This window comes from Gnatocerus cornutus, unplaced genomic scaffold, assembly GCF_029298725.1.
Source record: "Gnatocerus cornutus isolate USDA-ARS CGAHR unplaced genomic scaffold, icGnaCorn1.1 ctg00000234.1, whole genome shotgun sequence".
Classification (NCBI taxonomy): domain Eukaryota; kingdom Metazoa; phylum Arthropoda; class Insecta; order Coleoptera; family Tenebrionidae; genus Gnatocerus; species Gnatocerus cornutus.
In genome coordinates, this window is record NW_028275555.1 from 1 (window position 1) to 57,531 (window position 57,531).

General features: G+C 31.4%; 3 protein-coding genes across 3 annotated transcripts; all 3 read right to left on the reverse strand.

Moving 5' to 3' along the window:
- Positions 1-29,795: 29,795 nt before the first annotated feature.
- LOC148165720 (uncharacterized) lies at positions 29,796-30,736 on the reverse strand. The gene is made up of 4 exons (XM_088049682.1): positions 30,722-30,736; positions 30,146-30,271; positions 29,994-30,099; positions 29,796-29,947 (listed from the first exon to the last, which is right to left on the reverse strand). The coding sequence occupies exons 1-4, from the start codon at positions 30,734-30,736 to the stop codon at positions 29,796-29,798; spliced, it is 399 nt and encodes a 132-aa protein (XP_087905808.1).
- Positions 30,737-33,431: 2,695 nt separating this feature from the next.
- On the reverse strand, positions 33,432-34,668 carry LOC148165721 (alpha-tocopherol transfer protein-like). The gene is made up of 6 exons (XM_088049680.1): positions 34,452-34,668; positions 34,260-34,407; positions 33,954-34,209; positions 33,782-33,907; positions 33,630-33,735; positions 33,432-33,583 (listed from the first exon to the last, which is right to left on the reverse strand). Exons 1-6 carry the CDS (start codon positions 34,600-34,602, stop codon positions 33,432-33,434), a joined length of 939 nt encoding a protein of 312 aa, XP_087905806.1. The 5' UTR covers positions 34,603-34,668.
- Positions 34,669-44,443: 9,775 nt separating this feature from the next.
- LOC148165722 (alpha-tocopherol transfer protein-like) lies at positions 44,444-49,758 on the reverse strand. Its single transcript, XM_088049681.1, has 6 exons — positions 49,578-49,758; positions 49,387-49,534; positions 49,089-49,338; positions 44,828-44,938; positions 44,673-44,775; positions 44,444-44,616 (listed from the first exon to the last, which is right to left on the reverse strand). Exons 1-6 carry the CDS (start codon positions 49,714-49,716, stop codon positions 44,468-44,470), a joined length of 900 nt encoding a protein of 299 aa, XP_087905807.1. The 5' UTR covers positions 49,717-49,758; the 3' UTR covers positions 44,444-44,467.
- Between the last annotated feature and the right edge of the window lie 7,773 nt (positions 49,759-57,531).

The following is a 57,531-nucleotide window of genomic DNA, read 5'->3' on the forward strand; positions in this document are numbered from 1 at the left end:
AAAGCCACCTACAAAATTTTTCAAAATTCAAAATAATTCAACTAAAATAGTCAAGTTAAAAGGTACATTTAGTAAAGCAAACAGAGACACAAACGAACAATTTAAAAATAAAATGACCTACTTTTTTTTGTCAGGAATGGACCGATCCACAACGGAAAACTACCTCAATTTCTCTTTTTATCAGTGGTTATTTAATAACAACATTTTGATTGAAAATTGCGTCACTGTAGTGACATAACGGCCGCCTTGGCTGAGCCCTAGCGCGGGAAATTTAAAACTCGACTCGGAGCTCCAGGAGGACCTGAGATTTAGTGTGGAAGAAAAAATCTGGAATTCTTAAGTACGGAGCAACAAGAGAATTAAGGAAGTTGAAATGAATCTCGAAATTTTTCTTATTCCGTAAAATAATTTAAAGCCGCCCCTGTTAATGCAACATTACCGAAACTTTATGAAACATAAAAGAAACCTCGTTTCTTAAATTCCCTGTTTTAATATTCAACAAGGTAAACAAGACTATCAAATTTTCTTCACCATGTTTTATTCCAAATGTAGAACAACGGTCGAAACTTTTTATACTTTTCTCGTTGTTTTTATCCTTTGTTTATTTAATTTTATGCTTTAATTTCGCGCAATAAAGTTAAAAATGGGAAGAATAAGAGTTGCTCGTTATCCTTATCTCTGGAAACTTTTATGCTACGCCACATCGACAAATCATTTTTGATAACAATTATCTTCTATTTCTACTTTGCAAACGGCGGCATGAATGCTACCTTAAATTCATTTAGGTCATTTTTGCTTGCTCCGTCAAACTCTATATCAGATTTTTATCTCTGCAATACACATCGCTGCTATTTATACGTCAGAAATATAAAAGTATGTTGCAGTAAGTCAGAGATAAGCCGCGCCAAAGCTCCAGGAAAGAATATAGCGTTTCGGGCTATTTTAAAGGGGCCCTTCACCCCTAAACCCGCCTCTTATATGAATATGTAAAATAGTGTTTGTGGGAGCGCGGCGGATTAAGCGGTTTTCTGGCCTAAATTATTGGAGTAATTGTCTTTTTGTGGAAGCAATTAATACTTAACCTCAAACCGCACGCAGGGTTACCAACACAATTTTTCACGAGCCGCCCGAAAATATTCAATTTTTAACCAAACCGACACAAACTTCTCCAAATTTAATTTTATGATCCTCTCAAATACTCTTACCCAAATCTCAAGTTCTTACCGAAACTTGGCTAATTTCGACAAAAAGTTTCTCGCAACAAAGGTGCTGGAGACCCATCAAATTTAATTATTTAATTAGGATCCAAGCCTCAAAACAGGGATGAAATAGTACAAAATCTCCGATGTGCGAATAATTATAATTTTCCTTGTTAAACTTAAAATCTGATTACCGATTAAGAAAGGATTGTCTTTAAGGTTATTTTGTTTTAAGTAAATGAAAGGAGACGTCGTGTTGACTTAATTTATTCATTAAAAGAGGTATTGATATTTTGTATGTGCACTTAAAAGTTATGTGGTTGCACGCTGAAATATTCGGGTTTGTATAAATCTTGAAGTTGGAAGAAGTCTTACATTATGCAACGGCTATGACGATACAGAGATGGCCAAAAGGACGAACAAAAGTCAGCCTGCATTCGAATAATACCGATTTACATCAGGAATGCGATTCTTATTATTCATTTCAAATAAGAATACTAACGGAATTGAGGGAATATTGGTTGCTGGATTGGAAGATTGGGGAGCTTTATTGGCGGCGAAGTTGGAAATAAATAATAGAGAGTTCCTGTATATTTACTTCATTTTTGGGTTTGCGGTCTTAAGACGAGAAATTGCAAAAAGTTTCTTGGCTCTAACTTTGTCTCTAAATGTAAGAGGATTTCTTAATATAGTTTCTCGGATTTTTAAACTGCCCAAGACTCTTCATCATATAAAAATTCTAAAATTTTTAAAAAAATTTAATTTCTTTCTATAAAAATAAAATAAAAATAAATAAATTCTTACTGAAACAATGAACACATTTTTCTAAAGTAGAATTGTCTCCTCATTTTGAACGTAAAACCTGTTTTTCTTCATCAGGTCACAACTCAGACACATTTGTAAAATAAGTTTTCTTTTGAATATACCACGTTCACTTATATGAGCTACTTAAAACACAATTTTCACTTTGATAACTTTTGAAGATTGCCCACAAAATAGTATTTTTTCGACAAAAACTACTGTTTAAAGACGTTTTTGTATCAATCTAAATGATTTTTTCGTCCCAGATAAAATTTTTATAAAATTAACGATATCTTCAACTACTACCGCCAGATTGCCTTTTTTGGTTTATAAGCAGACTAATTATTACCCTTCAACAACCAGAAGTTTTCTTAAATGTGTTATTTTGGCTACTGTTAACACTAAATTTATTTTAAAATTTAATATCTGTCTAGATATTACGATTTTCTAAACACTGGCTTTAGTTTTTTTTATGAAATGGCCGAAAAGTAACAAATAAATCTAATTTTAAAAAATTGGCAAAATCTCAGTCTTTTTAATGATGCATTACAACAAAAAAATGTATTATTTCTGTTAGTGCTATTGGTGATTTTATCTGTAATTTTATCTAACTGTCACATTTGACATGACTAGTTAGTGCTGGCAAAAGTGTACTTAAATCTGAGTAATTTAATTTCAAAAATAAATCGTATTCGAAATTATAAAACCATTCAAATTGTCTTTTCTTCCGATCTAGGCGAAGGTATAAACGCTGCAACAAAAAATAATTTACTGTTTTGGGCTCAAGAAAAAATTTGCTGCAACATGCTAGGCAATGGGCGTCATTTTTCATCACCCTGTATATATCGATAAATTTTATAAATTATTAAAAAGCTCATTAAACTGGCTTTCTAAAACACTGCCAACAAAACTCTACAACTTTGCAACTTAAAAAAAATGTCCATTAGGTAGAACCTAAAAAAACAGTTTTCAAGAATATCTCTAAGTCCGGACCTTATAGAGCAAAACCGACATCAGATTTCAAATCAGAATAATATTCCACAATAGAAATGAGTTTTTACTTCTTCAGTATATATTTTTTAATTTGTTGACTGGTGTTACTGGAATTTCCTGAATTCTGTCAAATTTTTAGCTTTCTTTGAATTATCTTTGAAGACTACATAAATAATAGAATTTCTGGCACTTTTTGATTTTGTTAGTTTTTTAATTGGTAACCACTAGAAGGTCCGACATCCTTCGAATTTTCTGAAAATCCAAAAAAAAGAGACCTCAGGAATCTTAGATTTTGTAAAATTTTACAATTGGCACAGCTTTGAAGTTATGAACTTCCAAATTTGTATTTGAATTTCTGTGATTTTTACACAGCTCTGAGGACCTGAAAATTTTTACATTTACTGATTTTTTTTGAAACCAGCCTAAGTTTGACACTTTTATTAAATTTTGACAATTCTCCAATCTGTACAATTTACAATTTTAGAACCTTCAAAAGAACTGTTTAGATTTATCCACAAGTGAACGAAAATTTTTGCAGCTTCTGTAAAATTTTTGAAAACCCCAAAATTTACATTCCTAGAATCTTTACAATTTGTACAAGTTTAGTTGAAGGACCTCTAAAAGACATTTTTTATTTCAAATTTTCTGCCAGACAGCACGAATTTTAGTCATAATTTTTTTACTTCTACTACAGCCCTAAGAACTTTTATTTTATTTACTTTTATTTTGCGAAAAATCTAAAATTTGTGATACAATAATTGTTTAAAATTACAGATTTAATAAAATATAAAATTTCCAGCAAAGCACTTAAATTGTATTTTGAAATTGTTTTTAATTTTACCAGAAATTTTAAGAAAATTACAATTCTTTGTCTTTTCTAGAATTTTGATTATGTAGAATAATAAAAATTGCAAAATTTCCAAACAAACTGTTAAGATTTCAAATTTGCAGGAATCGAAACGGATTTTTACTTTTAATTTTAACTTTCTTAACACGGGAAATTTTCGGATTGACTAAAATTCCAGACTTTTGAAATCTCTGGTTGCTTGGGATTTCAGTTTTTAGAACTTCTAGATGAACTGATAGAATACAATTCCACATTTTCAACAAACTAGTGCAATTTTTAAAGCACAATTTGAATTTTCAAAATTTTTTTGAAAAATTCTTAAACTGACTTTTCTAGAATCTGAGATTGTTTTAGAATTTTTCAATCTGCACAATTTTAATTTTACACTTATTCAGAGGAAATTATCAGATTTTAAATTGACAACAAAGCAACGCGAATTTTTAAATTTTTCTATTTCTACAGCTTACAGTACCTAAAAAATATTTCAAATTTCTGAAAAATTGAAAATATATTTTTCTCATTTTTAGGATCTCTGGTCTCTACTATTGCAGTTTTTAAATTCCCCAGAAGAACCGTTTGGATTTCAATGTTCAAATTTCAACACAAAATTGGTTTTTGCCTATTTTGTTTATTTTTTTAGTTTTTAGAGCCTCTCTTAGACACTGACACTGCTAGATCCTAGTTTTTTAGTGACGTAGCCCCGTCGAACCAAAATTTCTCTTCCCCTAAACTTTTTTCTGGAGATTAAGACCAAATCTATTATACAGCGCCCCGATGAACACATTTGGCGGTCAGCATTGTTTCCAATCGAAGCGGAACAAAAGTCCCCAACTCGCCAAATTGAAAATCCTAACAATCATATTTTTCGGTGAGAAAATAATGAATTTCCCAATCACAATACAACGAACATGATTTCCAAACTTTACCAATCGCGATATTTGTTTCATTTCAAGCGACAAAAAATTATCCACCAGTATTTATCGCTGATCGAATCCTAAAGTTTTTCCGACTTTATAACTTGGCAAAGTTTTTATCACCTAGTGTTAACGTGTTTTAAGTGATGCACCCGTCGAACCGCAAAACTTACGAATCAAACCGAGAAAAGATGTCAATAACTCTCATGAAATTAATTAAATTCTCGTAGAATTCTCAAGTGAAATTAGCAAACGTAAAGTTGCTCTAGATGAAGTTCTGGAAGAGTTTGTTTTTTTCAAAACTTCACCTGAATACACACCAAGTTGATTTGATTGTTTTTTAATGAGAGCTTGCAGAATTTTCCTAATTAATTTATTTAAGAGTGATTTAATTACTTCAGACAAGTTTAGAGAGTGATCGATTGAATATTAATTAATTACTAATTTCCACGTGCACAAAATTCAACAAATTTTGGACGAAATTTAAACTGGAGTAGTGGAAAATTATTTTTAAAGTAGCTGTTTTTGAATCCAGAGCCCGCTTTGTCTGTTCAGGTCAGAATTGTGAAGTATTTGTAAAATAACTAACATGAAATAAAAATTTACCAATATTCAAGAAATGAAATTAAAATAGAAAATGTTTAAATTTTAAGTTGTCACTAGCATCAATTACTACGTTGTAAGACTTTCAATTGTTATATTTTAGGCATATTATTAGACGTGTGTCAGTTAATTAAGCCTACTATAATAATAATAACATTAAGGAGACAATTATTTCAGTGGGTTCAAATTCGAATAAAATTTAAAACAAACGACTGATATGAGGCGAGCGCTAGCGAGCCGAGTTTACAGAACTACTAACTGTCCAAATTAAATATCCTAAAATTAAAGTTCCCTAATTTGAAGAAAGGAAATTGAAATCGAAAAGTTTACATTTTCAGTTCGCACTACGACCGTCTATTAAATGACATATTTATTTTATAGAGTCGCTCATTTATTTTTTTTAAATCAAAAAAATGTTGGCAACATGGTAAGGCTTTCTATAGTTCCATTTTACCCATATTAAACAACTGTGACTGTTATTCTAAGCCTACTAGGACATAATTAAGGTGACATTTCCAGTTGGTCCAATTTTTCTAAAATTTTTAAAACAAACTTTGATTTAATACAAGGCGGCAGGAAGCCGGGTTGTTTACAGGACTACCAACTGCTCGAATTAAATCGCCTAAAATACAATTTCTCCAATTTTAAAGAAATAAAATTGAATAAGAAAAGTTTTCGCAGTGCCGTCAAATAAATGTAGTACCTAGTGCTATTATTTTTTCTAAATTATAACGAAATGTTGTAATTTACATTGTAAGATTTTTTAGTGTTACTTTTTTTCCGTTTTACATAATTGTAACAGTTAATCTAAGCCTACTATGACATAATTAAGAAGACATTTGCAGTTAGTCCAATTTTACTAAAATTTTTAAAACAAACTCTGAATAATACGAGGCGAGCGGCAGCGAGCCGAGTTTTTTACAAGACTACCAACTGTCCAAATTAAATAACCAAGAATAAAATTTCCCCAATTGAAGTTTATTTTATAAACTAATTTTTTTATTTTATTCTTATTTATTTTCTTATTTTTAAGATTATAAAAAAATGTTGGCAACATTGTAAGACTTTTATAGCGATATTTTAGCCAATTAGACAGTGACAGATGTGACAGATAATCTAAGACTACTATGAGATAATTAAGGCGACACCACTTTCAATGGATCCAATTTTACTGCAAAACAAAATTTAATGGCTATGAGACGAGCGAACCGAGTTGTTTACAGAACTACCAACTGTCCAAATTAAATGATACAAAGTAAAAATTCCCAAATTTGGAGAAACGAAAATTAAAATGGAAAACTTAAGATTTTAAGTTTGCACTGCCGTCATTTAATTGTAGTGGGTACTTCGTTGTTTTTTTCCCTAACAATAAGAGTATGTTGGCAACATTGTAGAACTTTCTATAGTCACATTTTACGTTTTTCAACAATTGTGAAAGTTAATCTAAGTCTACTAAAATATAATTAAAGAGACAATAATTTTGAGTTGATCCGAATTTGGAAAAAATTCGACTTGTTTACAGAACTACCAACAGTCTAAAATCAAATAGCCCAAAGTAAAACCTAGGAAAAAATTTAAAATTTACTCGATTCTTCTAGAGATTTTTAAAACTAAAAACATATCCAGGGTGTTTTTAAAATGCATGTACAAAACAGTTCTACGCTATTCCAGAAGAAGTATGTAGTATAAAAGACCAATTTTTAAATTAATAATAATTTAATTAAAATAATTTATTGACGCCACTAATAGCCATTACATAATCATACAATACTCATACATTTAACAAATAACCCGAAAGAACACAACATAACATTATAACATAGTTTTTAACTTAGACTTAAAATTAAAAACTGACAAGGTAAAATAACCTTAAGCTACGTACTTTCTACACCACTGGCTAAAAACGCATCTGGAATGACTGTTTCCTTAGCAACCCCAACTCGATTTTTTGTTCACATTTATATCAGTGGCGCACAAACAAATTTATTGAAATTTTTGTGTAATTTTTTCTCGAAAACAAAAAGACCCACTAAAACTTTTTCCTTTTAATAGGCTCAAGTTGTAACAAAGAATTACCACACTTTTTTGTACATGCATTTAAAAACACCCCGTAGAGTGTAAAAATATAAAACTGACACTTAACTTTTCGACAATTTCCAATAAATCGAAGAACTCTAACAATCGCAAAAACAACAAAAATGAAAGTAAAAACTCGCCTCGACTTCCCTTTAAACCTTTTTAACTGAACAATAACTGAAACAATCAAATTTCCTACAGGCCGTTGCCCTCATTAGACCTTTAAATGAAGGGCCAACTTCTATCGATGTCGATTGAACAAAAGCTTGTAACGATCATGTCTCCGGTCAAAAGTTCGCTGCTGAAATGTTAAGTGCGCAGTTTTTCCAGAATCTCAAAATTCTATTGGAATCAATACCCCAGTTAAACTGTTCCAACCGTTAACACCACACGCGGAACTAAATTAATTTTCCAGCTAATTAAAACAAGATTTATGTAAAAAAGTGCCCCGGCGCATCCACCATTTTGTTCATGTGACCTGTAAGTTTCCGGCTTACTCCTGTTACCGACATGTGCTTCTCCTTTTATCTTTTAATATAAGACTAATTGCTACTCACGTAGCTTTTTGCCTGAAACTCGACGATAATAAGAGCAGACTTATCTTAATTCCTACAAACAAGATTTTCTTCGTTTAAACAGCGAGCCAGAATTGTATTTATTTTGACTTTCCGGTGATTAAAACAAAATTAATTGGTAATTTCGAGATGAAAAAAACGTAAATATGTCACTGTAATTACGATTGGAACGCTTAGAGATGAAAGGGTGTGAATTAACAGCGGCTTTAATCGCTTTATGAATTTGAACACGTCTTGAGTTTTGTGTTTCCCACCGAGTCGAATTGTTTACATAACTACCAATTGTTCGTAAAATTTTCTATAATTACATTTTACCTATTTTTGACAGTTTCGATAGTTCATCGAACCAGTAGCGACACGAAATCGTAATTCCACAACTATGAAAATTTCTAGTTATTTGTCGTAAAAGCCGTAAAATATACCCCTACTTACTAAATAATACGAGATTTGTATAGAACTTTTTGGATAATAAACCATTCAACCCAGAATTAAAAATGTTTTTCTGACAATTTTTTGACCATTTCATTTGCGTTTTTCCAATCTTCTAATAGACGGCGCCACTAAAAAAAAACATCCTAAATATAGTTCGTACAGTGAGAGTTTGAATGACAGAAAAGTCACTATATCTACGCAATAAAAAGTGTTCCATACGCGCGAAATTTAAAATGACAAAATAACCCCAGGGCTGCGTTCATAAAAATACCATGCTAAGAACGCACAGAGGGCTCGAAAATCGCCGGACTCAGAAACCCGATAAAAAACGCTCCGCATGCGCAATGTCTTGGATTTCAAATGCACGTCAAATATTTGTTGCCATAAATCATTGTTTCTTAACCTTTCAAGTAAGCCGCACCCCATTGAACCTGAAAACAGGTCTTCGCACTCCGTTAAAAATTGTGCTTCAATTTTTCGTTTAGAAAAATAGATTTTTTGTTTATTAAAAAAATGTACATTTTATAATATCAACCAGCTTCTCCCGCACCAATGATTTTGGTCAAATTCCTAAATCGAAAAACAAGCACGAGATCTATCTACTGGCCAAATTTGAGAATTTCGCTATTGAGAAAAATTTGCAAATTTTGACTTTTAAAAAATCTATGAACTAAGAATTAGAAAAGTATAGTAACACAATTCTCCATTTTATTTAAAATGTTGACAGTTTTGACAGTTTCCGCTAGTAATCTTGTCACGTAGAATAGAACCTGTTAATAAATTTTCGACGTATTCACCATTTCTCGAGTTGCACACAGAAAAAAAAAGCATTTTCTTCGACTTTTGCGCTGTCTGTTCTAAGTTTGCTCGGAAAGACGCGACGTCAAGTGCAAAGATAATTATTTATTTTTTACTTATGGCCTTTTCTAATGACCAATAAATTAAAATTGCAAACTCTTTGCTCTGACTGAAAATTTCCCCAATTTAGAGAAAAAAAATTATGTAAAAAAATTTATATTTGTTTGCACTAGGGTCAATTAAAGAAAGCAGATTTTTTAATTTTTTCAAGATCATAATGATACGTTGGCAACATTGTAAAACTATCTTGACAATTCTGACAGTTAATCTAGGCCTACTGTGATATAATTAACGAGACATTAATTTAAGTTTGTGCAAATTTGGTCAAAATTTTAAAGACAAATTAAAGACTACAATTTACCCGAAACAATCGGCAGTAGCCCAGTTGTTCTTCCAACCCTCCAAATTAAATTTCCATCATAATGCGCTTTTTTGAAATCAAAAACGAGATAGAAAGTTGTAGTGTTACATTTCTTTTAATTTGTCAAGACAATTAAGAATAACTAACAAGATCGTTGGGTTTAATAAAGTTCTATTTTTGCTTTTATTTTGACAATTTTGACCGTTATGGTATTTGAGATGCCTTCAATTGTAGTAAAAATTCTAAACAAAGACCTTAATAAGCGAATTATAAAGAAATAAAAATACTTAAGTTTAAATTTTGAGCTTGCAAATCCGTCAATTTGGTGTCATTCTTCTTGTATTTTTTGTAGACTGTGTTTACTTGTTTTTGGCAACTCTCAGAGTAAATCAAGGCCTTTAATGATACAATCAACGAAACATTAACTGGTGTTTTATATCACAGCCAACTCTCCAAAGAAAAACATTTTTTTCGACTTTTGCGCTGTCTGTTCTAAGTTTGCTCGGAAAGACGCGACGTCAAGTGCAAAGATTATTATTTATTTTTTACTTATGGCCTTTTCTAGTGACCAATAATTTAAAATTGCAAACTCTTTGCTCTGACTGTAAAAATTTCCCCAATTTAGAGAAAAAAAAAAATAAATAAAAAAATTTGGATTTTGAGTTTGCACTAAGGTCAATTAAAGAAAGCAGATTTTTTAATTTTTTCAAGATCATAATGATGCGTTGGCAACATTGTAAAACTTTCTATAGTTACATTTTACCCGTTTTTGACAATTCTGACTGTTAATCTAGGCCTACTGTGATATAATTCACGAGACATTAATTTAAGTTTGTCCAAATTTGGTCAAAATTTTAAAGACAAATTAAAGACTACAATTAGCTCGAAACAATCGGCAGTAGCCCAGTTGTTCTACCAACCCTCCAAATTAAATTCCCATTATAATGCGCTTTATAGAAATGAAAAACGAGATGGAAAGTTGTAGTGTTACATTTCTTTTAATTTTTCAAGACAATTAAGAATAACTAGCAAGATCGTTGGGTTTAATAAAGTTCTATTTTTGCTTTTATTTTGACGTTTTGACAGTTACGGTATTTGAGATGCCTCCAATTTCAGTTGAAATTCTAAATAAAATCCTTGATAAGCGAATAATCAAGAAATAAAAATTGTAAAGTTTAAATTTTGAGCTTGCAAATCCGTCAATTTGGTGTCATTTTTCTTGTATTTTTTCTAGACTTGTTTGCTGTATTTACTTGTTTTTGGCAACTCTCAGAGTTAATCAAGGCCTTCTATGATACAATCAACGAAACATTAACTGGTCCTTTATATCACAGCCAACTCTCCAAATTAAATTCTCCATTATCAAAGGAATTTTGAAAGAATCAACAAGGAAATAAAAAAGCCCAAAAATGTAAACACGTGACTGTAATTGTTATCGGAAAGCTTTGAGATGAAAGAGTGTGAATTAACGTCGGCTTTAATCGCTTGATGAATTTGAACACGCTCCGAGTTAGGAGAATTCTTATTATATTGTAGAGGAATTTGAAAATTGTGTTCGGAGTAAAGAATGGGCAGAGTTAACGAACTCCTAAATAAACTGCTTTGCCTTTGTTTGCCACTTAAATTTATTAAATACCCCGGGCGAGTGTGCTTTGTGGATGTTTGATCGGTTTAGCGAAAGAAATCAATTTGAAGAGGATTAAGGAAGTTCTTTTAAACATGGAAACAAGATTTTTTTAATCAAAAACCTCGCGAATTTTTGAAAATCGTGGTTTTAATGTGATCATTACGCAAAAATTCGTCGATTTCCTCCACCGCCCCTTAATGACTTCCTAGGTATTCATATTCTTATCTTCCATTCGCAGACGTAGCTCTCCAATTCTCCCAAGTGTGGTGGATTTATTCCCGGTGCTTTAAAAACGCGCCACCAACACCAGTTATTATTAATTTGCGGGCGGGATTGATTGAATTTTTCCATTTTTGCAATAAGTATGCGCGTGTTCGTGACTCGCCGCGATTTTTCGGATTTATGATGCATAAAATGAAACAATTTGTGGAAAAATTCAATTTGCGAACTCCTAGTAATTGATAATTCCTCTTGACTTCCTCGGGATGAAATTCTGACTAAACTGAAGATGATTAATCGCTTAGGAAAAAATTATTTTGGATGCTCTAGCACTGTTGCGTCTCCAATTATCCTGCGAAATGTTATTATCTCTAGCGGTGAGGGTTAGAAAGGATGAGAACTAATATTGGAATTTGCCGGCATAAATCAAATAATAATGTATTCGTTCGGTTTGGGTAACACAAGTGTTCCGATTCTGAATGCAATATTGACTCGTCGCCTAATATTAAACCGGAGAATAGAAATCACAGGAAATATCTTCATTTTTACCATGCAAAAAAAAATAGTTTCAGCGCCCGAGTTCACGCAACGTCTTAATAAATCTCACTTAAAATCCAACATCTTTTATCTGTTATTTATTTCCGCCCGCGGCATAAATCAAAAACTATCTCAACTTTCTATAATCAAATCTCGCAGACGATTGCTTCATAAAAATCATCGTAAAACAAGACATCCACTCAAAATCATGAATAAGTACGACCCTTTCGAATGAACAAAAATAAACGTCTTACTGCTTCTTGAATAAGAAAGAACACCCGAAATAAAGAGAGTGATCGCCGATAAATGAGCGTCGAAAGGAACGCCAAGATAATTTAATGTAGCGTAAGAATTCCGAGGGAAAGAGACGGGTGGATGGCGGTTTGGGGTGCGAGAGGGGGATGGAGATATGGAGGGTTTTTGTTTAATTAGGTTCGGGGATGATTCCGTTAAAGCGAGGGTGTTCCAAGAACGATTTCTGATGTTGGGATTGTCAATTTGACATCGATTTCGGATGCGAACATTTTAAGATATTTGATTACCTATCGGGGGCTGTTCGTGACGAACCGCAGAGAGCCGAGTTGATAAAAATATGACGCAAGAAATTATTGCTAGTGACAGCTTCAAATCCGCCATTATTTCTAGAATATTAAAAATAATTTACTTCGAGAAAAGCACTGATCACATTGAAACCACTGAATTTTTATCTTCTTCCACAAATCGATCGAAATCGAAATCGAAATTCTTCCAAAATATAAGTTTATCCCAGTAGTGCCAACTCTCTAAATTCAAATTCCTATAATAAAGCAAATTAAAAAAAAAGAATTAAAAATTAGTTACAAAATTATTAGGGTTACCCTAAGCAAATATTGACAACGTGAGAAAGTTGAATTTTTGCTATTTAACAATTTAACGAAACCCGAATTCAAGGTCGTCCAAGTTCTGGTAGGGAATTCTTGCTGCTACTACCAACTTTCCAAATCAAATCTCCTACAATAAAGTTAATTTTGCAAAATTGAAAGAGAAATACATAGAAAACTTTAAACTTCAAGCCCGCACATTCGTCATTTTAGTGTCATAGTTCTTTTATTTGTTATGTTGGCAACACTGTAACACATTCATTTTGTAGTTACATTTTATACGTTTTTGGCAGTCTAAGCCTGCAATGATACAATTTACAAACAGTAGTTCAAGCTTGCCGCAATTTTTCAATTCAATTTATTCGATGCGAACGAAAGCGAGCCGAATTCTTGTTTATTGTTTTACCAACGCTCTAAATTAAATTTCTCAAGAAAAAGCAAATTTCGAGTGAATAAAATGGAAATGGAAAAAATTAAATTTTGATTTTGCACCTCCGTAAATGTAGTGTGTTAATAATTATGTTATTTTTTTCTAAAGTTGTTGTCAATATTTTAGGGCTTCTTATAAGTTACACGGTACATATTTTTGACAATTCGTACAGCCTACTAAGAAGTTGATTGATGTCGTCCTCAATTTTGATTAATATTATAAAAAAAAATATTTTGATTTATCTGAGGCGGAATAATAAAATGAATATTTTTTAAAATTTAATTTTTTAAATTACTTTCACAGTTTTGTTACTTTTTTCTAAGTTGTTAACAAAGGTTGGCAGCCTTGTAAGTTTTTCTATAGTTACCCCTTATCAGTTTTTGACAATTCTGACAGTTAATCTTAGTCTACTATGATACATTTATCAAAGCATAAATACGAGTTGCCTTTAATTTTAGGCAAAACTTTTTTAATTCGTCTGAGGCGGACGGTAGAGAACCGAGTCGTTATTTTGCGCATTATCAACCTTCTCAATCAAACTTCCTACAATAAAACGAATTTTCGAAAAATGAAAAAGAAGTAAAATACTCCTATAATTTAAGCCCGCATTTAATTCTAAGGCATTTTTTTTTTATTATAAATAAATATTGGCAACATTCTAAAATTAAATACAGTTACATTTTACCCATTTTTAACAATCTGACAGTTAATCTAAGCCTCCTATGATACATGAATTAATATTAGATATGAGCAAAATTATTTCCATTTATCTGAGGCGGACTACAGTGAACCGAGTCCTCATTTAATGTCTTGACTGGCCTTTAATAAATGAAATTCCCTGTTATAAAGTGAATTATCAAGAAATAAAATAGAAGTAAAGCAATTTACAATTTTGAGCTCACAGTTTAATTCAGCTTTGTTAATTTGTGAATTTTTCCAAGATTACTAAGAAATGTTGGCAAGATTACCTACAGTTATTTTTTGTCCGTTTTTGACATTTCTGGCAAGAAATTTCAGCCTACTATAGTATACTTAACAGAGCATTATTTTGGACGAAAATTGTCAAAATCGATTAATGCAGTACATTTTCAAGAAATAAAATACAAATAGAGAAGCTGAGTAAATTTAAGTTTGAACTTAAAAGTTGCGCTAATTTTTCTAAAATTTGTAAGAAAACTTGGCAACATCGTAAAACTAATTGAAGTTATATTTTAACGTTTTTAACTGCAAAATTTGACAGTTACTCTAAGCCTACTATGTGTGTAATACAATCAATCATTGGCAAAATGCCCCCAATTATTGTTAAAATGTTAAAAAAAAATGTTTCATATGCGGCAGACGGTAGAAAATCAACTTCCTGTCTTTATATTAGCAATAAAAAATAAATCTTTAAAAATAAAATGAAAGTAAAAAAAATAATTATTAAGTTACTAGGAGTAATTTATTTTATTTTATTTTTGAATTATATATATTTAATTATTTATTTCCAATTAAAAAAAATGTTAGCAACATTGTAAAACTAATTATAGTTACATTTTGACAGTTAATCTAAGCCTGTTATGATACCAAGAGAAAAAGCTTTATATTAATATTAACATTTCCAAAAAAAATAAATTAAAACTAAAATTTCCAAAAATTTTAACACCACGTTAATGTAATTTGAAATTTACTAAATTAAATCTACTTACCAACTGTGCAAAATTTCAAAATAATAGAGCTAAAGGAACTAATATTAAAAATTTTTATTTATTGAACGAAACGAAAACTAGGTACAAAAAATTAATTAAAGATAGTTTTAACGCTCCAAAAATAAAATTAGAAAAATTTTATAAAATTTTATAAAATCATATAGAAGACGTTATCTTTTAGAGATTTTAGAAAAAATCATATAAAAATTTAGATTAAATTTTTTTAATAAATTAGTTCCAGAATAAACTAGTCTAATGCTGAAAGTGCGAGATCTGGTACGATTAAAATTAAATTCAGCAAAGACGTTATCTTGTTCTTTGCAAACATTTATCTTTAAATCTAATGCATGTTTGCCGTTTAGTTCTATTTAGTCAGTAATTTTTTCCAAGATGTTTAAGAAAAGTTGGCAACATTAAAAGACTATTTTTTTAAATTTTGTCAAATAATCAAAGCCTTCTTTGATGCAATTAAGTAGACAAATACAGGTGTTCCGCAGATTGTTAAACATAGGAAAATAACATGAAAATTTTAATTTTTTAATTTTTAATTAAATAATTATTTTTTTCGTCTCTCCTGAAGCTTTAAATTAAAATTGAATTAATGGTGAATTGGGCTTTAAAAGGTTCTTAATTTGAAAGCCAACTTTAGGATTCAATGTTATTGTGGTATTCTTTAAAAAATCGAATTAAAAATGTAAAAATTTAAATTTCTCACTCGACCTTGATTCTTACTTTTTAAATTATTTATTTACGGATAGTAGCAAAGGTAAACACGGACCATAAACTTGCTCTAGAAAAGCATATTTGCAGTGAAAGGGTTAGTTTAGGCACAAAGCGACGTTACACAGTGACAGATGTTCATTTCGCATTGCACAATGTTTGAAATTTCGAGCGGGAAAATTAAAATTTTACTTTTTTAATTCTATTTTCTAAATTCTAAAAATAACTCTCAGAATAAGATTTTTCTAGCACAATCCGCCATTAACCAAATTTAATTTAAAGGTTCGGGAAAACGATAAAAAAATTAAATTCAATTATTCATGTTATTTTCCTATGATCAGCAATTCGCGGAACACCCGGTACTCAAGAACATCTATGTTTGTTTTACTAGATATCGTATTTTTGCTGTTTTACAATAAAAAAATTTCACATTTAATACAGTACTACCAACATCAAAACAAATTAAAATAGAAAGTACCAAAAATTTCAGTGCGCGTTTATTATTAGGTAACTTCTCTACAGCTTTTGTTATTTTTTCCAAGATTACTAAGAAATGTTGGCAACATTGTAAGATTACCTATAGTTATATTTTGTCTGTTTTTGACATTATTGGTAACAAATTTAAGCCTACTATAGTATACTTAACAAAGAATTAATTTGGACAACATTCTAAAAAAATCGATTGATTCAAAGTCATTATCATCATGATTATTGTTTTAGTAACCCTTTAAATCAAATTCTCCGTACAAAGTAAATTTTCAACATATAAAATGGAAATAGAAAAGCTGAGTAAAGCGTTTGAAATATAAAGTTGCGTAAATTTTTCCAAAATTTGTAAGAAATATTGGCAACATTGCAAGACTAATAAAAGTTATATTTTAACAGTTTTTGACAACATTGACAGTTACTTTAAGCCTACTATGTATATAATACAATAATTGACAAAATGCCCTCAATTTTTATTAAAATGTTTAAAAAAAATGTGTTTTAAATTCAGCAGACGGTAGAAAATCGAGTTGTTGTTTCTTGTATTGCCAACTCTTAAAAATCAAGTTGCTTATAATAAAATTAATTTTCAAGAAATAAAATGGAAGTATAAAAAATAGAAATTTGAGTTTGTACTTAATTTATCAGAAGTATTATATTTTATTTTATCTTTTAATTATATTTATTTATTTATCACCAATTATTAAAAAATGTTGCAACATTGTAAGACTAAGCATAGTTACATTTTATTCATTTTTAACAATTTTAACAGTTAATCTAAGCCTATTATGATATCAAGAGAAAAAGCTTAGTATGTTTGTAATTTAGTTCTATTTAGTCAGTATTTTTTTCCAAGATATTTAAGAAAGGTTGGCAACATTAAAAGACTGACTGGGGTTACATTTTACTCATTTTTTTACAATTTTGACAGATAATCGAAGCCTACTTTGATACAATTAAGTAGAGACGAATTAAGCAAGCCTCAAGTTTAGTTGAAATTGAAAAAAACTATTTTAGTTTATTTTCCTATGTTCAGCAATTCGCCGGAACACCCGGTAATTAAGTGCTATATTTTTATTACTAGATATTGTATTTTTGCCGTTTAACAATAAACATTTTCCACAGCTAGGTAGATATTTTTCCAAATCAAATTTAATACAGTACTACCAACATCAAGACAAATTAAGACAGAAAGTATCGAAAATTTTAGTGCGCATTTATTATTAGGTAACTTCTCTACGTATTTTGTTATGAAAGTTAGTCAAATGATTCGTCTGCAAATGTTCGCTTTCTCTGATAAATTCCTCCGTTAATTTTGTCAACATTTAAAAAATCCCCCTCAACTTAATCCAGCTAATTAAATCGAGTTAAGAAGATAAATTCCAAGCCTTCCATCAGTTCCCAAAAGTGAGTGACGCCGCCACATCTCGAGTCCATAATTAAGAGCGTGTGTTCTCGGTATTTTCCCCAGTGGCCTAATTTATTTCGAGTCGACAAGCGCAATGAAAAAATTCCACAATAGAGTTGTCTCAAGTCACAAAAGTCCACACGCCAAGTTCAAAATTAATTATTTAAGACGTTAAGGAGGCAACGTCGTTATAAGCGCGGATTTAATTATTGAAACGTCTTTGTTTATGATGGAGAGGGAGCGACGTGGAAGGGGCGAAGTCGATTATTTTTTCGCTTCGGAATCGAACTAAATCACCTTTTCTTGGATTTAATTTCAATTCTAATTTCCAGCCAGTCCATTTCCGCTTTATAATGGAGTCGTTGCACCATTGATTATGACGGTTTTTAAGACGGGGATGAAAGGAAGTGAGAAACGGGGGTAGATCGAACGAGATAAAAATATTGTAGCATTAGAGAATTAAAATTCCACGTCGCCGCCGCATTCCCCAAAGCGCCCTTTAGCCCTATCTTGAGTGCGTCCAGCCGCCTCCTTCACAGATACACTTAATGTGAGTTAACGCTGATAAGGTCCAGGGTTGAAAAGCCCTCGCCCCTGCCTCTGGGGACAATGCGGCTGTCGGACAACTGTAAAGTTGGGAACCTCTTTGTAGTGGCTACCCTGATTAGTAACTCTATTGTGTTTGTTGCAAATACTTTGTCCCTAACGAGACGCACGCCGTCTCTTTCCCGCGAATAATAAATTTGAAGAAAACTAAAACAAACGCCGCCACTTCGCCAGGTGACAGGTATTTATTGCTTCAGAAAGAGGGGTAAAAACGAGGCGGGGGTGAGATTGCGTTATTTTTCTGCCTCTCTAGTTTTGCTATAAATTCTCGTTTCTCTCTTTAGGTATTGTCGGCGTGTCTCGGGGTTGTTCCTTGCACCCCACGAGGGTTAAATGTAGTCTTTTTAATGCCGACGATTTACTGCACAGGAACGAGACAATTTTATTGCGCGTTAAGAGATTAAATACTTAAAACGGACACGCAAAATTATAACTAGAGAAAAAACGTAATTAAATACCACCCCGAATCGGTTCTTTATAAATCCTTCCGTTATTTTTTATATCGGGGGCTCCCAGAGGGCTTGAGGCAATCTCACCGTTTCGCAAACTTCTTTATACATGGCTGGAATTGTTAACGTGCCAAGTAAACAATTTACGATGCCGCATTTAAAATTAAAAAATATTCCACTAGAGGTGTCAAGAAATCTCCGCATTTTGATCCCATCCCCGGCTCCGCCTTCCCATCGATACAAAACAAACAAAAGAAAAACGTGCCAATTTTCTAAATATTCCCGACCTGAAAGCACGAACTATAGAAATTGTGGGAAATGTTCACGTAAACCCGATTTTGATGTGAACACTCACCGATGTTGCGTGAAAAGAAGCGGCTTCGAAAATTACAGTCATTTTATTTTTGTTTCAATAATGACAGTTATTTGATAATGACAGGTGGCTTGCTATACAAATCAGAGAGAGCTGTCATTTTTCAAATGTCAAATAAGTATTTTTTTAGGAGGCCATGGAAACACATATAGTTGCTACATCCCATTGGCATCATCAATTTGTCATAGTCATCCAGAAATCTTTAAAAGAACAGTTATGTTCAGAACATGATAAATCGATTAAAAATGTTTAAAATGGTCGTTGTTTGAAAATAACAGTTCTTATATTTAAATCTAATAGAGATGACTAAAGTTGTCATTTTTTAAATTTCAAATATATTCTTTCTAGAAGGCCATGGAAATATAGTTGATATATATTTCGTTGTCATTATCAATTAAAATTATTTAATCAAATGAATTTAATGAAATTCGATTATAATTGTATAAGGTTTCTCGTCCGAATAATCACTTATAATAACTTGTAGTAACGCTCTAGCGTGGCCCAAATCCGCGCATATTTCTAAGGAAAAAAAATCAAAAAAATTAAGCAATTCAAATATACCGCCACATTCTTGCCAACCCTGGCACAACTATATCTCTAGGCGGCAGCCATACTTCATTATGTTTAAAGCATAAAGCCCTATTTAGCTAAAATTGCAACGTCTCCAATTGGGGCAGATATGTTGGGATGGGAGGGAAGTGATTATTCGGACGAGAAACCTTATACAATTATAATCGAATTTCATTAAATTCATTTGATTAAATAATTGTATGGCGGTTTCTCGTCCTCTAATCACTTATAATAACTTGTAGATGTTTAAAGCTGCGTTGCGATTTTTCCCTTAGACAATCATCAAAAAATAAAACTATTTAGTGATGTGTGGAAGAATACATGAATACGATTAAAGGATTTACTAAAAAATTAGTGATGCTACCCTATATTAATTATGCTCCTTCCAAAGGTGGTATGTACCTTGTACAGGTCAATTATAAAACCCTTCGAAGGACAAGGATTGTTCTGCCTAACCAGCGGTCTTCCAAATTACATCTATGGAAATTCCCTGTCTTTTAACAACTAAGTTAGTTGTATGTCTTGCAAAATGAGAATATTTCTCAGTATCAATACCAGCTGCAGAGAAAGAGTACTCTTGATCCATCTACTGATGTTTTGACTAGTTGCCTTCCTGAGGTTTATCTGAGTACCTAAGAATGAATATTCAATACCTCCATGAATGAAATCTTGTAACGTAGTAAAATGGACGCTACGAGTAAGTTTTCATCTTCTTAAAAAAAGAGAAGCTGCAACAGGGGTGAATATCCGCTTGCGAGCTAGTGTTAAATGCATTTAAAATCTTGATTTTATCCTCTCCATTTTGGTAACAAAAAATTTGCACCCGATGAGCAGTACCCAAAAGTCAGTGTTTACCTCGCTTGTAGGACAAATTAATGAAACAATTTAAGATTTTAGAATTAAAACCAAAAATAAGATATATTGAAGCACTGGAGAAAAGCTGTATCCATACGTCTTCATATTTGAACTTTCCTGTTCTCAACTTACAGATCCTTTAGGTACATATATTATTAAGAGGGGATAATGACAGACAATCTGGTATAACCAAACAAAGCAACGTGCTGATCTGTGACATCGTAACTATTGTTTTGGAAATAAAAACATTTTGTAGGAAAGACAAGCATGACTTCATTCTCCTTCTTCTTTTCACAATAGTCCTACCACCAATTGTGTGTGTTGATCTGTAATCGATACTAAAAAACAAGGTTTCCTAATAGCATCAGAACCATGCTTGTAACGGTCAGTTGGGAACCACTAATATGCCTTCAGCTTGGTCATTAAAGATCTATTTAGGGTAAGAAAAAATTTGTCCAAGTTACTGTAAATAAATGCATCTATCGCTAAGGAATTTAAATCTCTTAGCCACGAAAAATATGTATCATATTGTTATTTCAAATTCAACACAAACTGATCCAAAAACCTGTACAATCTGATTAAAAATTGTATAATTTGGTTTCCATCGAGATCATTCAAGGATCGCGATCAGCGAAAACATTTCGTTAGAAGAAATGTATAAAGCATCCAACCATCTTCCTATGCTCGCAAAATTGCCAATCCTTCTTGATAGCCTGAAAAGTTGTGAATTCCCATTCAATTTATGTAAGAGAAGACTGTTGTGTTGTCCTTTCTCAATGAAAAACATTACCTTATTACAGCTTCGTAAACTTTGACGAAGCACTTGGTACCTAAATAACTGTCAAAAGTTCAAGATCATTATTGTAAAGGGTTTTTGGTTCATTGCTGAGCCTCAGCGACATTTTTGTTTCTATTTTGGAGTTCCTAACTGTGGAAATTTCACAAGACATCAAAAAACCCATTCATATATCCTCAGTTTATACCTGCAAACTCCTAAAAAACCAGATTCTGTAACCAGCAGTCGGTACGAACAGTTTGGTCACTGCGTCGTCACCCTAGCTGTCAGTAGAAATAAAACACATTCTAAGCAGTCCTTTCTCAATACAATATACGAAAGAGATCGTACTTTTTAACATAGAACTCCACCAGCCATAGTGCCCGACCTGAGCTGGATGCATCGTACTTTCAATTTCCAATGATTCATTTCGTATTGAATTATATGCTTTTGCAATATTCGAGTGCCACCCTTCAAGATCCTGTGAACTGCTTTAGCAATCAACATATTGGAGTTATATTTTCTGAGGACTTGGTGAAAAATAAGTAAATTCCCCTTGAAAAATTTGCACATAGGGCTAACCGTATTTTACTGCTGGATATGCTGATACCAAAAATGCTAACCAATAAATAAATGTCCCAACGGTACACGTGAAGTGTCGTTGAAAACATCAAATCTTCTTGGAGGTTTTAGTTTTCTTGTCGTCAAGTAAAAGAATAAGGATGTCGATAGTATCAAAAACGACGACTTAAAAATTTGTCTTGGAAGAGAAGTAGATTACTTTTGTCTCTGTTTGTAATGAAACCAAGTTCCTCTAATAGAGTTGTTGTTAGTATCGGATTGGATGAACACTGTGTGGGAGTATCTCCAAGTATCCTATCGGGGTAACATCTAAATAGATGATACAGAGGATGCCTTTGTTTCCTAGCCAAGTTGCAACGAGTTTCATTATTTTAGTAAAAAACCAGTAGAGCTGAGTTCAGCTCAAAATCAACCAGCCAAATTCATCAGTATATCCTGAAACCAAAATCTGAAAGATACTTTCGGTGTCCACTACGAACGGAAACAACAAAATAGGTTAATTTTGCCATCAAATTACTTCGCTTCATGGACTTGATTCGGTACGATAGTCCTCCATTTTAAATGAAGAGAATCAACAATGTTTATCAGCTGTCTAGGGTTCAGTATGAACCGATTACTGTCACAGGGCTTTTCTACTAGGAAGTGGTAGTTTGGGGTGAGGTTCCATAATCAGATTGCCCCCTTGCGAATTAAATCGTCAATGGCCTTGAAATTCCTATGTGTTTTGTTGGAGAGACTAGTGATTGAAGAACCAGATTGTTATGGAGTTTTAAGAAAGGGAATTTTTAACCCTTAATCCATCAGAGATTACCAAGTGATTGGTAATTTGTTTCCATTTCTGAAGAGTGCTGTGGCACCTACAACGAATATACTTACGGTATATTTCCGTCTTGTACCGCGACTCTCTCGTTCAATACGACGAGGCTCTCCGGTTTAACGATGCCCATGGCCGTCTCCTTAGGTTCGCTTACTCCCCCCCCCCTTTTCTTTGAACAAACCTAGCTGGAAACCTTGGTTGAGAGACACCCTGAACGTTTGGAGTGCTAGCTCCATAGCCTAGGCCACTTTGATACGTTCTCATAGACCTGAACAAAAAACTTGGTTTGATGGAAGGGACAGCTACAACGGCGCTGAAGAGGCATAAGCCTACAGCGGCGCTTTCAACAGTATGTAATACATCTTTGTCTGTATTGTTTACTTTGACTTGTACATCTGTTGAATAAAATACATTTTAGTACTACTGTCACAACCTGTCCTACAGATGTTGAAGGGTAAGTAAGTAAGCTTTGCCGCCGTTCGACGGATAATTTCGACAGGGGTCAGTTAGTAAACGACATGAGTCTACATGGTGCATGGTACTCATAGTTTCCTTTCTTATACTGTAATTGTTGTCATCGTTCTTTCCTGAAAAACGGTTACCTTTTCCAACTGGTTTTGGAAACCTGCAAAAGTCAAATCCTGGCGTAGTTTGTTTAACGGATGACAGCAAAAAGTTGGTGGCAGATGACAGCAGGACGTTCTGAACCAACTTACGGGGCCTTGAGGACTGAGCAATTTGTTGAAGTGGCTATTTTGGACATAATTGTCTCCCTAGGACCATAGGACCCGTTTTACTGAAGATTGATGCAGTTGAAATTCTTAAAGCTGGGGACGTGATGGGTCCTCTTCAAGAGTGTTCAGGATTTCCGGCCCCAGCAACTCGACAGTTTTATTTCCAGTCTTGAGAAACTGGAGTTAATTGATGCCACTTTAACACTATCCACGAATTTGGGGTGAAAGAGGTTTGCCACGTGGATAGTGCGGGGTTCTGGGGTTTGTACTCTGCAAGAGCTTTACCCGTATGTGACTGGGATCGCCACGCGAACCCCCTAAATCCCACGATGTAGAGGTTCTGGATAGCCCCGTTCATCTAACCTCAATTCCCGGGTTTTCAAGCGCTTTGCAAAATTCCTGCGGGAAACATGCTCATCCTCTGAGTCGGAGGTGACTCTATGCTGTTTATGTTTGTCCATTTTTGCTTCTAAAGCTACAAAAAAACGAATTAATACCTGAATATGGTGACAAACACACTTGCGGTTTGGGCGCGCAAAACGTAATGAAGTATGGCTGCCGCCTAGAGATATAGTTGTGCCAGGGTTGGCAAGAATGTGGCGGTATATTTGAATTGCTTAATTTTTTTGATTTTTTTTCCTTAGAAATATGCGCGGATTTGGGCCACGCTAGAGCGTTACTACAAGTTATTATAAGTGATTAGAGGACGAGAAACCGCCATACAACTGTCTTCAACAAACATCTGTATTGGGAGAATAAATTGAAATATGACAACACGTTAATTTATTATTTTTTATTTTAGACAATAAAAAAACTAACATTACCCATTACCTGTCAATTCCCGTCAATATCAACTAGAATGTGCAGAAAAAAACTGCAACGAACTGTATTTAGTCTGTCATATTATTATGTTCTGAGTTTAACTAACTTATCACTGTCATAATTAAATTATTTGACTACAATTGAATAAATTAAACATGACAGTAATAAAATGTTTTTATTTTGTGTAGATGTTTACTGTAAAATGGCAGAAAGTCAAAATTGAATAAAAAATGAGGGAAGGTTATGTGATCTAGAATGACAGTTATTCAAAAATAAAACATTTTTTTATACTTACAAATTGTATACTGGGTGACAAAAAAAAAGACGCCAATGAGTAGAAGTTTAATTAATTTTTCCGGCGATTGTTTGTTTTTAGGTACTATTTATCCCTAATTTGTCGGCGATTTGTATCATGCATTAAAGCACCAATTTTATTTTTTTGGTGAATTTTTCAATATTCGATGACCGGAAAAGTTTTGTAACTAAACTCTATGGTTAATCGGCGATTAATAATTTTGCTTATTAACGGCACTCACACGTCCGTGCCTGATAAAATCGCTCAATTACTAATTACTTTCATTAACCAACTTGTTTGTTAAATAGGTATAAACCCATTCCTTTTCACAAAATGTCTTTTTTTTAAGAAAAAACATTGAAAATTTTTCTACAAAACCAAGAAATGGTACATTTAAAAGTTTAAGAAACTTGGTTTAAAGCACTTTTTGTCCTTTTTTTGATACAGAATATTATTAACTGTAAAAAATGAAATGTCTAACAATAAAATTGTTATAAAAAGTTTATCCAAAGAAAATTTGATCCTTTATAAAAAAAAAATTATAAAGCACAACTTTCGTTTTAGTTTGCAATTTTGGGCTCTAGAAAGAATTAGCTGTAACATGATAGGAACCCCATGCTGTTATAATTAGTCATTATCAATTTTATTTAAATAAAATATTTTGAAGGTGGAATAGCGATGTCAGATTAAAATTGACTAAATTGAGCGAATTTTCCTGTCATTTTATTGTATCTTTATCTGTTATTAGAAACGACTAACAGTGATTTTCTTATTAGTTCAATACTGTCATTATCAATTTATAATAAAAGAAACAAAATCAGCTTGAAAGACTAAAATTGAAAGATAACAATGTTTCAATACATTTTACCTGATTTAATACAATTTAATACAATTTTTTTTTCTGTCAGTTTAAATTCGGTTAAAATCATTGAATAGGTGTTTTTGTCTTTAAAAGGCAATAACTATAAAATTACAAGAATTCAAAATGATGTGAAATTAACAGTGCTATAAAAAAATATAGACGTTGTAAAAAAAATTTTATTAGTAAAACTTTGTCTAACATAAGTGTTTTGATAATGACTGAAAAAAGAACTGAAAATGATTTGAAAATGCCGGAAAATTCTGTAATTTAGTTAAACATGTATTTAAAAATAACACGTCTGATTTTTTATACAAATCCTATATAAATGATTGAAGTTTTATTGTTGTCATTCTGATTATCACTACTTCTTAGTTTTAGAATGCCATGAAAATATGGCAACTCAATTCAAAAATAACAGTGTGACTAATTGTGTCATTTTTTACCTTTATTCTCTTACTTTGTTTTGACTAACTTGTTCCAATCTTTTATCAATGCCTTTTAAATGAAATAAAAGCTGTTATGGCAATGCCAGATCAAAATCGAAAAATTAATATTGATCGCTCAAAAATAATATTTACTATAATTTATAAATGTTTCTAGCATCAAGGGTGGCTTTGTAATTAAAATTAAATATAACTATCTTAAAAATTATTTGTAATGTTACTTAAGTCAACACCATTTTAGTTACGATTTTGTGTCCAAACTTTTGATTTTCAGGTTTCAAACCACAACTAGAACAGTTTTCTTGTTTTCTTCTCAAAACTTATTTTACTTCATGTTTGAGGTTAACTGCAAATGTCAGTTGAAAAATCTAAACCCACATTTATAATGAGCGGCAAATTTCTTTGACATTTTATAGCCACCCTTGATGCTAGCAACATTTATAAACACCTTGTATAAGGTTCTAACTAACATTTGCATTAAATTGATCAGGGTTCACCTTATCAGTGATATCTCTTTAATTTATTAAGCATTTATTAAAAAAAATGGCAGGATCTATTAATCATTTTGGATTGTTAAAATATTGACTCACTTCTTTTTTATACATGATAGAAAATGATTTTATTGGATCAATTCTTGGTGTTGTTGACAAATTCTCAAAATTACAATTTATTCCCCAAATTTGTCAAATTTGGTGTTTGGGGAATAAAATTACGAGGGCACCACTAGACCGGTTGAAAATTAACAAGAAAAATCGAGCACGAGTAGCCCCCGGAAAATAGACACGTAAGTCGCAGCTTAGTTTCAGGTAAACTCTCACTCTTGAAACTTAAAAATGTCCGATGCGAACTTCCGACTGGAAGCCGGTAAACAAAGACTTCGGTTTTGCAGCGACCTGAATCTTGATTAAATAAAAACAGTTTATTTATGTTTGATATTTGTTTTGCATTTGTTTTGTATATCGCGTCCGAAATAACTGTGACTTAACCAGGTGAACCAACAACGCTCGAATTTTGATCAAATATCCCGAAACCTCGTTGGACAAGAAAGAATTAAAAGTGAAACTTGTTAGATTAAGCCATTTCCTCCGTGGCAATTTTTTCACCGCAGGAACAACTATTTGTATGCAAAGTAATGCGTCAGCGTAACATCGTGTTGTTTGCTCTATATAGAGTGCTCTGCCTCTCTTTAAATTTTAAAAGCACTCGTGTACGAAACTAACTTACGTGTGTTGCGTGAAATTTTGAATGGATCCAGTTTACCGGGGAAATCTATTTCGGTGTCACTTTATTCATGGATTTTTCAAGTTGCGAGGGTTAAATTATTGAAGTGGTTTTATTCGTTTGTTTTGGAAACGTGGGGAACTATCGGACTAAAGACGGTTAAAAGGTACTCAAACCAGTTTCGATGTAGCTGTTACAAGTTGTATTGTATTACTGCACCTCTACATAAAATCACATTACAAACTTAATAACAACGTTCTGAATTTCTCCACTATACACAACATTTCTGTAGAATGTTAATTACACTTCGTAATTAACGCAGAACGCGGATGCAAAGTTTGGACAATAACTTTATTTTTTTTTTAATCATATTCAATTAAATTTAATTTGCACTATTCAAACAAATTCTCCATTTTAATAATATTTAATAACTAACATTCCACCCGCAATTTTTAATTAACAACGACCTGAATCGCACATTAATCACGAAACGAAATAATATATCATTTTCAATTTATTTTCCTTTCAAATCGTTAACATTCCACAATATATGCTCCGGAAATAAATCATAAAATTGTCATTAAATCTTCCAGAAAAGCGATATCAATTTTTCTCTAACGACCGGAAATCTTGCGGTCGATCAACCGGAAACTGTCTGTACCTAACCAAATTTCTCTTCTGTATTTCCGGGCTTAATTGGTTCATTCGTTGTTCAAGGATGCGATAGGAATCTTGTGATCTTCGGTCAAGATCTTCTGATGGACGTCTCTGCTGAGACCGACATTAATAAGGATGGGAATAAACGGTTTGCGGCGGTGGAATACGTAATTTGGGGGAATTTCGGTCGCTGAAATTGCCTCCAATGATTGCAGCTATGGAGCCAAAAAAAAAAACAGAGATTTCAGTGTGATCGCTGTTTTTGTCTAAGCATTTTCTGCTATTTTTTAATTCGTGATGTGGTTGTCAAAATGGTGGATGCGCCGGGTCAATTTTTCTGTTTATATTTATTTTTGATTTTATATTATTGTAAAGACTTTGTTGCAGTAGTATTAAAGTTAAACTCTTAACGGTTTTACATTGTTGCCAACATTTTATTATTAGATATGTATTTTACTTAAAAGATACTTTTTGTGGAATCTCCACTTAATTAATTTACCTTTATTATTTTCGATGGTCATTGGCCTCCTAATCTACACAAATTGACACTATTGACATGTATGCAGCGATGCCAACTTGCAAAATAAAACCAACTATTCGAAATGTCACGTTTGATTGCCTAGACATTCAAAAGGTGGTTTTCTTGCCGCAAATGAGTATTACAAATGCCATGAAAAATGACGGAGGCGCACAAATAACTATTTCTAAAATGTTAGCTCAAAAATTTAACTTTTTTAATTATGTCATAGTAAACATAAAATAACTTTCAGAACAGTCAAGACTCGAAAAAATGTAGCTTAAAAATGCTTTTCCGACAATCGTTTATTAATGTCTAAATTAACAACAAAGTTATTTTCAAAAATTGGACGTTAATCTGCGTCATTAACGTTCAATTAAAATAAAGTCAATAAAAATGTCAAATGTAAATCTCTATCTAAATGTAAAGACGAATCCACGTTCTTCCACGCATATTGTGACATTTCAGTGTTGACACTCAATGTCCACCGAAGCTCTGACTCCTCCTGCGTTGTAAAATTACAAGTTTGAGTATGTTTGGTTGCATAATCAATCTTTTTAATATTTTTTTGAAATTGCTTTTAGCGATTGTTGAGAATCGTCGGAAAAATATTGTAAGCAACACGTGCTGTAATGGCGACTAAACATCTCAACAATTTTGAATTCTACTCGCTCCTTACAATTGCTCGTGTAATTAAAATGCCTCGATCCTTAATCGCTATCATTACACAACTTGTTGGTTAAATAACTATTACAATGTTGCAACATTACATTATAATCTAACTGATAAAAATGAAATAACAGATGTGCCAACTCAAATTTTAATTTTCGTTTTAATCTTATTTTCTTAAGATTTACTTTATTTTAGGAAATTTCATTTGGAAGGTTGGTGAAACTGTAAACAACTACTCGGCTCGCTACCGCTCGCCTCGGTAAAATCTAAATATTTTTTCTCGATTTTTAGCCACAATTAAGACGACCTCAAATTAGTGTTTCCTTAATTTTGTTATAGAAGACATAGATTAACTTTCAGAACTGTCACAACTTGAGCAAATATAGCTTATAAAAACTATACAATGTTGCCACCATTTCATTGTAATCTTACCAAAACTAAACAAACTATAGCACAAAGATGACGGATGTTCTAACTTAAATTAAAGTTTTTGTTTCTTTTTCTTTTTCTAAAAATTTGGTTTAACTTGGGGAATTTAGTTTGGAGGGTTGGTAGGACCATACATATTCTTTCTAGCATTTCAAAAACTTGAATAAACATTTTGTTAATTATGTCATAAATAGACCTAATTGAACTGCCAGGACTATCAAAAACCGAGAAAATATAGTTAGATAAAGGTTTATAATGTTGGCAAAATTGCATTGCAATATCCCCAAAAATAAAAAAAACTCTGACACAAAAATGGCGCATGTGTAAAATCTAATTTCTATTTTATATTTCTTTGGGGAATTTAATTTGAAGGACTGGTAGAATTGTAAAAAGTCTCTTAGTTTATCCACCAAAAAATTTATTTCGCAGAGTTGCCAACACAAAAACGAATCGACATTCATTTATGCGTCAAACCTTGAAACCTAATCAAAGTTCAAAGTCTTGAAAGTACCACTGGCCCCAAAGATGTGATCAAATTTCATTTCCCCAATTCTCTTACTCTCGTCTGAAACAAAGTTCGACACCAAATCCTCGAGAACTCCAAGATTATTCTTCATTTCAGTACTCCACTTCTCTGAAAAAGACACTAAAAATTAAAACCAAAAATCACTAAAAATCACCATGCAGCTCTTCCAGAGAAGCGCTCAGTTCGCCGCCGTACTCCACCGGTAAGTACTTTTTATTTATGCTGGTGTGCAAAGAATCAAGATCCTTGTGCAAACTAATCTAAAACGTGACGTAATAAAATGTTGGAACAGTTTCTATGGCTTACTCTGTCCACAGTTTTTTCTTTGAAAATCTTATTTACGACTTTTGATTTCAGGGTGTTGAAGGCGACTTCAACGAAAGTTGGAGGATTCATGTACTCGACACCTCCAAATCTTGCATAAAACGCTCCCTGGAATAGTCATTTTACAGTTATTTCTACCCAAAACAAACACTCACTCAATGATTTTGACCATATGTGGTTTTTCAAAAGAATTAAAATTCAATTTTATAATTACTAATCAAAAGAACAAACACTATCATTTTTTATCATTGTCAAATCAATTTTTCCATAACTGCTTTCAAATTTTAAAATAGAATTAACAAAACAATGGCATTTAAAAAGATTTTGTAAAGTGACAAAATGTCTGCAATTTTTAAAAATCATTTTTCACATTGAATTTCTTTCATTTTATAATTATTTTTACCTAAAACACCTAAGTAATGATTTTAACCATATTTTGCTTGTTTCAAACAAACAAAATTTGATAATGACAGTAAAAGGGAATTGTCTACTAACATTAATCATTGTCAAATCATTTTTCCGTAACTGGTTGTTTCGGACTTAAAATAGAACAATTACTGCTTTTTCAGTCATCTTTTCCATTCGAAAGCTGTCAATTTCATTTGATATTGACATAAATAAATCATTTTTAATCGATAAATCAATGATTTTTACTGTTTTTGTCTAAAAACAAAACATGATGACAAAAACAAAAAATAAATATCTTTCGATTTTAGATGGCCTGAATCGATTTGATAATGACAGTTATAAGCTAATAATTAAATCAATATTAGTTTTTTCCAATAGATAAAGATAAAATTAAATGACAGGAAATCCTCTTATTTTTGTGCGGTCAATATCAATTTAATAATTATGATCTGACATTGCGATATTAGTTTGACTAGAACAAGTAGGTCAAAGCAAAGTAACGAAATAACGTTTAAAATTAACAAAATGACACAACTGATGACACTGTTACCCTTTAACTGAGCTGTCATATTGTACTGGCCCTTTAAAATTAGGAAGTTATGGTAATGAGAATGACAGCGTTAAACTTCAATTATTTATATCAAATTTGCATAAAAAACAGGAGCGTGAATTTTAATTTTAAATATCTGTCATTCTTAACGTTTTGACATTTTTAAATCATTTTCTGTCATTTTACAATTTTAGTGATTCTCAACTTTTAGACAAAGTTTTACTAATAAAGTATGCTTTTCCCATAACGTCCACAATTTTTGAAAATCTCTGTAATTTTTCACAAAATTTTGAACTTCTGTCATTTCACAGTTATTTTTACTTAAAACATATACATTTAATTCATACTTTTGACCAAATTTGGTCGTTTTAAACAATCAAAATTGTATTTGATAATGACAGTGATAAAAAAGTCCTCTTTGCTACATTTAAAAACCAAAATCACCAGTCATTTTTAATCACTGCTAAATCAATTTTTCTTTAAATGATTGTTTCAGATAACATAATAATGACAAAATTTAAATAAAATTAAAAAGAGGAAACAAAAAATAATAAAAAGTGAGAAGCTGTCAATATTATTTGATCTTTGCAATAATAAATAAATAAATTTTAGAGATAAACAAAGAATCTATTAAAGCATTGTCATCTTTCAATTTTAGTTCTATGAGCTAACTCCATCGTTGGGTTAAAAACATCGTTTAACTACGAGCTGTCATATTTCCATAGTCTTCTAGAACTAAGAAATAATTCGAATTTTGAGATAAAGTTTGATTCGATTGATAATGATAAGAACTATTGAGTCATTTATAGTTAATAAAATAACGAAACAAGGACAATTGAAAAATATTTTTTTAAATGACTGAACGTCCCGCAATTTTTAAAAATAACTGTTATTTTTCACATACATATTGTATTGAAAATAAAATTTTTACAGTTGGTTGAGAATATTATTTTAACCATTTTTTAATGTTTCGAAGAAATAAATATGTAATTAAAAGTTATGATAATGACAGAAAAAAATATTTTATAAAAATTTAGTACAAATTTTATAAATCGAATTTAATTTAATAAACTTATAGATAATTTACGCATTAAATTTCATTTTTATTTGATGAAACGGCATCGCATCTTTTTATTTTTTAAAAATTGTCAACTAAATTTGCTATTGACAAGAATAAATAAGTCATTTTAATATATCAATAAGTAATTTTTGCCATTTTGAGTATGTTTTCAAGCTTAATCTTTGTCATTTTTCAATTTTAACTTATATTTTATGGTATTTTAACAACTGACTTTTAACTGATTTTATCTCATTTAATACAAATTGATAATGACAGTGATAGTTTAATAGGTAAATTACTGTTAAAACTTGCCAACAGATAAAGATAAAATAAAATGACAGGAAATTATCTCAGTTTTGTACAATCAATATCTAATTTGGTAATTTTAACATTGCTATTCCAGATTATAATTATTTAATTTTTAAAAAATGTATAATGACAGAATAAAGGGTCATTTTTATGCGTCTTTTAATCTAAGCAGCACAAGATTTTGTTGTTTTTCAATCAAGATCATCAGGTACAATTTTCCTACAACTAATTATTTGAAATGACTTGATAATGACAGCAAAACAGTCATTCTTAAACAATTGTTGAAAGTTTTAAAAACAGAATACAAAACACAATTAAAAATCATTTACAAAGATGGATGACAGAAAAAGTCATATTTTAGTCATTGTTAGTTTACTGTTTTCAATTCAGTTTGACAGTGACATCATTAAGTCGCAATATACTTTTCAAATTCAATGTTTTAGATAGAATGACAATTCTGTATTATACTTTCAATTTGCTATATTACTGTCATTACTTTCATTTTTAATACATTTTTCTAAAATCTACATTTTTACTGATTTTCTATTTATTAATTCATTTCAAATGATTTAAACGTTTTTAGTTCAGTTGAAAAATGAAAGCAATCAGTTGATTTGAAAACAATAGAAAATAACTAAATAATGCTATTTTTCGTTATCATTTTGGATTCTTCACATGACCGTTTCAAACGCTGTCAATTCAATTTGATATTGCCAGAAATAAATGAGTCATTTGTATTTGATAAACAAATCATTTTAGGGCAAATTATAAAAAAATAACTTTCATTTTTCTATTTCTTGGGGATTTTAGTTTAGAGGATTGGTAGAATTGTAAAAAGCTCTAAGTCTAACCGCCAAAAAATTTATTTCGCAGGGTTGCCAACACAAAACCAAATCGACCTGCTGCTAAACCACATTTATTTATGCGTCAAACCTTGAAACCTAATCAAAGTTCAAAGTCTTGAAAGTACCACTGGCCCCAAAGATGTGATCAAATTTCATTTCCCCAATTCTCTTACTCTCGTCTGAAACAAAGTTCGATACCAAATCCTCGAGAACTCCAAGATTATTCTTCATTTCAGTACCCCACTTCTCTGAAAAAGACACTAAAAATTAAAACCAAAAATCACTAAAAATCACCATGCAGCTCTTCCAGAGAAGCGCTCAGTTCGCCGCCGTACTCCACCGGTAAGTACTTTTTATTTATGCTGGTGTGCAAAGAATCAAGATCCTTGTGCAAACTAATCTAAAACGTGACGTAATAAAATGTTTGAACAGTTTCTATGGCTTACTCTGTCCACAATTTTTTCTTTGAAAATCTTATTTACGACTTTTGATTTCAGGGTGTTGAAGGCGACTTCAACGAAAGTTGGAGGATTCATGTACTCGACACCTCCAAGTCTTGCATAAAACGCTCCCTGGAATAGTACCAACTAAGTGAAACTAAAGTTACTAGACAATTACCAAATATGGCTTGATCAGAGAACCGGTGACTAGCTTGACTCCCTTTAGAATGGGCTCATGTTGAATCCCTTGGATGTCATAAATCAAGCGGTAGGTCAAATTGTAGTCACATCGGAGGGCATATTCCGTCATACACAGCCCATACTTAAGACACCTGTTAAAATCCTCCACGCTCTCTATGTTCTTTTCCATGGCTTTGAACACGACGACACGTTCCAACTTGTCGGTAAGTTCAGGCAGCGGCACTATCATCATACTAAAATTCCTATATACCACCGCAGAAAAAGCATTGTAGGCAACACGTACATATTTTTAGCCTCCTCGGGGAGCATCGTCTTGACTTTCGCCATTTCCTCAGCATTGAGAGCTTTACACCCGAAATACTTATCGATTCGATCTTTGGCTTCCTCGATGCGAAATTTGGTACGAATCAAACAAATCTCCACGAAATTATCTGCGAAATTTCGACAGTTTTTGACGGTTTTCTGTTGGTATTACCTTCGAGCTCGTTGGGTAAATGAGCCTGTTGTTTCGCCCAGTCTTTAATAATCCGAACATCGCGCTTCACTTGATTCGCATCCACATTCAATGCGCTGAAAATTTTTTCTTTGGTCGCAGCGTCTGCGACACTAAATGTGGCGTTGATCATGGCGGCTTGTCAGAAAGTGACTCAAACTAAGTCGGTACGTGGAGTTAAGTAAAGCACGTAACTGATAAGTTGAGTTTGAATGTGACCGTGCGACCACGGAGTGCGATAAAAATGACGGGCAAACTCATGGGTGCCCCCATTATGTCAAACACGTCTTTTTTGCGCAGGACATGCATAAATAAAATGGGAACTCCGGGAAGTCTGGTAGATTTTCCACAATTACACATTTCCTATTTCCTTTGAGTGCTTTGTTCGTAATTCCGTGCTTCCGACGGCTCCGGTTCTCTTACTCTGTGCTTGGCGGAGGAAAAAACGAATTTTTTAATAATCATACAGTACGGTGAAATTATGCTGATGCTACAAAGCCGCAGTTTTTGCTCTCGTGATGCAATATATTGTCTTGTCTCACCAAAAAATAAAAGAAGTTTTATTTAATCAAGTCGGTTGTTTAAAGGATTCTGTAATACTAAATCTGGGACTTTTACATCGATTTTTTATTAATATAATATTTTATTTTCAATGTATCATTAAAAATCGATGATTGCGGTTTCGATGTATGCATTTTATTTTACACTCTTGATTTTGGTGATATTTCGTTTGGTTGGTTGTCAACGTATAGAACCAAAGCAAGGCGGAATTTACTTGTGTTGCGGTCTAAATAAAGAAGACTGGAATTTAATTTAAGGGAGTTATACAGGTGTCCCAGAACTCACGCCTAGCTGAAAAAGGGCGGATGCCGACAGCAATCAGGATGCCAAAAATGCAATTTGTTTTGTCCTGATGTGCATCAAAATTGAGAAATTGCTTAACGAAAATGACCAATCCCAGAAACGAAAGTACACATAATATTCATGTTGCTAGGTTTCATAATTTAATCTTAAACAGGATAAATTGATTTGGTCCGCTACATTTTTTTAACTGACGTCTAATGTCAATTTGACAAATGAAAACCACACAATGGCAGTTCTAAAAAAACCTTTTATTACAACAAGAAACAGAACAAGGCACATGGTGTAACAGTTACATCAAATACTCGAACAAACCACCATTATTTTGGACACACAGATGACCTCGTCTAACCAAACTTTAGCATGAATTTTCAATCATTTCATGCGTGATGCCATCCACAGCTCCCTGAATGCGTTGTCTGAGCTTTGCTTCAGTATTTAGCGGCACTACATAAATAACATATTTGAAGTGACCCCAGAGGAAGAAATCAGCGGCTTTCGTTGATAAGCCATTCGCAAAAATCTCTTCTGACCGGATAATCATAAGGGAATAAATGTTGAACTTTGGTACGAGTGCCTGTGATCAGTCGCGAGGATTCTTTGTACAGAAGATCTTCCGATGTCTAACTGGCGTGCCACAGTTCGGATTCTTTGCGTGGGGTCTTCATTTTCAGCAGTTCTGGCTTGACTTGGTGTTTCACCAACGTCGCGCCAATCCGACAATATCTGACCAGTCTGTCTAGCCCAAAAAATAACACAAAGAATCGTTTTGTTGTCCGGACCTGGAAAACGTTCTCGATACGTTCTTGCTACTAAAGCCGAATTTCTATCGCACTCTTTAAAAATAAGACACATTTCAAGGCATTCTGTCGCCGAGTACATCTTGAGCCTTGTTAAGATATTTGTTAATACCAAACGATGTAATGGTACGACTTTGCGATCGCGAACGGAATTTTTTCGGACATAATTTTGTTCAAACTGTACATTTTGTCACCACGACAAGTGTTGCAGTTTACACGTGTTTCCCATCTGGAGACGCTGTTCGAACCTTTTTGTTTTGGCCTGCATTCCTCTTGTCCCTTCCGGGAGCAGGTAGAACTGGAAGACGCTCTTTGCGTCCAGCCAGATGTGGTAACTTTCCATTCAATCGCGCTTCGATGACGCGTTAATTGAAATGAGCAAATTAAATGATTTAAGTTTTCAAAGACATGTAAAGCAATTGGAGTCGTAGAAGAACTACTTGCATGTAGAGCGTAGCATGATCTTCTCTTCTTTCGGATTAGCGGTTAATTAATTAAATTAATTAGTTAATCGTTTGTTCTAGTAGTTCTAATAGTGCTTGCATTGAAACCAGTAGGAAAACAGCATGGAAACAAAAGAGTACTAAGCGTGACATAAATTGCATCAGCGTAGTGCGATTACTAATTAATTAATTAGTAATTAATTCTCGTCGAATGCTTCGAAAGCTCCATTGCTGCAGGATGTATCTTTCTTACAGGTTCGCGACAAATTGTTTCGTTTGGTACGACCGTACCTCAATTGATGTAACAAAATTAATTGTAATTAATTTAATTAGATAAGCAGGGAGATCTGAGTTGAAATGTTAATTCAAAAACCACAGATTGATCGTATTGCCATTGTGGTACTCGGAGAAGATCTAATTAAGTTTAAACCTTTTTTTTTTTTTTGTAATTTTTGAGCATTGGTCGATCATCGTCAATCAATCAAAAATCAATCGAACAATTTGAAAGAGACACCAACAAAACATAAGTAAATTCGGGAGAACTTGAACAGCCAATAGGGAACAGCGTCCCCTTTGGAAGGGTAGTGCTGATTGGTCGAGAGATAGCGTCGGGTACGACCGAGCTTTTAAAAAGGGCTGAAACTGAAGATTTCGGGGGATTTTTCGATTCGATTCCATTCGGGCATTCGATTCTAAGTTCTACAGGAGACGAATTCGATTCTGTTTTCTAATTCGGACTGGTCATTCGATTCTTCTATACGAGTCGATTCATTCGATTTGTAATTGTGAAGTGTCTGTGCAATTTGCCACGTAAGTTTGATCACACTTCCTTACTTTGATTTTTGTTTGTAAATGTATCGCGAGGATGAGATTTAACCTGTTTTGGGGTCTCCCATTTAAAGCGATGACGAAATGAAACAATCAGTTAGGGTGAAGCCAACGCGAATATAATTCGTTAGATAGGGTGAAGCCTTCGAAACAATAAGCCAATAGATTTGCTAAAACCTCGAAGCGATCATAAACCTTAGTTAGGGTGAAGCCTTCGGGAAAGTTAAATAACTTAGCTAGGATGAAGCCTACGCGAAAGCTTGAGGCAATTAGGGTGAAGCCTTCGGGAAATTCATTAGCTAGGAGAACCATGCATTATCTTACGAGTACCGCCAGCTCGAGATGATGACGCCACGAATATTCGGCGCCATTTTGTACTTGCAGTGTGATGTTCTAATTCTCGTTAATTAATTCATAAATTAATTAACACAATAATTTTAATTTCACAATTTCCGTGCAGTCGTCAGAACTATGAGTTCTGTTTTTTTTTTTTTTTGATTCAACAATCAAAATTTATTCTGAGACTAATTTCTCTTGTCTCATTTCCATTGATTCCCTCCATTTTATGCTCCTTCTGAGTGCGAGGCGATCAATAATAAATGATCAAATTCTATTCTAGCGTTCACAAGAATTTCGATTCCAGCTTTTCTCTAACAATGCATCTGACGCTATGAATATTTTGATTTGTCAAACAATCGTACGCTAAGGCGTTTGACTTGAGCTTGCTCGTCAGTTTTACTCGATTTTATTGACTTCTGACCCACTACAATAGAGAGAATTAATCGATTACCATGTAATTCCAATCAAAGACAATTTTTTCCTAGAACTTGTCACCAAGGTGCAATTCTAGATGCATTAATTGAGACCGGATTAATCAGCGCTGCTTAGCAAGTCCGATAGTCTCCATGTTAAAACGCATTCATAGTCAAAATATTTGACTACAACTTTATTTTGTGCATTTTGATCCTGAATCAAACAACACCTAAACCTAATGGCACTAAAAGGTTCTGCACAGTTGTGAGCGTACAGGTCCGAGCCTCTGATTGCCGCCTTACGTATCTTCTGGCCAACCGTTTACTCTTTAGCCGCCTCTGATTGCCGCCACTGGCCGCCTCAGACTGCCGCTACTGGCCGCCGCTTATTGCCGCCGCCACACCGTGTCGCTTTGCCAGGCGAAAAACTGAACATCCCAATAATCAGTACCTTAATGTTACGCGAAAGCTGTAACTCCTTTGCACATCCACAAAATGCGAAACTTTCCAAAACTCTATTGTAGTACAATTTCAAATTTATTCAATTTGATTCTAATTAATAATCAATTTCAAGTGTCTTTCTGACACGGCAATTTTCCACGACTGTACACGTGATTAATTCAATTTAATCTAATTTTGACTTTCGAAGTCCGATTCTGTTTGAGTCTCTTGCAAATCCATTTGCAGATTTAATTCCATTCGAGACCAAACCAAATTCTATTTTTTTTTTCTCAAAGTTTTAATTTAACTTCATATACTTTGAGGATTGAACATTGCAAGTCACACGATGCTCTGATATTCCAGAGAAGGCGATTGCGACTGAAAACACACGCAGAACGAGGAAAAAAAGGGCTAAATGAGCAATAACATAAAACTCTTAAGTTCCTAACCGTTCTAAATTTCTAAGAATTGCGACAGAGTGGTGTCTCCGACAAAGCGTTTAATTTGAAACAGTTCAAAATAATTGACGGCCAAAACTCAAATCATTTTGATTTGATTTTGTTAATAAACAATAATTGAAAGAATTTCTTTGTGTTTCATTTGTCTTGTAAACTGCGGCCTCACTGAATTTGGGGTTATACAACATAAATGATTTAGAATTTGATTCTAAATTTTTTTTTTCTTTCTTTCTGAGCAAAAACACAACGTACATTTGGGTCCATTCCAACCAAAATTTCAACCATCTTTTATCAACCACATCATCAACAAACATCCAAGACGGCAGCTTCAGAACGTTTACAAATGGTGCCGTGATCAGGATTTCAAAGGGTCACAAGTTAGGGCATCAGGTGTCAAACCCACCAGTTTTTTGGAAATAAAAATAAAACTACAAGACGGCCTATTAAATTCTTTACAACACCAACCAGGAAACCAGCAAGTGAGGGAAACCGAAAGAAACGCCGTTGACACACTCCACTTGGCTTTCCACTGTGTCAATTCTCCTGCCGCCGTGTCACTTGTCATTCATCGCTCGTCAACCAGTGGTCTTCAACCCTCTAGTCAATCCCTAAAGTACGCTGAGCCGTTTCTGCACATATATGTCATGCCAATTGATAGTGTGGCCCCTATTTTAGTGTTAACGATTATACATGAATGACCAGTGTATTGTATTGTGTTAGTAAAATTCATTAAAGTTGGTACTAATTGGAGTGTTTTGAAGAAGAGGAGGATATTGTGTCAAACGTCAATAAGTCAAAATAAATTTGTTTACACTAACCTACAAACTTAAATTTTTGAACTTCGCTGGCTCTTAAAAAGTGCACTGTAAATTGAAAGTACTTGGCAAAACACTAAAAAAGAGATACCGGTCATTTCTTACACTGGTGCGTAAGTTGCCATTGAAGACTTCGCAATGATAGACATCTATGCTGTATGCTTATTATTTATAAACTACAAGAAAAGTGGTGTTTGGCCTTTGACGACAGTTCATTGCCAAAAATTTAACAATACTAGAATTTGAAGATTCTTTCAGAGTTTGACATAAGTAGGGCATTTGGTCATAAAGTTTGTAATGTGTGCTTAATTTACGCAAATGCAGTACGGTTGCAAACATTCATGAAGTAAAATCAGACAGTTTCCAGCTAGAGTGGTTAAGGTTAAAGCTAATTTATCAAATTTTGAATTTACTACTTCTTTGTGGACGCGTAGGCCAAAATTTCGGTTAAGATTTCATTCAAGTTTCACTTGCATCACTTCTCTTGTCGTCTTCAATCCTTTAATTAGGTGATTAAGCATTCGTGTTTCAAAAACACAATAGTAAACTGCTAGTCGGTGAGATTCTATTACTTCGCTGTTAAAGAAACCACTTATTTAACAACATCCCAATTTTTAAGGCAATAACCTCATATTTTCGGAAGAAATCAACAGTTTTTAATGTTATTCCAACGCGAGAGTTGAGACTAATATTACTAGAGGATGAAAAAGTGATGGTGGGGATGTTTTAACAAGGGCGCCATGTTGGAAATAGTCTTTCTTGAAATGTATGCAACCAAATTTGATTCAATGTACTGATTAAACAATTTATTTCCATGTTTTTAAAGATACGGCTCAACGACATCAATAGACAGTTTCATTTTAAATTGTCTGGGGAAAGTTTTAGACAAAAATGAACCAAAATTGATTTATTTAAACACCAGTAATAATGAATTCAATCAATTTGATATCACTTTTATTCTTTCTATTGAAAGTAGTTCAAATTTTATGCAAAGTTTTGGTCTACAGCATGTACAAATTAAACAATAAACAAAAAAATAATTTTTTTTTCGTAATTTAAGAAGACCTGTGTATCATCATAATTGTTGCGATTCATTTGTTTTGCTACCAATTTTTAAATCAAGCTTATGACTTTGTAAGTATTAAACTTTTTTGTTTTCAAAACGAAATACTTTACACTGCCCTTGAGTATTAAAATAACAGAGGAACCACGCTTATGGGAATTTTGTAACCGCCAGTATGTGGTAAGGAAGTGGTGCCACCTTTCTTTAAGAGTTCCACACTACCATCAAAATTACAGTTCCTTGCTACGAACGAAGTTTCTTTACAGGTTGGTGATAGTGGTAATATGATATCATGTTGGGTTGAGATAGGTTCAGGTCAGATAAACAGTTTGGATTGAATTTCGTAGAATATATCGTTTCAACAAACGAATATTCGCAAGAAGTAAAACAATTTCGGAATACGTAGGTTTTTATTTTTCAAACTATGAAGTACCTACAAGAAAATACAAATTGCGCTAAACAGACATAATATAATTTACCTAATTAATAAATTGACAATTGACAATTGAGAAATTGCCATAAAAGTGAAAATGTCTCAGAAAACAATATATTCTATTCAAACATATTATATAAACATAACATATAATAATAAACAAATTATTAGCTATTAGTTAAGATATAGCACATAAAAGTCTTTTTAAAAAATTGCTGTTATGTATGCGAAAGAGTTTTCAATTTTCGTTTGCTCTGTTTGACATTTTTTACATTTACGTTCAGCAGTTTATTAACATTAAATAATTTAGTTCTAATTAAATTGTCGATTAAATATTGTCTATGCGTTGAACAACCTTCGTATTGCAATATCCATTGCGCTACTTTTTGATGATCATAAATAACAGATAATATGGTATTTTTGATGGAAGAAAGGTGAGGTCTTTCAAAGAAAGTCCCTTGAAATATTTTTAAGCAAATAAAGACTATTTGAAAAGTTTCATCTTTTGGTCTTTTCAAATATTCAATGTGAGGTCTCTCAGAATAATCGCGTTTTAATGTTAAAATTTCAATTGGAACAATGTCTTCACCATCATCTCGTAGTAACGAACTTTTACAATTGGTACATTTGAATTTTTTGATTGTCTTACAACAAACGTAACCTGTAAAATAATTTACCGAGTTAGTTTCTAATGTAGGATTGGTCAAAATTTTTTCACTGACGGTTACTTCAACAGGAGGCATTAAAGGAGATGTGGATGACATCTCGGAGAAAGTCTCTTTAGTACTTAAATTTTGATTTTCCATTTTTAATAAATCATTATCAATTGAGGTAGAAATGTAGTGATCTTCATCTATTTCGCAATTTGATAACTCGGTCGATTTTTCTAACGCAGTAGATATAATGCCTTGCAATGCTAATCTAAAATGTCTAACAGACGGATTAGGATCGTAACCTCTTCTTTGACGAATTTGGGAAAAAAGATTTTCTATCGGATCTTGATTTAATCGATTCGTTAACAAATACGGAAAATTTTCTTTATTATCTCTCCACAAATTTAAAATGGCATTAATTGTTTGCACAAGACCATTGAAACAAAAGGGTTTATATTTTTGGACTGCCCAAGATTTTATCCATTCCACGGAGTCTAATAAATTTTTTTCGATTTGAGGATTATCATCGGAGATGGCACATTTATTGGGATTTTTGTGATATTTTAATTTAGAATTAAGGTTGTCAAATAGATTGTTAATTTTTAATAAAAACTCTGCTGTGTTATTACATGTCGAAGAATTAATTTCTTTTGTTTCAATGCATGTGGACATTGCAGCGTAAAATTTTTGACTGAAAATTTGTGTTGCCAAAGAAACATTCATTTTTTGAAAATTGTTTGGAGCAATATGCTTTTCTGTTATTTTTGTGATTGGATTTGATATTTTATTTTTGCAAATATTGTACGTAGCCACAATGTCTTTCCATGAAATTACTTTTTTGTCACAAATAATATCCCGTGCCAATAAAACATTTCTTACATTTTTAAATAAATGCGGAATATCAAAAATTGCTAAAATTTTGCATTCATTGTAAATAAAATATGGATTTTCTGAAGTTACGTTTAAAAGGTTATACAAACCCCTATTGTTACCTCCTTGATCACATACACAGACTTTAACATTTAACTCTACATTCTTTAATTGATCCAAACATTGAAGTAAGATTTGTTTTAAATTGGTTGCATGTATTGGACCGTTAGAAACAAAATAGGCGAGTGGCATTTTCCAATTGTCATACAATCCTCGAGCCATAAAAGTTAGCACATGATTACCATATTCTTTGGACCTACCAAAATCACCAAAATCATGAAAACCCTCGATTATATCAAACTTTTCATTATAGTCTAAATGCTTTTTTATGGAAACTTCATCAAAAAGCAACACACATTGCCTCTCTTTTGCACTCATTGATTTTATTTTTATACTCAATGACACTGCTTAAATCCAATTAACTCAAAACTAATGTAAAAAGAACGAATTTTTGTGAGCGCAAAAGTTTGCATCAAAGTTGGCGGTCAATAAATTTATGATTTATGATCTGCATAATAATTTCTTTTATTTAATTGTTTTTTCTTGATATAGTTTAAATATTTATTACAATAAATTTAATGCGTTAATATCATAAACCTCTTATCTATATTTTTTAATTATTTTTCGAATTGACATATTGTGGTTGTACGTGATACGAAGGTAAAAGGTAAAAAAATTGTTTTGTACTTTGTTTTAGATCACAAAACATCAACTTTCAAAAAGGGCAGATAAAATTAGTTTGAATTTATCGGGCAGTGTCATAATTAGTATAATATTTTTTTAAGTTTATTTAAATTAAACAAAATATTGAACTGTTTATCAATTGTTGATAAAAAATAATAATGAATTTAATGATTTATAGACATGTTTCTTTTCAAAAAACAACAGTTTTATTTACTTATGTTGTATGCACCCCCTTATTAGTAGGCAACCCCCATTTACACTATGCCCAAAACACAGCATTTGGCTATTTCCAATATGGCGCTCTTCCATAAACAGTTTTGGTTACCCCCTCTACCATCTTTTCATCCTCTAGTAATATTAGTTTCAACTCTCTGCCTCCAGACCAGTCCCACGCGGCCTTGTGATTGGTCAACTTTGTCATGTTTTTTCTCAGTTTCTGTTGAAGTTGGAACTTTTTTTTCAGCAATTTACACATTCACAGCTTTTTCCGATATGCCCGGTTTTCGACTAGGCATGAGTTCTGGGACACCCTGTACTTTAGAATTTTGTTTATTCTTATTAATCTCGAATTTGTTATTTTTTTATAATTTATTTACTTATTATTTTGTCTATTAAATAAGGTTTCTATTTATTTTTGTTTTTCACAATAAACTATGCTATACCTATTGTGTTTTTTATTTACTATTTTTCAAAATCGATGTTTTCATCGATGTAAGTGTGCTCTTGTTGAATTTGAGTTCAACATCGATTTTTTTTACTCGATGTTCCCAAATTTATGTAATACCGACCGAAAGGAAAAAAAATAATTAGAAGTATCAACAAACAGTTTTTATTTACTTAATCGAGATTCAGTTTTTTAAAGGTCCCTGCAATGCCGAACATGTCGCTTTGTTTATTGGTTCCCAGTCGCAGGTTCTCATTGGACAGCATTTTCAAGTTAGATTCGAAAATCGGTTGGTTATGTTCGAAGACTTTGTCCCATTTTCCTGAAACACCGAGTTGCGACTTACGTTTCATTTCTCGGGGGCTCGATTTTTCTTACCTATTAAATTTTCGACCGTGTCCAGGTCGCCCCCATAATCCCTCGGTAGACACTCTTTTGGGACGACTTTATGAAAAGATTTGAGGTCTTTGTGGATGCGTATCTGGAAATGTCTACTGTGTCAATCAGGAAGATTAAAGATTGAATCAACTTACCCTTCCATAGAGCTTAGAAGGAAGTAATTTTTTTAGAATTGAAAGCAAAAGGTTGATAAAAGGAGGAGCGTTGATGAAATCGCAGCCCACAAAGCGGCCCGAGTAGGCGCCCTAAAGTGGTCAATAATGAAAAAATCAGAATCAAAGTGGAGAAAAATTAGACTAAAATGAGATTATAAAGACGAAATGGCGGCGGGAGCACGTGAAATATTATTTTAAGTTGGCAACTCTGAGCTATCATATGTTCATGGCCTCCTAGAAGCGAGATATACTTTAAATTTTAAGAATAACAGGTTTAATTTGATTTAACAATGAAAAAACTATTGAATCATTTATAGTTAAATGTAAAATGACAAAACAAATACAATTTAGGAAGGTTTTTCTAAGTGACCGAACGTCATTTTTCACATAACTTTGAATTCCTGTCATTTTACAGTTAATTCTTCCAAAACAAAACCACTCAATCAATGATTCTGACCATTTTTGGTCGTTTTAAACGATCAAAATACAATTTTATAATGACTAATTAAAGGGACGAACACTATCAATTTTAATCATTGTCAAATCAATTTTTCCATAACTGCTTTCAAATTTAAAAATAGGTTTAACAAAACAATGACAATTTAAGGAGATTTTGTAAAGTAAGAGAATGTCAGCAATTTTTAAAAATCACTCTAATTTTTCACATTAAATTTCTTTCATTTTACAATTATTTTTACCTAAAACACCTAAGCAATGATTTCAACTATATTTTGGTCGTTTCAAACAAACAAAATTCAATTTGATAATGACAGTAATAAGAGAATCGTCCACTAACATTAATCATTGTCAAATCATTTTTTTATAACTAGTGGTTTCGTATTTAAAATAGAACAGTTACATTGTCTTTTTAGTCATATTTTTCTTTCAAAAGCTGTCAATTTCAATTGATTTTGACATAAGTAAATCATTTTTAGTCGCTAAATCAGTGATTTTTACTGTCTGCCTAAAAGCAAAGCATGATGGCAAAACAAAAATCAATATCTTTCAATTTTAAATGACCTGTCGAATCGCCTTTTTCATTTATTAGAATTTGATGACAGTTAATAAGCCAATAATTAATATTAGTTGTTCCCAATAAATAGAGATAAAATTAAATGACAGCAAATCCTCTTATTTTTGTGCGGTCAATATCAATTTAATAATTATGATCTGACATTGCGATATTAGTTTATGCCTAGAACAAGTAGGTCAAAGCAAAGTAACGAAATAACGTTTAAAATTAACAAAATGACACAATTGATGACACTGTTACCCTTTAACTGAGCTGTCATATTGTAATGGCCCTTTAAAATTAGGGTTATGCTAATGAGAATGACCGCGATAAACTTCAATTATTTATATCAAATTTGCATACAAAACAGGAGCGTGAATTTTAATTTTAAATATCTGTCATTCTTAACGTTTTGACATTTTTCAATCATTTTCTGTCATTTTACAATTTTAGTGATTCTCAACTTTTGGACAAAGTTTTACTAATAAAGTATGCTTTTCCCATAACTTCCACAATTTTTGAAAATCTCTGCAACTTTTCACATAATTTTGAATTTCTGTCATTTCACAGTTATTTTTACTTAAAACATAAATATTTATTAATAATTAATTTTAACCAAATTAGGTCGTTTTAAACAATCAAAGTTGTATTTGATAACAACAGTGATAAAAAAGTCTTTTTTGCCACATTTAAAAACCAAATAAAATCACCAGTCATTTTTAATCATTGCTAAATCAATTTTTCTTTAAATGATTGTTTCAGATAACATAATAATGACAAAATTTAAATAAAATTAAAAAGAGGAAACAAAAAATAACAAAAAGTGAGAAGCTGTCAATATTATTTGATCTTTGCAATAACAAATAAATAAATTTAAGAGATAAACAAAGAATCTGTTAAAGCATGGTCATCTTTCAATTTTAGTTCTATGAGCTAACTCCATCGTTGGGTTAAAAACATCGTTTAACTACGAGCTGTCATATTTCCATAGTCTTCTAGAACTAAGAAATAATTCGAATTTTGAGATAAAGTTTAATTCGATTGATAATGATAAGACCTATTGTGTCATTTATAATTAATAAAATAACAGAACAAGAACAATTGAAAAAGATTTCTTTAAATGACAGAAAGTTCCGCAATTTTTAAAAATAACTGTCATTTTTCACATAAATATTGTATTGAAAATAAAATTCTTACAGTTGGTTAAGAATATTATTTTAACCATTATTTACCGTTTCCAAATAATAAATAAGTAATCAAAAGTTATGATAATGACAGAAAAAATATTTTATAAAAATTTAGTAAAAATTTTATAAACATCGATGATTTACGCATTAAATTTCATTTTTATTTGATCAAACGGCATCGCAAATTTTTATTTTTTAAAAATTGTCATTTCCATTTGCTATTGACAAGAATAAATAAGTCATTTTAATATATCAATAAGTAAATTTTTGCAATTTTGAGTATGTTTTGAAGTTTAAGCTTTGTCATTTTTCAATTTTAACTTTTCATACTGACTTTATCTCACTTAATACAAATTGATAATGACAGTGATAGTTTAACAGGTAAATTACTGTTAAAAGTTGCCAACAGATAAAGATAAAATAAAATGACAGGAAATTATCTCAGTTTTGTACAATCAATATCTAATTTGGTAATTTTAATATTGCTATTCCAGATTATAATTATTTAATTTTAAAAAAAATTAAATTTAATTTAAAATTAAAAAAAAATGTATAATGACAGAATAAAGTGTCATTTTTAAGCGTCTTTTAATCTAAGCAGCACAAGATTTTGTTGTTTTTCAATCAAGATCATCAGGTATAATTTTCCTACAACTAATTATTTAAAATGACTTAATAATGACAGCAAAACAGTCATTCTTAAACAATTGTTGAAAGTTTTAAAAACAGAATACAAAACACTATTAAAAATCATCTACAGAGATGGATGACAGAAAAAGTCATATTTTAGTCATTATTAGTTTACTGTTTTCAATTCAATTTGACAGTGACATTATTAAGTCGCAATATACTTTTCAAATTGAATGTTTTAGATAGAATGACAGTTCTGTATTATACTTTCAATTTGTTATATTACTGTCATTACTTTCATTTTTAATACTTTTTTCTAAAATCTACATTTTTACTGATTTTCTATTTATTAATTCATTTCAAATGATTTAAACGTTTTTAATTCAGTTGAAAAATGAAAGCAATCAGTTGATTTTGGAACAATAGAAAATAACTAAATAATACTATTTTTAGTTGTCATTTTGGATTCTTCACTTGACCGTTTCAAACGCTGTCAATTCAATTTGATATTGCCAGAAATAAATGAGTCATTTGTATTTGACAAACAAGTCATTTTAGGGCACATTATAAATAAAACCTACTGAAATTTTGTCAGCTTTTAATTTTAGATGACCTTCTAAATAGACTTTGTTGCAAATTGATAAGAATGATTAGTGGGTCACTAGCAGATAAAAATAATAAAATAAAATGGTAGATGCGACAAGTTATTACAATTTTTAGAATGACAGGAAACTCTCTCACTTTTAATCATTTTAATTTGACTTTGTTATTTCAGTCTATAGAAGTATTTAATTTAATAGAAATTAACGAATTAAAGCAATAAGCAAGTCAAAAGAAAACAACTAAATCAAAACAGTTGACTGATGTTTAAAAATGATAGAAAATGTTTTTTATATTACGGCATTAGAAAGATGTTACTTTATGTTCTAAAATTTTGCTAGAATCGTGCTCAAGGTAGGAAATTTTGTTTTTAGAAAGTTGGCAGAACTAATTAGTCTGACTGTCACCTGTTTCCTGTCAAGTTCTTGGTCAATTTCACCATTTACGATTCGTGTTTAATAAATTTCTGCGTGAATAAAAAATGTATCAATATAATTGAATTGTCCTTTGCGGCCAACAATATATCTAAATATAACAGATGTGAATACAGGTTGTGAGGTTAGGTTAAAATTCAGTGACAGTGAAATGTAAAAATAAATGTCAAATTTCAAAATAAATTTGAAAATCAAATGGCAAGTCGTAGTTACAAAAACCATTAAAAATCGTGTATCGTGTAAAAAGGGTGCAAATTCGAAAAAATAGTATAAAGGACTTGTTTTATAGTGGCGCTAGTGCTGGAACATAAGCCACTCTGAAACTTGTTTTAAAATACACTAAAAATGACAAGCAAGAATCTAGTAAAAATCCCTACCTGATAGAGCGACAAGAACTTGGAGATCACTAGTGGATTATTCCTCGCAATTGTGGCAGCCGTGTGTCCAGTGAAATCCGCCACAAACCTATCACCCACCGCGTAGTCATTCCTGATCAAAATTTCGAACAAAAGAAGGTTATATTTAACAATGCTGACAATATCGTAGTCGTTGGGATCTGGGGATTTTAGTTTCCACACTATAACACGTTCTAACTCTGGTGTTAATTTCGGCAAAGGCAACGTGGTCCTGTAATGACACTTTTAGTATTTTGCACATCGAGAGTGCAAAGTGTACGTTTGCTCACGCGACGGAATAATCGTTTTCCAATCCTCAAAAAGGTTGAGATGCACCCCACGAAGAGTACAATAGCCGTCTAATTTCTGTTTAGTTTGCTCAACACGGAATTTGTTGCGGAGCAAGCAGCGTTCGATGAAGTTTTCATCTGGAATTTATGTTGTAATTAAGTTTGGGGATTTTTTACTTACCGTCGATAGTTGGTAGATGTTGCTGTTGTTTGATCCAGTCGATGATGATTTTGACGTCGCGTTTGATGTCGTCTTCTTTCACTTTGAAGTGCTTGCGGACTTTTGCGACTTCGGTGTTGGTCACTTGGATGACATCCATTGTTTCTTAATGGAGAAGACGGAATAATGTCGACCACAATAAACATCTTAATCGTGGGTTATTTATTTTCCGGAGGTCATAGTGTTATCAGCTGATACCAGATGGCTGATGTTCAAAGACTAATGGTATGGTCTATTTTCGGACCGGTGCATCTGCACTGGAGGTTTAATTGAAATGCACTTTCGTAGGTCTTTGGAAATTGCGAGATGAAAATTTTCAGTCATTGGTAATTTATTATCATTGGTATGTTGAAAAAAAAAACTTTTTTGAATCTTTTACCCCTGAATTAACTTGGAAATTCTCAAAACTCTAAGGAAAGTCTAAAAAATGTGAGAAGAATCGCTTCAAAAATTATAAAAAAAAATCTAAGAGTATCTAAGAAAAAATGTATAGATAATAAAAAAAATTATCAAAATTATTCTAGAAAATTTAAGAAAGACTAGAAATAATCTAGAAAACCCAAAACAATTTACAAAGAATCCTGACTAAAACTAAAGAGATTCAATAGAGTGTAATATTAAACTTTATACAAATCCGAGAGGGTATTTAGAAAATTATACACAGAAAATTTAAGTTAATCAGAAGGTAAACTAAAACAATCTATGAAAAATCTAAAATTAGAACTTAAACACAATCTACCAGAAATTTAGAATAACAAAGCAAAGTTGAAAGAGATTTTTAAGACCGTACAAAAAATCAGGAGTAAATTTAAAGAATTCAAAAAAAGTCTAGAGAGAATTTGGAAAAGCAAAGCCAATTTAAAGATATGTTATATCCATAAACGATTCAAACAAAGGAATGATTATTTAGAAAATCTGAGAAAAATATGACTAGAATTCAAAAGAATCCAGATAATCTAAAGAAACTAGAAAGAATTAAAATAAATCTTAATAAAATTTAGATGTATGTAATTTAATGAAATCTAAAAAAAAATCTAAAAAAAGCATTGGACAATCTCGAAAAAAAATCTGCAAAATTTTAATAAAACTATGCGATTGTCTAAAAATCTGAGGAAAATATGTACACTACATACAATCGAAATTCTAAAAAAAGTATAAATCTAATCTAAAAATAATTTAGGTAATCTAGAGAGACGAAAACAATAAGTTAATCTTATAGAACTTTAGCGACAATCTAAGAAAAATCTACAGAATAGACAGGGAATTTAAAAAAATCCAAAGAAATATAAATAATTTAATTTTGAAAAAACTTAAAGAGGACCTTAAGTAAGAAAACACACAAAAAGAATTAAGAAAATGCAAACAATTAGGAAAGAATCAAAAATTAAATTTGGTTGTGTTTTTGTAAAAAAATGTGTAGAGCACTCAAATTTTGTAGTAGTTTTTCAAAAATTACTATTTTTTTTAATTCTGTGGATTTTTGAAAACCGTTTTTTTTACCCATAGAGAGACTAATTTTACGAAAAAAAATAGATATGTAATTTAAGGAAATGTAAAGAAAAATAGCATTAGACAATCTCGAAAAAAAATTTGGAAAATTTTAATAAAACTATGCGATTGTCTAAAAATCTGAGAAAATATGTATAAACATACATACAATCAAAATTCTAAAGATAGTATAAACCAAATCAAAAAATTATTTAAGTAATCTAAAGAGACTAAAACAATCAGTTAATCTTATAGAACTTTAGAGACAATCTAAGAAAAATCTACAGAGTAGAGAAAGAATTTGAAAAAATCCAAAGAAATATAAATAATTCAATCTCGAGAAAACTTAGAGAATCTTAAGTCAGAAAAGTCACAAAAAGAATTAAGAGAATGCAAACAAAATCTAAACGACTAGGAAAGAATCTAAAATTAAATTTGATTGTGTTGATGTAAAAAAATGTGTAGAGCACTCAAATTTTGTAGTACTTTTTCAAAAATTCGTATTTTTTTTAATTCTGTGGATCTTTAGAAAACCGTTTCTTTTTACCTATAGACAGACTAATTTTACTAAAAAATGCCACTTTGCGTGAATTTGGCTGTCGTAGTAAAAATTAGAAATTTTAATGGAAATTGAAGCCATTAAATTTTCAAAAATTCGTATTTTTTTTACTTCTGTAAACATTTAGAAAAAAAATTGTAATTATTGTGTTTAAACTGACTGAATATATCAGAAAATTGGCGTTTTTTGTGAATTTAAAACTTTCTGTGGACATTTAGAAAAATGTCTCATTTTTGTATACAGATAGACATATTTTACCAGAAAATAGTAGCACTTTTTAAATTCAAAACTCGAAGCAAAAATAAATTTTATAATTAAAAATCTGGAGAACTTAAATTATTAAAAAAAATCGTAATTCTTTACTTTTGTCATTTTGTTTGAAAAGGGTAGCACTTCGTGCATTTGAAACTTGTAGCAAAAATTCAAATTATTAAATAAAAATAAAACATTTTCAGCACCAAAATTATTCAAAAATTTTTCTAAATTTTGTATTTTTTTAAATACTGTGAATATTTGCAGAATTATTTTATTATTGTGTTAAGACGATTTATTCTACCAGAAAATGGTCGTATTTCGTAAATTTGAAGCGCTTCACAACTCTTAAGAAATGTATGTGAAAATAGAAAATTTGGGGGGAGCACTCAAAATTTTTAGCAAATTTTCAAAAATTTGTATATCTAAAAATGTCTCGTTTTTGTCTTTAGACAGACTAATTATACCAGAAAATTGCCGCATTTCTTGAGTTTGAAACTCGTAGCAAAAATAGAAATTTTAAAATTGATCTGAATTATATAGGTACTCAAATTTTTCAGCAAATTTTCAAAAATCCGTATTTTTTATAATTCTGTGAACGTTGTCTTGTTTTTCTGTTTAAACAAACAAATATTATTCTACTAGAAAATGGTCGCACTAAATTTAAAACTCGTAGCGTAAATTAGAAAATTTTTATGGTAAAATATCAAAATGTCAAAATTTTTAAAATTATTTTATTTCTGGTAATTCAGTGGATAGGTAGATATAAAATGTCTCGTTTTTGTGTTTAGACAGATTAATTATGCCAGAAAACGGCCGAATATCGTAAATTTGAAACTTACAGCAAAAACTAAAAATTTTAAATGAAAATTGAAGATCAGAACACTCAAATTTTTCAATAACTTTTCAAAAATGAGTATTTCTTATATTCGTGTAGATAATTAGAAAAATATCTTCTTTTTATTAATAAATAAAATTAGAAATTCTCAGGCAATGAAATTATTCAGAATTCCTTGAAAAATTATTTTTTGCTTAATTCTATAAATATTTAGAAAAATGTTTTGGGTTTGGTCGGACCAATTCGCTCTTCATAAAATTGAAACTCGCAAGACAAATTAAAATTAAAAATTTGAAGCACTAAAATTAGAGAAAATTAGCAATTTTAAATGAAAATAGAAATTTTGAGTCACCTACTTAAATTTAAAAATAAATTTAAATTAAATAAATTTTAATAATTTTAATAAGTAAATTTTCAGAAATTTTTGTGGAAAGTATTTATAATGTTTTGTTTTGTGTTTAGACAGCTTAAATCTACCAGAAAATAGTCGCATTTTGTAAATTTGAAGCTCACAAAAAATTACAAATTTCAAAAAGAAATTTTGTAGCAAATTTTCAAAAAATTGCATATTTTTTTGGGATGTTTAGAAATCGTTTTGCTTCACCGTCTGCGCGAACCAGATCTATCAGGAAATAATCGTATTTTGTCAAGTTGAAGCTTGCAGGAAAAATTGCAAATTTGAGGAACAATTTTTTAAAAAATCTATATTTTTTTTATTTCTAAATTCATTGGAAATTGGTTGATCGTTTTTTTTCGCGTCCAAGCAGACTTAATTTACAATAAAATAACCACATTTCGTGAATTTGGAGCTCGTAGCAAAAATTAGAAAATTTAAATAAAATAAGAATACCTACCTACCTGAAGCACTCCAAATTTTCAGTAAATTTTCAAAAATTCGTAGTTCTTATAATAATTCTGTGGACATGTCTCATTTTTGTATACCGGATAGATAAATATATTTTACCAAAAAATAGTAACACTTTTTGAATTCGAAACTTAAAGCAAAAATAAATTTTATAATTAAAAATCTGGAGAACTTAAATTATTTAAAAAAAATCGTAATTCCTTTACTTTTGCCATTCTGTTTGGTAATGGTAGCACTTCGTGCATTTAAAACTGGTAGCAAAAATTCAAATTATTAAATAAAAATAAAAATCTTTAGCACTAAAATTATTCAAAAAATTTTGAAAATTTTGTATTTTTTTGAATACTGTGAATATTTGCAGAATTATTTTATTATTGTGTTAAGACGATTTATTCTACCAGAAAATGGTCGTACTTCGTAAATTTGAAGCGCTTCACAAATCTTAAGAAATGTATGTGAAAATAGAAAATTTGGGGGAGCACTCAAAATTTGTACATCTAAAAATGTCTCGTTTTTGTCTTTAGACAGACTAATTATACCAAAAAATTTCCGTACTTCTTGAGTTTGAAACTCGTAGCGAAAATTAGAAATTTTAACCTAAAATTGATCTGAAGTATATAGGTACTCAAATTTTACAGCAAATTTTCAAAAATCCGTATTTTTATAATTCTGTAAACGTTGTCTCGTTTTTCTGTTTAAACAAACAAATATTATTCTACTAGAAAATGGTCGCACTAAATTTAAAACTCGTAGCAAAAATTAAAAAAATTTTATGGTAAAATATCAAAATGTCAAAATTTTGAAAATTATTTTATTTCTGGTAATTCTGTGGATAGATCTAAAATGTCTCGTTTTTGTGTTACAGATCAATTATGCCAGAAAATGGCCGAATATCGTAAATTTGAAACTAATAGCAAAAACTAAAAATTTTAAATGAAAATTGAAGATCAGAACACTCAAATTTTTCAATAACTTTTCAAAAATGAGTATTTCTTATATTCTTGTAAATAATTAGAAAAATATCTCCTTTTTATTCTAACAAAAATTAAACATTTTAACTAAAATTAGAATTTCTCAGGCACTGAAATTATTCAGAATACCTTAAAAAATATTTTTTTGCTTAATTCTATAAATATTTAGAAAAATGTTTTGGGTTTGGTCTCGCAAGACAAATTAAAATTAAAAATTTGAAGCACTAAAATTAGGGAAAATTAGCAATTTTAAATAAAAATAGAAATTTATAGTCAAAATTTTTCAGTAAATTTTCAGAAATTTTTGTGGAAAGTTTTTAATATGTTTTGTTTTGTGTTTAGACAGCTTAAATCTACCAGAAAATAGTCGCATTTTGTAAATTTGAAGCTCACAAAAAATTACAAATTTTAGAAAGAAATTTTGTAGTAAATTTTCAAAAAATTGCATATTTTTTAGGGATGTTTAGAAATCGTTTTGCTTCACGGTCTGGGCGTACCAGATTTATCAGGAAATAATCGTATTTTGTCAAGTTGAAGCTTGCAGGAAAAATTGCAAATTTGAGAAACAATTTTTTAAAAAATCTATATTTTTTTTTAATTCTAAAAATTTGTATTACGTCTTAATTCAGTGGAAATTGGTTAATCGTTTTCTTTTCGCGTCCAAGCAGACTTAATTTACAATAAAATAACCACATTTCGTAAATTTGGAGCTCGTAGCAAAAATTGGAAAATTTAAATGGAATAAGAATACCTACCTGAAGCACTCCAAATTCTCAGTAAATTTTCAAAAATTCGTATTTCTTGTAGTTATGTGCGAATATTTAAAAACATATCTCGTTTTTGTGTTTGAACAGACTAATATAATTCTACTAAAATAAAACTTTTCAAGAAATTTTCAAAAATCAGTTTGTCTCCTAATTTTGTAGTTTTTTAACATAATATGTCTTGTTTAGTTGTTTAAATAGACTATAATACTACCAGAAAATAGCCGCATTTCGTGAATTTTAACATGAAAGTAAATAGAAATTTTTAAATGTTTTATTCCATCTTTTGACAATTCGATAACAGGCAAAGAAATCCGAAAATGTATTGCCCTGACAGAATTATGCGTGTCCACCTCGTTAGCATGCAATGAAAATTTCCGCTTGTTAAGGACCCCAGCGCCATCACCCCGAAATAAATATATTTTGTAGAGGTTTGTTTTTGTGACGTATGATTTATTCCGCAGGCAAAATAATGGCCACACATATATCGTGGTGGTGTAATTTTTTATGAGACCACAGAGCCTAGAGGGGTTGTACACCACGTTAAGTGACAAACGACTGAGTTGCACTCTTGCGGATCATTTTTTTGCTCAAATCATACACGAACTACATTGTCGTTTCTAATTAGAGAAACACAAAAAACGTGGGGCTTGGGGGCGGCAACTTTGAGTTTTTTCCGAGGGCGGTTTCATCCGGGATTTCTTTCTCTGTCAATGAAAATATAATTTCCAAGCTTTGTAAAAATTGTCAATAATTAAATTCTCCCACCGCAGCGACAGTGACGAAGGAAAAATTTCCCGGAGCTGAAGCTGAAAGGTCGACAAGAAGAGGGAAACAATATAACTCTGCAAAGGTTGTCAGCTGTCAACTAGGCACGATCCACATCCAAATGTTAGAAGACATAAGCGCCTCTTAAGGCTGACGTATTAAAATAAATACAAATTTATTTTCAAGATGCTCTCCGGATTTCCCGCGAAATAACTCCAGGAGGCATTTTTGCTAATCGGCCGTCACCGCTAAAAAACAAAAATATTCTTCATTGGAATGAGGTCAGTAATTCCTGAGCACTTTGAGCTCAAGCTCAGTTTTCCACATAAAACACATTAAAGGAAGAGGTTTAATGACCATTAAAGTGTTTGTTGTATACTAAAACAGATATTTCCAGTTACAAATGGGATCAAAACGGTTCGCTTTGATCTTCTTTACATACAAATACGTTGAGGAACTAACTCTTATCCAGGTTATCCAGACCAATTTGACGTTGAAAGATCGGAAAATGTAATAAACTTTCGAGCGGAACTAAAACAGAAGTTTGATTCTTTTTTTATTTTTATGAAGAAGAAACTACAAGTTTGGACATGAAAATTTATGATGCAAAGAGATAAAAAGATGTTTTATCGACGAGGAGGAAGCATCAAAAATTAAGCGCAAGTATGACTCATTCATAAAACACCACGAAGTAGTTTCTGCATTTTTTTCACCAGGGAAACGTGCTCCATTTCAGGCTGATTTTCCAAATTTACAAAAATTTATCAAAAATTCGAATTTTTGAAAATTCACTTAACAATTTAAGTGTCTTTTAATTCTGTCTCAAGTTTGTAATTTATAGTTAATAAAAGTCATTTATAGTTAATAAAATAACAGAACAAGGACAATTGAAAAAGATTTCTTTAAATAACAGAACGTCCCGCAATTTTTAAAAATAACTGTAATTTTTCACATACATATTGTATTAAAAATAAAATTCTTACAGTTGGCTAAGAATATTATTTTAACCATTATTTACCGTTTCCAAATAATAATAAGTAATCAAAAGTTATGATAATGACAGAAAAAATATTTTATAAAAATTTAGTAAAAATTTTATAAATCGAATTTACTTTAATACACTTATCGATAATTTACGCATTAAATTTCATTTTTATTTGATGAAACGGCAGCGCATCTTTTTATTTTTTAAAAATTGTCAATTCCATTTGCTATTGACAAGAATAAATAAGTCATTTTAATATATCAATAAGTAATATTTGCCATTTTGAGTATGTTTTCAAGTTTAAACTATGTTATTTTTCAATTTTAACTTATATTTTATAAATTACTGTTAAAAGTTGCCAACAGATAAAGATAAAATAAAATGACAGGAAATTATCGCAGTTTTGTACAATCAATATCTAATTT

Coding starts and splice junctions, on each gene's coding strand:
- LOC148165721 (XM_088049680.1), bottom strand. CDS start 34,602: ATGATCAACGCCACATTTAGTGTCGCAGACGCTGCGACCAAAGAAAAA. Junction 34,408..34,451: donor TTTACCCAACGAGCTCGAAG/GTAATACCAACA, acceptor GAAATTTCGCAG/ATAATTTCGTGGAGATTTGT. Junction 33,908..33,953: donor CTCTGATCAAGCCATATTTG/GTAATTGTCTAG, acceptor GTACTATTCCAG/GGAGCGTTTTATGCAAGACT.
- LOC148165722 (XM_088049681.1), bottom strand. CDS start 49,716: ATGGATGTCATCCAAGTGACCAACACCGAAGTCGCAAAAGTCCGCAAG. Junction 44,939..49,088: donor AGTTCTTGTCGCTCTATCAG/GTAGGGATTTTT, acceptor TGACCACTTTAG/GGCGCCTACTCGGGCCGCTT. Junction 44,776..44,827: donor CTTCTAAGCTCTATGGAAGG/GTAAGTTGATTC, acceptor AGACATTTCCAG/ATACGCATCCACAAAGACCT.
- LOC148165720 (XM_088049682.1), bottom strand. Junction 30,100..30,145: donor AAGAAAAAACTGTGGACAGA/GTAAGCCATAGA, acceptor GTCACGTTTTAG/ATTAGTTTGCACAAGGATCT. Junction 29,948..29,993: donor TTCTCTGGAAGAGCTGCATG/GTGATTTTTAGT, acceptor TGTCTTTTTCAG/AGAAGTGGAGTACTGAAATG.